Raw genomic sequence first — 60,948 nt, 5'->3', positions numbered from 1 at the left:
TCGGGATGATAACTAGCTATCACTTTTAGTTATTGAGATTCAAATAGTTCCTCTCAAAATCCTATAGATGGATCAAAATCTACCACGCGTGTAGACTCGTCTACTCAACGGACATTTCTGAACCCCAGTTCATCTACAGCGTTGACGAACAACAGACGTTCAAGTGTTTGTAGTTATCTCTCAATTAAATATCTCCACGAAAACCTCAATTTTCAATCGCGTACTCTATAACTGTTCTAGTACATCACCAGCAGTGCGTGAATTGAAATTAATAATCTATTGTGACAAAGTTCTCTCGAAAGACGCGAGGTTACGCCTCAAATTCTTTTACAATAAATTAAATAGTACATCTCCCATCAGCTAACGTGTTTCGTGTCTTTTTATTTTTCCCACCGATCCCGAATTGGCACCGCATACTCGTCGCTATTTCAAACATTTGGTCCTTCGAGCCGGACCAACAGCTGCCAGCCAGCTAAACATTGTTTAGTTGAGGAACGTTGATTTTTGGGTGGTCGGGCGTCGGAAAATTGGAATAGGTGAAGTGAGGGTGAGGTGAAGACACAAAGCACTAGGATGTAAAACCTTCGCGATTCATTCCTCACCAGTTGTAAAAACTATACAAAAATGTATAGACGTGTTGATTTTCACCCGTGTGAAATCGTTGATCGTTGAATTGCAAAAAATACGTTGAGCGTCGTTAAGGGAAGCAAATATCAAAAATTCGTTGACTGACACGTTGGATATACGGTGAGTAACTAACTTGGGGGGTCCCAAGTTCGTTACAGAGGCGGATGACCAGTGACCCGATGAACTCCGGAAGTGTCCGAAATTCATCGATCACTTGTCGTTAAGGTGGGGGGCGTTTTTTCATGTCTACTTTAAACATCCCGCCCGCATTCATCAAGCATGATGAATTCTCTGTTGATGGTAGTCTCTAGTTGTCATCTTGTTGGTCTGCTGGTGTTGGGTCCGTTGGTAGCAAGCAAAGTTTTGCTATTGGTCGGGTGTATTGATGTCGTTGCACCCGAATGATCTGCGTTGATGGTGATCCATCTGGATTCGTTGGGATCTCTGCGGTTTCTGTGAGCAGTTCTGCGACTCTCACTAGTCCATCAGCCCCTGGCCTTACCGCAATGACTCGTGCCAGTGGCCAACGTGCTGGAGGGAGATCATCATTGGTCATCAGGACCATGTCTCCCACCCTGATGTTGCGTTGCTGTTGATTCCACTTGTAGATGGAGTGGTAACGTTGAAGACACTCCCTGGACCATCTCGACCAGAATTGTTGTATTTTCTGGGTCACCAGATTCCATCGTGTGATTTTGTTGATGTTTGTGTTGAGTTGAGATGGCTCTGGGAGTAGTTGAATAGGTTCTCCGATGAGGAAATGCCCTGGTGTGAGAGCCTGAAGGTCATCTGGGTCATCCCTCATCGAAACAATAGGCCGTGAATTGAGACAGGCCTCGATTTGTATCAGGATCGTGTTGAGCTCTTCGTATGTTAACGTTGTTGTTCCTAATACTCGTCGTAGATGATACTTCGTTGACTTTACAGCGGCCTCCCACTTGCATCCGAAGTGAGGAGCATTTGGTGGGATGAATTGCCACTGGGTTCCGTTGAAGGCAAGAGCAGCTCTAATTTGTCGATTTTCTGAAGATTGTTGGTTGTAGAGTATGTTGAGTTCGTTGGCTGCTCCTTCAAATGTCGTTGCATTGTCACTGTACATGACAGCTGGAATGCCTCGCCTTCCAGTAAATCGTTTGTATGCTGCGATAAATGCATCCGTTGTTTGTCTGTTGACTAGTTCAAGGTGAACCGCTGAGGTTGTGAAACACACAAAAACAGCTATATGTACCGATGATGGTTGCGCGTTCGTTGGTCTCCACTTCAAGATTGGAAATGGCCCTGCATAATCTACTCCAGTATGCAGGAATGGTCTTGAAGGCGATGCTCTAGATGTTGGAAGTTGACCCATTAACTGTTGGGCTCGTGTTGCCCTGAATCTGGTGCAGACAGCACAGCGCAAAATTAATGCGTGCACTGATTTTCTGCCACCAACAATCCAGTATCGTTGTCTGATATGAGCCATGGTGAGTTGAACTCCCCCGTGCAGTGTTTTCTGGTGAGCTTCGTTGATGATGAGCGTTGTCAGGCGAGATTGTCGTGGTAAGATAATCGGGTGTCTCGTCTGGATCAAGCAATTAGTTCTTTAGTCGTCCACCAAGCCTGAGAATTCCTTGATCATCAATTCTCGGTGTGAGCTTGGCCAATGGGTGTTGGCGAGGTAGTTGGATGGCTCTGTTCAGGTTCTGAAACACAGATTCAAAGTATTGGGTTTGTGTTACCTTAACCCAGAATGTCCTCGCTTCGTTGGGTTCTATCGTTGTTAATACTGGTGATTCAGGCGTTGGTTGTCTTCGAAGTCGTTGTATGGCTCTATTCATCGTTGCGGTGACTTGTAATACTTTGGATAAAGTAGAATATCTGTTGAGGAACTCTGTCAGTGGATACTGTCTAACTTCAGCAGCCACTGGGTGAGCTGTTGCTGGTCTCTCTTCGAGAGAGACCTCCATTGGAGAACTCGTTGTACTTTGTGGCCAGGCTGACGGCGGTTTTGCTAGCCAGTCAGGCCCTTTCCACCAAAGGTGATGTCCGTTGAGTTGACTCGGTGAGATGCCACGTGAAGCGCAGTCAGCAGGGCTGTAAATCCCACCAACATGTCTCCATACGGCTGTTGGTAACGCTTCTAGGATTTTTGTTACTCTATTGTAAACGAATTCCTTCCATCTCGATGGATGGCTGTTGATCCACGCCAAAGCTACAGAAGAATCAGACCAGAGGTATGTTTCTGCGTTGAGTTCCAATGTTTGTTGTGCCCAGCTCACAATTTTTGTTAGCAGAAGCGCCGCGGTTAGCTCTAGGCGTGGAATCGTTAGCTTTTTCAGTGGTGCAACTTTTGTTTTTGCACACACCAAGCTGATTGTTGGTGTTTCGTTGTCTCATTGAACTCGTAGATAAACGACTGCTCCTATGGCAGCTGTGAGTCCCTTGCCCTTTCAGTTGATAAATCAACTTTGAGCAATCCCGACGCCATGTGGTGGCCTTTTTATACCCCTCATAGGCCAGGTACTCTTGAGTGGGAAGCAGGTTGACCGCGAATTGCGACAAATTCATAGCCCTGTCACCAACTAAGAGGAACGACTTCGTCTCAACCACCAGACTGTGCTTTAACTGTCTAGGGCCACACGTCTTCTCAAAGTGTAAGACTCAAAAGACGTGCTGCACCTGCAAACGCAGGCACCACACGCTAATCCATGGAGGCAGCCCACACACCTCGGGAGAGGTTCAACAGAACGAGCCAGTAGCCTCCACCTAAAAGGCAGAAATTGCACCTCCGAAGAAGGAGTCGACAGATTCGAGTGAGTGTGTATAAAAATCATTCACTTTAATCAGAACCCTTATTGATCGCACTCAACTCAACAGACTCTAGACGTACATCACCGAAGACTACGCTCAACACGGCAACGATCAGTAAGGCAGAAGAGACACGCAATCAGAAGATACTCAATAATCAGCGGAGTCACCAATCGAAAGACACTCACCAATGTGTGTTGCTAGCCACAGCCCAAGCAAGAATCCAATCTCCAAGAGGCTTCACACTGAATATAAGAATGCTCCTCGATCAAGGATCAGAGCTATCCTTCATCTCCGAGCAACTGGTAGAATCTCTCTACCTCTCAATAAGGTCATCATCAATTGCGCTCATCGGAATCGCAGAGACGAACGCAGGACGCACCAGAGGAGTAGCTTCAATTACACTCTACGCACTCGACGGGTCAGAACACGTTGACCTTGAAGCTCACGTCCTCAAGAAACTCACCGTGAAGCTACCATCCTTCTCCTGCAAATCACCAAGGATCGACCCACTCCAAGGTCTTCAACTAGCCGATGCAGACTATCTCAAACCTGGGCCAATAGCCGTCATATTAGGAGCTGACACCTATGGGCGGATCCTCAAGAAGAGAGTAGTCGGCTCCAGTCACACTCAATTAGTTGGCCAACAAACTGTATTCGGATGGATCCTATCCGGACCAATCGAATGCCAAGGTTGTTCACCAACGATTTCGTTATCGGCCGTAAAGGAATCCACCAATGAACAACTACTAGAGCTTCTTCAAAGATTTTGGACCCAGGAAGAATTACCCACAACGCAGAACTCAGAGCTATCACCAGATGAACTCCAGTGTGAGACAATATTTAAGTCCACGCACTCAAGAGACAAGACTGGGCGCTATACAGTCAGACTTCCTCTAAGGACATCAGCAGAAGCACTCGGCAACTCAAAGCTCAAAGCCTCAAGGCAACTACAGTCAGTTGCACGTCGTCTCAAGGCAGACGATAATTATGCCAAGCTCTATAGAGACTTCATCGATGAGTATGAGGCATTAGGACACATGAGGCGAGCGCCAATAGAAGAAGAACCCTCCACAGCATACTATCTACCGCATCACGGGGTTTTACGAGAAGACGCACTCACTACGAAATTGAGAGTAGTCTTCAACGGCTCAAGCAAAACCTCATCAGGAATATCCCTCAACGACATCCTCCATCCTGGTGGGAAGCTCCAAGCAGACACGATGAACGTCGTGACATGGCTGAGAAAGCACAAACTAGTCTTTGGAACAGACATAGTCAAGATGTTTCGACAGATAAACGTTCACAAGGACCAGTGGAATCTCCAGAGAATACTGTGGCACAATTCGCAACAACAGCTCATCACCTACGAGCTCACCACAGTTACGTACGGACTCAACTGTTCTCCATGGCTATCTCTAAGAGTGCTCCAGCAATTAGTAGAGGACGAAGACCATCGATATCCTGCCGCAGTTGAGACACTCACCAAAGGCAGATATGTCGATGACATTTATGGTGGAGCAGAAACCGCAGAAGAACTCAGAGAAATCGCCTGGCAGCTGAATGGTCTTTACCAAGCAGGCGGGTTTCCACTCCAGAAGTGGAGCAGCAACTGTCCACAAGCCTTGGAGACATTAGGAATATCATCAACTCAATCGATAATCCAATTCCAAGAGCCTATCCCCAAAGTCCTTGGATTGTATTGGCATCAAACCAGTGATACATTCCAATACAAATCAAAGGAGTTTGATTCAGCAGTGTTCACGAAGAGGACAACACTATCAGAAATAGCTCAACTCTTCGATCCATTGGGACTCATCGCACCAGTAGTCACTCGAGGGAAAATAATCATCCAGGATCTATGGAAGTTACAACTCAACCGGGATGAACCTCTACCAGAAGACTATCAACGCCAATGGAAAGACTTCAGGCTCAATCTCAATACGCTGAATCAAATCTCAGTACCGAGATGGATGAGAATTTCATCCAAGACGAGGAGAATCCAAATCCATGGATTCGCAGACGCCTCCACCGCAGCAATGGGTGCAGTAGTGTACCTCAGGACAGAGAACTTTAATGAGCCTACTTCAACAGTACTGGTGTGCGCAAAAACAAGAGTGGCTCCTATCAAGCGCATGACCATTCCTCGTCTTGAACTCAACGCAGCTGTACTGCTTACGAAGTTAGTGGTCATCACAAAAGAGATGCTCGACCTCAAGGAAGAAGAAACTCACCTATGGACAGATTCTATGGTAACCCTGGCATGGATCAAAGGACACCCCTCAAGATGGAAAGACTACGTCCAAAACCGAGTCATCAAAATCTAGAACACACTCCCAGATGCAAGCTGGAGACATATCAGCGGCAAGGAGAATCCAGCCGACTGTGCCTCAAGAGGAATAGCCCCTCAAGAACTAGCAGTACATCCCCTATGGTGGACCGGACCTGAATGGATTAATCAGGATCCCCAGGAATGGCCTTCCTCAATAGACGAAGTTCCAGCAGTAGCAGCAACCGAAGCAAGACCATCACTATCCTATCCAGTGGCCATGAAGATCAATGCCTTAGCCGAACTACTCAACAGGTACTCCAGAATGGAAAAGGTACTCCAAGTAACAGCGACACTGAACAGAGCAATCGAGCGATTTAGAAGACAGCCAGTTCCCCAGACGCCCGTCCTCGCCATCAGAGAACTCACCGAGGCCAGGACATTCTGGGTAAAAATAACTCAAGCTCAATATTTTGCTTCTGTTCATAGGTTGCTCGTGAGAAACGCTCAAGTACCACGGACCCATCCTCTGGCAAAGTTAACGCCAACTGTAGATGAGCTCGGAATTATCCGACTAGGAGGCCGTCTCAAAAACTCACAGCTGGATCCCGAAGAGATTCACCCAGCAATCCTGCCTCGACAGTCTCGACTAACGACGTTAGTCCTCGAAGAAGCTCACCGAAAAACTCTACACTGTGGGACACAACTCACCCTAACTTTCACGTGACAGAAGTACTGGATCATCGGTGGCAGAGGCACTGTCAGAGCCCATATCCAGAAATGTGCCATCTGCATCAGACACCGAGGACGCCAGGCTCAACAGCAAATGGCACCACTGCCGGCTGTTAGAACTTCACCAACACGAGCATTCCTCCACACGGGAGTGGACTATGCAGGTCCACTTCCCATTCTCAAATGGCGGCCTACAAACGCCCAACCATCTATGGTGCATATTGCAGTTTTTGTCTGTTTCAGCACATCAGCTGTTCATCTCGAGCTCGTGTCCATGCAGACGACAGATGCCTTCATAGGGGCATATAAGAGATTCACCGGAAGAAGAAGAATCCCCGAAGTGATGTACAGCGACAATGCCACTGCATTTGTTGGCGCAGCATCAATACTCAAGACGCTGTACAATCAACCCTCTAGAGAGAACCTCGAGATTTAAGCTGCCCTCGCCACACAGGGGACTGAATGGAGCTTCTCACCACCGAGAGCACCCCACTTTGGTGGCAAATGGGAGGCAGCTGTGAAATCCACCAAGTTCCACCTCAAGAGAGTCCTCGGATCATCAACATTCACCTACGAGGAACTCAACAGCATCCTCATCCAAATCGAGGCCTGCCTGAATTCGAGGCCAATCACTCCAATGATGGATGACGCAGAAGACCTCCAAGCACTCACCCCAGGACATTTCCTGATCGGTGAGCCACTCCAGATCATACCAGAACCAACCATCCTCAACAGAGAGCCCAGAAAACTACAAAGATGGAATCTGGTTACTCAAAAAATCCAGCAGTTCTGGTCCAGATGGGCTAGAGAGTGTCTCCAATGATATCAAGCCATCTATAAGTGGAACCAGAGAGAGAGGAACATCGAGGTTGGAGACATGGTCCTGATGATCGACGAAGATTATCCTCCAGCAAAATGGCCCCTCGCCAGAGTAATAGAAATTCACCCAGGAGCAGATGGCCTAACCACAGTGGCAACCATCAGGACTTCAAAAGCATCAGTTCCAACCCAACAAAATGGAACTCCCATCTTAGAGAGGATCACCAGCACCAGCTCCATCTCCAGCAGAACAACCTCCAGAGGAGGAGCCAGAGCAAGAAGAGGATTAGACACCCACCAAAGCCATCCACCGTAAAAGAGAATCTCAAGACAGATAATTCATCATCCCTGATGATGAATGGCCCCCGGGATGTTTAAAAGAGAGAGAAAATTCAGCCAATTCTCCAGCGAAGAATGCGAGAACATTCAAACTGAGGAATTCGTCTCGAACCTTCCAAATCCTTGGGTTGCTAATCCCATCAAAACAACCCTTGGGTATATAAAGAGATCCAAAAACAGATATACTCTCAGTCTCTATCAGGCTCAGTCTCAAACAGTCTAGAATAGCTCAACGATCAACAGTGAATACGCAATAAGTAATTCTCGATAGAATATTCGCAAATTGAAATTGGATTCAACTTATCAGAATATAGTGTTCTCCATAATTACCAAATTGTACATCACCAATTGGAGCCTATCGCGATGATAACTAGCTATCACTTTTAGTTATTGAGATTCAAATAGTTCCTCTCAAAATCCTTTAGATGGATCAAAACCTACCACGTGTGTAGACTCGTCTACTCACCGGACGTTTCTGAACCCCAGTTCATCTACAGCGTTGACGAACAACAGACGTTCAAGTGTTTGTAGTTATCTCTCAATTAAATATCTCCAAGAAAACCTCAATTTTCAATCGCGTACTCTATAACTGTTCTAGTATATCACCAGCAGGGCGTGAATTGAAATTAATAATCTATTGTGACAAAGTTCTCTCGAAAGACGCGAGGTTACGCCTCAAATTGTTTTACAATAAATTAAACAGTACATCTCCCATCAGCTAACGTGTTTCGTGTCTTTTTATTTTTCCCACCGATCCCAAATCGGCACCGCATACTCGTCGCTATCTCAAACATTATCTATGATAAAAATCGCGGAATCGTCTTCGTTTATCAATTAATCGCGGATTTTTGTTTAAATTTCAAATCGAATTATTAAATAAACAAATGGATTTACGGGACCCGCCATAAGACATTTGTTGTAGACAATTTGATTCTCTGCAACAAATCTCTTATGACAACAGGCCGTAAATCCATTTGTTTAGTTGATAATCAAGAAAACGCGTTTATTGCGCCGGATTCCGCGAAAATCGCGAGCCATCCCCTGGGAATGTAGAGATGCATTGTTTATTATTAATTATCCTGATAAGAGGCTCTTTTACAAGATGTTGTCAAGAGACCTTTCTTGTTGTAAATTTAATTTGCAATAAAAAGATCTTTTGACAAAATACTGTAGGCCTCCTGCATCATGAGATAATTAACATTTAAACAATTAGCTGCGGAATGCCAAGGGGGATGCCCGTGGTTTTCGGGATTTTTCCATCAAAAAAGACGTTTTGACAATTTTCTTGTAAACAAATGGGTTTACAACATTTTGTCAAGACGGTTTTTTTGCCAGAAATTCAATTATAAATATTGATTATGTTTGAAATGTAAAGATTTAGCGCCAATTAGTCGTTAAGCCCCCCAGTCGAAACCAAAAGGTCAGCAGCGACACTTCGGGTCACTAGACCGCCGAGCTGACCCCGGAAGTCCGAAAACTTACCCCAGTGTATCGTAAATATCCATCGAGGGCGGTAACGTTTATTAACATCTAGAAAATCTCCCCTGTACAATCAGAAATTCACCGAGTGTATCTCCTTCAGAGATAGAAGGCCTCATTAGCCAAATTTATAGTTATTCAACAGTAATCATCAATTAGTGTAATAGACATTTATCGAAATATAGTTTTGTACATGACCGGTTTTAAGTGTAAAACAGTGTAAAAACCTCTACTTTGGTGGCACGTGGCCCCAATAACCTTTTATAAGACTTTCAACAGTGAAGTGCATTTTTTCCACCCGGGTTAATCCTCAACCATTGGATCCTTCACCAGGATTTCTTCCCACATCCACCCTAAATTCAGAAACTCCTTAAACATTGGTCCTTCGAGCCGGATTGTGAGTGTGAAATAAAAGTGAAGTTGCCGTATGTGGGAAAATTGCACGCCTCGTGGTTCTGGAAATTTCGAGGTTCACACAAGTGCCAGCAAGGACTCCAACGCAGGACAATCAACGAAGGATTAGCAGTTGAATACTTTGTTTACATCTTACACAAAGGACAAGGTCAGTCATATCAACATATAAATTCCTCAAGTGTTCGAGAATATTCGGGAGCATTCGGATACCTTCGCGGAGACTCAACAAGTGGGCCGAGCTGGTCCAGAAACAGGTGGCGATCGCAGCGGCGCAGTCGATAACCAACCGACACCAAATTTACAATAATCGGTAACCACCGAGACTTACCAACGGATCGGCAAAGAAGAGTTATCAACATGAGTGATAGCAACGAACCCACTGACACCTCAACCCTCACACCTAAGGATAATCAACAGGAATCTAGTTCCTGGGCGGACGCAGCTGAAGAAATCAAATTAACAGGAATTAATGAGTCCCTCAAGTAGAAACAGCTCCGACAAAGTCCATTAAAGTGAGACCTTCGGAAATAGGGGCCTCCGATCAGGAAATCACCGCACCTCAACGCAGCAAACTCAGGATGCTGAAGTTGAAGGTTCAGGTGATCAGAGAGGTATACCAGGAGCTATACTGAATACAAGAGGCGCAGGCTCCGTACACCCTCGAGGAGTTGGAAAGCCAACGTGATATTGTTGTGTCTGAGTGGGCAGAACTCAACAAAATCAATGAGCAATTAATCGATTGGTTCCCCGAAGATCATGAACATCATGAGGGCAATGAATATGAGGAGGCATCTCGTAACAAGAGAGGCTGCTTAACCCTGATGGGCCAAATCAGAGGTCAGATTATCAACGTCAGGGATGCAGCTCGAGCGCAAGAGTCCACATACGCTCATCAATTAGGGACTTTGAAAATCAAGCCCTTTGACGGACAGAGAGAGGAGTGGAGGGAGTTCAGTGAGTCATTCCTGATGATGGTAGGGAATGACGACAGCATGCCCCCAGTTAAATAACTCATGTGGCTGAAAACATTTCTGAAAGGACTACCAGCAGAGCTCCTCGCTACATTTAACACGCAGCCAGCAAGCTACGAGAAGGCGTAGCAGAAACTAGTCAGGAGATATGAGGATCCCAAGTTAGTGGCTCAGACATTGTTCAACAAGGTATTAGATTTATAGCAGATCAACAAGGCCACTGCCGAAAGCCTCGGATCCAGAGCCTCAACAGTGGTCGAGACCCTCGACCAACTAAAGGATGTGCCAGGATTAGAAGCAGAGAACATCACCGAGCAATTCTTCGCCCACATCCTAAGACGATCACTCGATGTGGATACGTTCAAACCGTGGGAAGTTAAACTGGGAACTTCCAAGGATTTTCCTAGTCTACAAGAGTTTGTAGACTTCCTCGAGGCTTATGGGAGAGCCCTCAACGCCGGGGCTAGCCTCAAGGACAATCAGGAGAGCGGTCCAGCAAATAAGAAACTCATCACCAAAATCAAGAGTGGATACACGATTACCCAACAACCAGAGAGCCACTCAACGGAGAAATTACTCCCTAAGACGAACTGTGCATACCGCAAGGGCAAGCACTTTATCGCATTGTGTCCACTGTTCAAGACGCTCATCCCAGTGTAGAGGAATGAGTTCGTAGTCAACAAAGAATTGTGCTTCAGGTGTCTGGGTCCTCATCGTAAGCCGAAGTGCAAATCAACGAAGACGTGTCATGAGTGTAACAGAGACCATCACACACTCATCCACAATGGTAGCTCATGGACAACGGTGCCATCGGTTGGAGCTGGATTCAGAGCAACGGAGACAGCAGATGAGAGACCAAAGCCAAGCACATCAACCAGTGAGTGAATGATTTAATATAATAAACAGAATCATTCGCTCTCTCATTGGTCCTCTACATTCACAGAACGCAGTACATCATCAGCATCATCAGAGATCAACAATCAGAGGATCAATGAGACGTCAACAGAAATCTACACAGTACATCATCCAGAAGAAGATCAGCAAGCGGTATTACTAGCCACCGCTAGACTCAGAGCACACTCAACTAGAGGCTTTATGGTGAAAGCAAGAGCGCTAATTGATCAAGGATCAGAGCTATCCTACATCACTGATCAATTAGCACATCAACTGCAACTCAAGAGAAGGCCATCATTAACAGAATTAATAGGAATTGGCGGAAACAATTCAGGCATCACCCAGGGCATAGTAAATGTCAGTCTTCAATCAATTCAGGGGCAGAAGCAAATCACCATCAGCGCCCACGTCCTGAAGAAGCTGACTACTACATTGCCATCATTCTCATGCACACTAGCAGACATCGGTTCACTAGAGAATCTTCAACTAGCCGATCCTCAATATCTCAGACCTGGACCGATCGACATCATCATAGGAGCAGATTATTATGGTCGGATCATCGAGAATCAGATCATCAAGTCTAGACGAACAGCAGTAGTTGGCCAACGCACAGCATTTGGTTGGATATTATCAGGACCAGTCAAATGCACAAGTTGTTCAACGAAAATTTCTTTATCTGCAGTACGGGAATCCTCGAACGAACAACTACAAGAGCTTCTCCAGAACTTTTGGGTCCAGGAAGAATTGCCAATTCAACATCAACATTCAGAGCTGCCAACAGAGGAACTCGAGTGCGAGAAGCGCTTTCAAGAAACCCACCGCAGAGATACGGACGCTACATAGTGAGACTTCCAATGAGGACGTCATCAGCAGCGATCGGCAATTCAAAAAACAAGGCCTCACGTCAGTTAAGATCAGTCATCAGCAGGCTTAACAAGGATCAAGCATATTTCCAACTCTACAAGGAAGTCATCAAGGAATATGAAGAATTAGGACATATGAAAAGGGCGTTTGAAATTCCAGAACCATCAACAGCCTACTAGCTGCCGCATCACGGAGTTTTAAGAGAAGACGCCATCACAACAAAGCTGTTTCGTCTCCATCAATTGGTCATCGTTTTTGTCTCAGAACTATACAATCGTGCGAAGACCCAGAAACTTCGAACTCTGTGTTATGGTGGGGAACTCCCCGGTCTTATGGTGAGGAACTCCCCCATTTTAATAGTATCCAGATGCTGGACACCCTTCGAGAAGAGTTTGGCCAGAGATTCATAAAATGGCATATTTCTGCCGTTCGTTACCTGACACCCTCTCCACTCCCACCATCAATAAATTCCACCAATTAGAGCCAACCAAAAGTAATTGTGTGAGGCCCTTTGCCCTACGCTGGCAAAATCTCAGGCACGAAAAAAAACGGAGGAGTTCAGTTCGTTTCTAAGACTTAAAGCGGTGTGAAGTGATAAGTCTCGTTATTCACATTGTACACAAAATTGAAAATATAAAAAAACAGCAAATAGTGTTTCATATACCTAGTGTCCGCGTGTAATAATTATTAATCTCCCTTAACAATTAAATTTCATCTTCCCAATTCTAATACCTGGAGAGATTTTTAAAATAAACTGAATATCTCGAGTGATTCTAATTTGGTAGCTCGAGTGTATCAACCCTGGATTGATACATTTTATGGTCCTTCGAGCCGGATTTAATCCGAAATAAGTAGAAAATAAAAATAAATAAGAGGAACCCCGGTCTGGACTATCCATTTTTTCAGTAGCGCCACCAACGGTAACTAGCGTCGCCAATTGCCAATTCGATTTTCAGAAAAAAGTCCACCTGGCGCGCCCGGCATTTTATGTATACTTCAGAAAATAAAAATTGTAGGTAAGTGAGTAGTTAATAGATAGATGGGTGTCGGACTTCATTTCTAGAAAGCAATAAACAAATTTGGGAGAAAATATTGTACAATCTCCGAAATTAAGTCAATCGTTGGTGATATAGTTACTCGAAAAACATTCGATTGTAGATTATCCCGATTCAACGGTCGATCGAGGAATCAAGTGGAAATGATCTTAATCGTGAATACCATATTCAGTTGAATCCATTGAGAAGGTTAAATACTCCGGTTGAGTAATGTTGCAATCCACTGATGAAGTACTGAGGCGTTCTATCCTAATGAATTGACCGGTAACAATCGGTACTTTCCATCAAGGGACATAGAGTGACACAGTGTTAACTAACATATGTCTTGTTGTGTTGTTTTGATCAATCGTAGTTCTTCTTTTTAATACTGTGTTAGGCAGTACCCTACGATGGAAAGCGCCCAGTGTTATTGACTTACAAATAACGCGGCGCGCCAAGTGGACTTTTTTCTGAAAATCGAATTGGCAATTGGCGACGCTAGTTATCGTTGGTGGCGCTAGGTTTTCAAGATGGCCAGTTCAGCAATCACTGATATATTAAAGTCTGCTCACACATGGACATATGAGCGTATGTATCATTTATGTGTTTCAGACTCATTGATCAGACTTGAGCCGACAATTTGCAGAGGGCGTTTTGTTATTTAGCGTTTAGAATGGCGATTTGCTATTCATAAATGTTCCTGGATTCATTCACTTGAGATATCAGGTTCCTCTAATCAATATGAATTGTGAACGATGTGCTTGGCGTATTTTTTATTTCAAGTTTTTTTTTGTAAACAAAAGTAACCAAATTTTTTTTGGAAAATAGGATCAGAAAATAGGAAATTTTTTCACAAAAGTTTTTTTGTGATTTTTTTATAGGATTTCACTCATTTTTGCAAAGCATAACAATCACTTGAAAAATAATAAATCACTACAACATGAAAGGGAAAATCATCATTCAGAAATAATTTTATCTAATCATTTAAATAATTAAAAATGATTGGACAAAATCATTAAAATGTGATGTTTTTCCCTATCATTTATTTTCACTGATTTTATCGAATCATTCAAATAATAAAAATGATTAGACAAAGTCGCTGAAATTTAATGTTCTTCCCTTTCATTCCTTTTCACTGATTTGTTTACCAATTGTTCCGGCGAGAGCGCACAAAAAAACCGTTAGAAAGGGGGATGCGGGTTAACGGGGGAGAATAAACGTGACACGAGAAACACTGGGTTTGTCACTATAAAACGATTGTATTTTAACGTCACTCGTGGTTGACAATTATAAAAAGTACAATTATGTGCGTTGCACTTGAGCCGCGAACAAACACTTAAATATTGAACACGGTAGAGACGTATGTGGTGACAGAGAGATAACGGAACTACTGGTCACCATGAGAGCACGTTGAGAAGTGACTCCCGGAACGTCCGAGAGAAAAACCTCCGGAAACATCGAATGTTCCAGATTCGATTCGAACGTTCCCGAAGAGTCACCGGAAACGGTGATAAGGACAGCGCCTCAGGTGCGTAGCTACGCACCTGAATGTCAGCGCGGCCGGTCAAGCAGACCTCGCCCAGGAGGTGCTGCCACCCTTAGCCACATGAGGCCGTCGCCTCAACATCCCCCCCCCCCCGTCAGGAACCTCGTTGCTGACACAGAAGGTGTAGAGATCGTTTGCAGAGACCTGGAACACTTAAGCAAATATTAATTAAGCCGGTAGAGACAGCTCTCAACTGGTAGAGATTGGTAACAGAACCAGCTTGGAGATCGACCTGGTCAACGTCGTCGAGGCGGTTCTGATGGTCACAACTCTGGAGAGACCGTCCCTTCCAGGATGTAGAGCTGTGACCCGAGCAAGAGGCCACTTCGCTGGCGGGAACCGCTCGTCGTAGACAAGAACCAGGCTGTCGACTTTGATCCCGTTGGACGGGTGATGCCACTTGGAGATGGACTGAAGCTGCTGCAGATACCCTGCAGACCATTGCTTCCAGAAGAACTGCACCCTCTGCTGTATCAGTTGCCATCTAGGGAGTCGCCCAACGTTGAAGTGTTCCAGTGAGGGCTCCGGAAGAGCTATTGGAGCTTCTCCAATGAGGAAGTGCCCCGGGTGAGGCAGGACACATCGTCAGGATCTTTCGCGAGCGATTGTAGAGGCCTGGAGTTGAGGACGGCTTCAATCTGGGACAGCAGCGTAGAGAGCTCCTCGAACGTGAGAGCCGTAACTCGAACCGTTCGAGCGAGATGGTGTGTCACCGATTTGCCCGCTGCTTCCCATTTTCCCCCGAAATGAGGGGCTCCAGGGGGATTGAAGGTCCAACACGTTCCATCCTTGAGACATACTGCAGGGAGATGCTGGAACTCCTTAGCTCCAGCGGAGAACAACTTCTTCAGCTCCTTATCCGCCCCGATTAAGTTGGTCCCACAGTCACTGTACAAGTGTCTGCAGTATCCCCGACGACTCACGAACCTTCGGTAGGCGGCGATGAACCCATCAGCGGTGTAGTCCGTGCCAGCTCCCAGATGGAGAGCGGACGTGGCCATGCACACGAAAATCACCAACCAACCCTTCTGGGTCTTGTGACCACGTCCCCTCCAAGTCTTGATAGACACTGGTCCGGCATAATCCACACCAGTGTTGGAGAAAGCACGATCCGACACCAGACGTGCCACCGGAAGCTGACCCATCAGCTGCTGAGCGCGGATCCCCCGATGACGTGCGCACTCCACGCACTTGAGGATGAAGGATCTTACTGGTAGACGACCCCCAATAATCCAGTAAGACCTCCGGAGAGGTGCCAAGGTGAGCTGAGTCCCACCGTGCAGCGTCCGCTGATGAGAGTCCCTGATGATGAGCTCTGGGAGCACTAAGCCTTGAGGGATGATGGCCTGATGCCTACTCTCTGGTCCTAGAGTAGAGAACTTTAACCGCCCGCCGACTCTGAGAACCCCCTGTTGGTCAATGAAGGCGGTGAGCTTGGTCAACGGATGAGACTTCTTCAACTGCAATCCGTGAGAGATGATGTCACACTCGGCTTGGAGATGATAGGCTTGAGTCGCCTTGACCCAATAAAGCCGAGCTGCCTCAATGCTTCCAGGGCTGAACCCTGCTGGAACGATGATGCCCCTCTTCCTTTCCAGCTTCCGCAGCATATTCCCCACAACCGTTTGGCAAATTGCTGTGATCCTCAGCAACTTGTAGAGAGAGGAATACCGCGAACAGAGATCCCAGAGACTTGCTCTTCCGAGGGAAGCGGCTAGAGTCACCCTCGGCTTCTCCTCTAAATCTCTAGCCGGGTCCAACGTTGCTCTCCCACTTGGCCACTGAGACGCCTCCTTCCGTAGCCATTTTGGGCCCGTCCACCACAGATGATGGCCATTAAGTTGCGCCACCGAGATGCCCCGAGATGCACAATCAGACGGATTCTCCTTCCCACTGACGTATCTCCAATTGGCTTCTTGCATCAGCTCCTGAACGACGGTTACTCTGTTGTGGACATATTCCTTCCACCTGGAAGGATGAGCGCAAATCCACGCCAGAGCAACAGCGGAGTCCGTCCATAAATGGACCGGAGCACCATCAAGGTTGAGCTGCTCAATCACATACCTTGTGAGCTTAGCTAGGATGACCGCGGCGTTGAGCTCCAGACGCGGGATGGTGAGCTTCTTGAGAGGAGCCACCTTAGTCTTAGCGACAGCTAAGGAGATGCTGACACCATCCGCACTCGTCACCTTCAAATAGACCACCGCCGACATCGCTAGTAGGGACGCATCAGAGAATCCATGGATCTCCACCCGAGAATCCTTCCTACATCCCATCCACCGCGGGATCGAGAGTTGATCCACCTGGGACAGTTCTTCCCGGAACCGAACCCACTTCTGGACCAGATGCCCCGGCAACTCCTCGTCCCAGTCCCATTTCTCCAGCCACAGTTGCTGCAGAAGAGCCTTGGCACGAATCACCACCAGTGAGAGCAGCCCTAGAGAGTCGAAGAGCTGCGCAATCTCCGACAGCACAATCCTCTTCGATGGCTTCACGCCGACTGAGAGCTCGATGGAGAACCCCAATCGATCGTCGGTTGTATCCCATTTCAACCCGAGAATCTTGGTGGTCGAGTCCTCTAGCGGCTTCGGACTCTGAGAGAACCCTCCCGGCGTCAGAGCACGAAGTAGAGACGGACTGTTCGAGTGCCACTTCGCTAGAGGGAATCCCCCAGCCCAGCAGAGCTCTGCCACTTGCTGAGCTACGAAATGGAGATCGTCCTCCTCGTCAGCTCCACCACAGAGGTCGTCCACATGTCTTCCGCTGCTCAAGGGGGAAACGGCTAGAGGGAACCGATGCCCTTCGTCCTTGACCAGCTGATCGAGAACCCTACAGGCGAGGAATGGAGCAGACTTGGTGCCGTAGGTGACGGTGGTGAGCTGATAGGTGCAGATGTGGCCCCGAGAATCACGCCACAAAATCTGTTGGAGAGGCCAGTCCTCCCGATGCACCTTGATCTGACGGAACATCTTCGTGATGTCCGTCATAAAGATGTACCTGCTCTGTCGAGACCAGAGCAGTACATCAGAGATGTTGCGTTGCAGCTTGGCCCCAGTATGCTGGATGTCGTTGAGAGACACTCCGGAGCTACTCTTACTGGAACCATTAAACACTACCCTCAGCTTCGTAGTTTCACTAATTTCCCGGAGAACACAATGATGAGGGAAGTAGAACGTAGGAGCAGAAGAGCGAGATTGCCTCCGAGACGAACTCTGACCGGAATCCTGGTATGACCGCCCGCCCTCGGAGACCCTCAACCCTCCTGAGGCCGAAGCCCCATGTGCCAAGGTCATCTCGCCAGGTTGACGGTCCAAGATCCGAGAGTCGCATGAGACAGGTACAGCCGGAACACACACCATGCCCCAACTCTTCGTACTCCTTGAGAAATTCACAATAAAGCTGCAGAAATCCTTGATTTTTCTCCAACTTCCTAAGCAGGCTCGCGAGGCACGCCCTCGTGCAGCCTAGAGAATCCCCGAGCTCTGCGGGAGAGCGAACGAGAGGCAGACGAACAATATAGCGCCCCGAGCGATCTCGAGTATGGGTGCGCTGGAAGAACTCCTCACACTCTGCCTCTTTCTTCGTGAGAGCGACGTCCTTGCCCTCCGCCGCAGATACCTCCTCCTGCTGCCAGAACGAGGTGAAAAGCTCGCTAAGTTCCTCGTTGCTGACAGAGACGTGATGGAAGCTCGCCGCCGACGTCACTGCAGAGGTAGGCCCGAGCACCACCCACCCGAAGAGAGTCAGCATCGCAATAGGAGAATCGGATGGCCCCTTGATGATCTGCGGCTCCACTATCGATCCCAAGAAATCTGCGCCAACGAGAAGATCGACGGGTCTTGACGTCAGATAGTGTGGATCCGCTAGCTGCAAACCTCGGAGATGCTCCCAATGGTGAGGTTGAGAGGCGGAGAACGACGGCAACGACGAAGTGAGGCTATGGAAAACGTAGGCCTTAACAAGAAGCTGATTGCTGAAGTGCAGAGACTTGAGAGAAAATTGAGAGAACCCATTCGAGGCAGAGGTTGAACCACTGATACCAACCACCGGTAGCACAGCTGGAGAAATCGGTAAGCTTAGCTTCTTGACTAGCTCCCTTGTAGCGAACGACAGCTCAGAACCAGTATCCAGCAGCATCCTAACCTCGTGAGAAGCGCCTCAAAACTAGCGAGGCTAGAGCTGTGGCGAGAATCACACCTGGTCTGGGCTGTGGATAGACTTCGCGATTGATCGCGGCTACAAACGGAGCATCACTCTCCAGAGCCGGCCGTAGAGAGAGGTCATGGCGCGGTGACGACTCTGGCGCAGGCGTTGGTATCGCATGTCACTGTAGAGACATGTCAGGCCTAGAGGCAGTAGACTGTATAGACGGGCCGGGCTGAGGATCCTGCATTGCCTTAACCACCTGCTGCCTATCACGAGGCTGGGCAGGTCCTTGAGTTGTCGGCTGAGGACGACTGATGTGAATCATCGAGTGGTGATTCTGCCCACACACAACGCAGGTCTTGCTGAGGCTCCGGCAACTCTCCCTATTATGCTTCCCCAGGCAGTTGAAGCATCGACGTTTGAGAACGACGAATGATCTCCTCTCGGTAGGAAACAGAGCTTTGAACTTGGAGCACCTGTCCAACGAATGTTCCTCCTCGCACATCGGACAGGCCCGGAAACACATGTCCGCCCAAGTTTGAGATGGAGACTGATGTTAAGGTTTCACAGTTCGAGACGAGTGGCTCCCCGAATCCTTCCCGAACATTGGCTGTGACGTAAGACCAGCCGAGGCACTGTAGACCCGAGCAGGCTGTCCTGGAGGGTGGACCGTCAGGGTCTGACTTGGGGTGTAGCTCTTCACTGGCCGATGCTTCGAAGCCTGGTGAGGGGTCGATGAAGCGGTCGATTGCGGTTCCGAAGCGTGCCTGTTCTTCGTCTCCCTGGCCCTGGCCCTACCGAGCACGAACTCCCTGAGAGCTGCGTACGTGGCAAACTCCGATGATGAGCCGAGTTTCGATCTCCCAGGCCTCCAGCGTCTTGGCGTCCAGCCGCTTCGACACGAGGTGGACGAGCATGTCGTCCCAATGGTCCACCGGACGACCGAGAGACTCCAGCAAAAGCTCCTGGAACCTCATTATCCAGTGTTAGTCGAGCCTCTTCACGAATAAGTCTTTCTTGCAGGTTCTCAATTGTTTGTCGGACTGGATCAACACTGTCCCACGCTGTTTGGAACGTTGCACATTTCGCTGACAAACTTGCAAGTACTTTTGCCATCATTGTCGTGTCTGTCACAGCTTCACCCACATCTCGCAAACCTGTAGCCATGTTCTGTACTTTTGCAATGTGTTGTACTATCGAGTTTACAGGGGACAGTCAGTTTTCGTGAAACTTCTGGGTTAACATCAGCTAATTCAATGCTGACTTTTGTTAATGGATTCGAGATAATTTGTCCCACATCTCCTTTGCTGTTGCACACACTAATAACGGTTCTAACTGTTCGTACTCGATGGACGAGGAAATCAGAAACATTGCGCGTGCATTGTCTTTAATCCACTGTTTCTTTATTTCACTATTCTCATTTCCAACCGGCATTGCTCTTTCACCACTTAAGATGTCCTGTATACTATGAGCGACCATCAAAGTATGTATCGTTTGAGAGATACTTCCGAATGCCGTGGTAAACTTTATTCGGATATTAATTGGGTGGATAGAATACTCGAAATTATAACACTTTTTGATAATATGAATGAATATATTTGGTTTTGGATTGTACAATGTCACAGTGGACTGTATTGAATGTTGGGATGAATTTAACGTACTGACTCAAGATGAGCAAGTCGCAGCCTTTATACGGAGCTAGAAACATTGTAAATTGCTCGGTATTGTAAAATTGGGGAATTCCCGGATCAACTAAATATTGGGAATCTAACACAAATATTGGGACTCATAAAGTTAGAGTAGGGTCTAGATCCCCTGGGACGCTGACGATGGTCATAGGGACTAGGGATAGAGTGACCTGGGATTAGGAATTTTTAATGTAGTGGAAGTGCTTTTATAACACTACATTAAAATATGAAAATTATGACCGTAAATGAGTGGGGAAAATTAAGATATAGATGTTCTAGTAATGAAATTCGTAATCCTAATGAGCCACCATATGAAGAACAAATTGCTATCACGACTCAACATTCTCCCCCGTTGAGAGGCTGGACCGATCAATGGTAGCTGCAGTGTTTGTGGGTTGAAGACTTGTTGGTAGATCATCTGAGGGAGAGGGTTCTACAGGAAGAACTGCCAATTTCTTGACGTTGCGCTTGTAGACACCTGAGGCTGTCTTCAACTGAACAGACCTGATGATTCCATCCTCACCTGGATGGACACTGATGACTCTCCCCAATTTCCATTTGAGAGGGGGTAGGTTGTCGTCCCTGATAACCACAATGGAACCTGTCTTGATTTGGTGGTCCCCTTGGGCCCACTTCTTCCTAACGTTCAGCTTGTTGAGATACTCCTTGTGCCATCGATTCCAGAAGTCTTGTTTCAGCTTCTGGATGTGTTGCCAAGAAGACAAGCGGTTGCTCGGAGTCTCGATGAAATTAGGCTCCGGCAAATTGATGAAGGTATCACCGATCAGGAAATGAGCAGGAGTGAGAGCTGAGAGGTCGTTGGGATCCGATGACATAGGCGTCAAAGGACGCGAATTCAGGATGGCTTCGATCTCGGGAGACAGTGTCGTGAGGTCGTCGAATCCTTCTCTCCCCTGGTGAGCCATGCTGGTCCCCTAACCCACAGATGATTTCGGAGAAATTCTGCTGGTGATTGTCCTCTGGAGATAGCGTCCGCTGGGTTCTCGTGGGTCCGCACATGTCTCCAGTCTCTGGCATTGGTCTTCTGTTGAATTGACATCACTCTATTCTTCACGAATGTTTTCAGCAATTCTGGTTTTGTGTTAATCCAGTGTAACACAGTTGATGAATCAGTCCAGAATACAGCACGGTTTATGTTCGTGTTTATGGTTTTGCAGACGGTCGAGTATAATTGAGAAAGCAAAAGAGCAGCACATAGTTCCAATCGCGGAATTGATTGGGGGTTTCTCAACGGAGTCATACGTGATTTGGCGCAGAATAATTGCGAACTCGTCTGGTCGTTGTTAGAGATTGTCCTAACATAGATGCAAGCACCATAAGCCTTCTGGCTTGCATCGCAAAACCCATGTAGTTGTAGCTCCTTGAGACTGTTTTGGAGCACCTTGCGTTGAAAAGCGAAATTGTTGAGAAGAGGGAGATCACGAGCAAATTCCTACCAGGTTGTCTCAATGTTCTTAGGCACGGATTCGTCCCAATTAAGATTGAGGCGCCACAGATCCTGTTTTATAAGTTTTGTCTGAACCACAACTGGATTTAATAATCCGAGAGGATCGAATATCCTTGCGATATCCGATGAAATTGTCCTCATTGTTGTTTTTATCCTCGTGGCAATAGGACACACTGAATAGATGATTTCATCTCGACTGAAATCCCATCGAACACCTAGTGTCTTCAAGGTTGAATCACCGCCGTGGAGTAATTGCAAGTTTACACTGGACTCCGGGAGTCCTTGAAGAAGTTCGGGATGATTCGAAGCACATTGACGAAGGTTAAAACAACCACATTTCAGAAGCGACATCAAATCATCGCGAAGATGCATAGCTTCTTGAAGAGTCTCTGCACCAGTGAATACATCATCGACGTAGAGATCTCGTTTCAAGATTCTTGATGCAGTTGGATATCTCTGCTGTTCATCTTCGGCCAGCTGCTGAAGACATCTTACAGCGAGATAGGGTGCGGAGGCAATCCCGAAGGTAACTGTCTGGAGTTCATAGGCTGTCAGCTGATTGTCGTTATCTCTCCAGAGAATTCTTTGGTATTTGCGATCTTCAGGACGCACTAGTACCTGCCGGTACATCTTCTCGATGTCTCCCGTTAAAACATAATTGTGAAGTCGGAATCGCAAGATGAGAGAAAAGATATCATCTTGGATGGTTGGCCCGACCATGAGCACGTTATTAAGAGACAGCTTGGAACTAGACGGGGCAGAAGCATCGAACACAACCCGTACCTTCGTGGTCAGGCTGGTCTCCTTGATCACTGAATGATGTGGAAGATAGAAGCCCTCTTCAATCTCGTTCTCCACCTTCTTCATGTGACCTAGTTGTAGATATTTTTCCAGTACTGCTGAATACTGCTTCTTGAATTCTGGATTCTGTTTGAAACGTCGTTCCAGTCCGTAGAGCCTCTGTTTCGCCTGCTTGCGAGAGCAACCGAGTTGATGCACCGTGTTGTTGAAGGGAAGAGCATTCCTGGTCACATGGTTGAGGAAATGTTCCTCAGACAAATTGTCCTGTTTGTCGGATTCATGAGATTAAAGCTAATCTTCAATCTCCCAGAATCTTTTGACTTCATCTAAGAGTGATAGATGATTGCATCTTGCAATTTGACAACCCTTGCTCGGTACGTTACCACCGATCACCCAACCGAACACAGTTTTTTGGAGGATAAGATCAGTCTCTGAAGTTGACGACAATTTGATTTGTCCGCCACTCAGAGCTGCCAATGAAATACCTGACCCAAGGATGAGATGCACTGCCGCTGGTTTATGGAAGTCTGGATCTGCCAATTTGAGATTCTTAGGAATATCCAGAAGATGTCGAGGTATTTGCTGATCAGGGGTGAGCTTGGAGATGATGGGCACAATGTGGAACTGAAGCTCCCGCTTGAAGTCATTGATGCACGATTGAATCACAGCAGAGATGAAATGGTGGGATATCGTGGTATTTTCATTGATGCTTCCCACTGGAATAGCACTCTTAATGTTCTTCAGCCTCAATTTTGATGCGAGGTCACTTGTAATGAAGTTGGCGGATGATCCTGTGTCAAGGAGTGCACGACAAAGCTCTGGTTGATGTCCGTCATCAAACACCTTGATGATCGCAGTGGTGATCAAGTTCACTGACATCTCCAGTTTGAATGTCCTCGCCACTGTTTTCGCTGTGAGCCCTTCATCTGATTGTAGTCATGCTGTTAGGGTTGATGTATTTGATGATGCTGCTGCTGTGGAGGCTTGGGTACTAGTCATTGATGAGCTGTATGAACCCGGCTTGTCATGGTGGAGAAGTGTGTGGTGAGATTTGTTGCATCTCTTGCATTTGAAGGTGCTGAGACACTCCTTTGTCCCATGTCCACGACTCAGACAGTTGAAGCACAAGCTTAGATTGGTAGCAGTTTTTTCGCGTTTGGGGACTGGCATTTTGAGGAACTCTTCACAATTCATCACCCGGTGTTCGCCTGAACAAATTCCACAATTCCGTTTGGAAGTGGTCACGAATACTTGAGCCTTGGGTTTAACCTGATTCTTTAAGTTTCTGGGTCGTTCACTTCTGGTTATTGGTGCCATTGGAGGTGGAATTGCACTTGAGCAGGTGCCACGGACTTCGAGAAATTCCAATAATAACTTGTGTGAGCACATCTCCTTATTTTTTAATTCGGTTTCCTACTGATGGAAGGTCTGGGCACTGATCTTGCATGATATCAAATGAATGATCCAGGAATCCCAAGTATCGACGGGTTCTCCAAGGTTTTTCAAAGCACTGAGATGTTGGCGTATGGTGTCAACTAGATCCTCCAGGGCTTCAGGGGTATCACGATGCAGGCTAGGGGTGGAATTTAACAGTACGATGTGTCTCAAGATATTTTTTCTCGGGTTGTCGTATTTATTCTTTAATAGACTCCACGCTTCCTCATAATTGCGTTCTGATCCTCCCATAGATGCTACGGCTCTCTTCGCTTTACCGGTGACATTGGCGAGTAAATATTGCAGTTTGTGTACGGTAGCGACTGGCTCATTGTAATGGATCATCGTCTCGAATTTATCCTTAAATTCGGCCCAATCCTCGATGCTGCCGTCGAATGTTGGTAAGTTTACTTTGGCAGTCTCAGCTGTTGTTGTTGAGGACCATTGTTTTGTCCAAAGGTGCTCATCATACTGTGGTCTAGCTTTTGGAAAGGCGTGCTACCACTTGTTGATGCTCGTTCTGCTTCTGCAGCTTTCCGCAATAACTTTCGGGCTAATGCTAAGCCTCTCTCAAAGCCAGACTCGATGTTGTTGACCTCTTCTAGGTGTGCTGGACTTTCTTCATCAGAGATCCTTTCCATTATTTTATCATGGATGTCGGGTAGGGCCTCTATGTGTTTTTTGAGGCTGTCGGTTTTTACCTCAACTTCATCTAGATCTGGAGTTTCGCGCACTGATTCGAGCCACTGGAGAAAGCTTGTCACACGTTGCTTCAGCTCATTTCGTCTACGTACGAGTGTTGTCAACGCAATGGGAGCCATGATGTCTGCGGTATCTTCAGATGGCGAACTGATGTTTTCACGTTGATCTGCCACGGTAACCCCGGATGATGATTGCCTGATAAGCTGTTTGCTTCGGTTACTCTTTGGAGGGTGTTGAATCGGCATTAGAATCGTCGGCATTAGAATCGTCGAGACCAACGAACGCGCAACCATCATCGGTTCATATAGCTGTTTTTGTGTGTTTCACAACCTCAGCGGTTCACCTTGAACTGGTCAACAGACAAACAACGGATGCATTCATCGCATCATATAAACGATTCACTGGAAGGCGAGGCATTCCAGCTGTCATGTACAGTGACAATGCAACGACATTTGAAGGAGCAGCCAACGAACTCAACAGACGCTACAACCAAGAATCTCCAGAAAATCAACAAATTAGAGCTGCTCTTGCCTTCAACGGAACCCAGTGGCAATTCATCCCACCAAATGCTCCTCACTTCGGAGGCGAGTGGAAGGTCGCTGTAAAGTCAACCAAGTATCATCTACGACGAGTGTTGGGAACAACAACGTTAACATACGAAGAGCTCAACACGATCCTGGTACAAATCGAGGCCTGTCTCACTTCACAGCCTATTGTTCCGATGAGGGATGACCCAGATGACCTTCAGGCTCTCACACCAGGGCATTTCCTCATCGGAGAACCTCTTCAACTACTCCCAAAGCCATCTCAACGCAACACAAACATCAACAAAATCACACGATGGACTCTGGTGACCCAGAAAATACAACAATTCTGGTCGAGATGGTCCAGGGAGTGTCTTCAACGTTACCACTCCATCTACAAGTGGAATCAACAGCAACGCAACATCAGGGTGGGAGACATGGTCCTGATGACCAATGATGATCTCCCTCCAGCACGTTGGCCACTGGCACGAGTCATTGCGGTAAGGCCAGGGGCTGATGGACTAGTGAGAGTCGCAGAACTGCTCACAGCAACACCAGAGATCTCAACGAATCCAGATGGATCGCCATCAACGCAGAACATTCCGGTTCAACGACATCAATACACCAGACCAATAGCAAAACTTTGCTTCCCACCAACGGACCCAACACCAGCAGACCAACAGGATGACAACTAGAGACTACCATCAACAGAGAATTCATCATGCATGATGAATGCGGGCGGGATGTTTAAACTAGACATAAAAAACGCCCCCCAACTCAACGACAAGTGGTCTATTAATTTCGGATACTTCCGGGGTTCATCGAGTCACTGGTCATCCGTCTCGGTAATGAACTTGAGACCCCCCCATATCAGTCTTGCACCGTACAGTCAACGTGTCAGTCAACGTAATATTATCTTTTCGCTTTCTTCAACGACTCTCAACGTAATTTTTGTAATTTAACTATCAATGATTTCACACGGGTGAACTTCAACGAACTTTGTAGAATTTTGTATAGTTTTTACCACTGGTGACGATTAAATACGAAGTTTTTATAAATTAGTATTTTTGTGCCTTCACCTCACCCTCATGACACCTATTCCAATTTTCCGACGCCCGACCACCCAAAAATCACGTTCCTCAACAAACAGACCTTTCTTGTTGTAAATTAAATTTACAATAAAAAAGATCTCTTGACAAAATACGGTAGGCGTACTGCATCATGAGATAATTATCATTTAAACAATCATCTCCGAAATGCCATGGGGGATGTCCGCGGTTTTCAGAATTTTGCCCCCAAAAAACACGTTTTGACAATTATCGTTTTTAATCACCCCAGCGCCACCCCCCTCGAAAGGATTGTCTTGAAATATCTTTCCCCACCCCCCTCTCTCTCACTCTCACTCGCTAGCGGAATGGAACGTCCGGCCGAGGAGAAGGGCAAGCACGCACACTGCTTACCCGCGGCACACGGACGGAGAGCGGCGTAATGCTCGCGCCCCATTGGCCGTTCTTTTCACCCCCATATCTCTGCAGGGGTGCGTCCGAGCGAAAAGTGGGAAAGGACTTTTCTGCTCAAAATCACCCCAGAAACATGCCTGTTTACCATTCGCCTCGTTTCTCAGAGCACCCTGTATATCCTACTAGTACGCCCCTCATTCCTACTGCCCTGAACTTTGGTCCCGTCTTTCTTTGTACTTTCATGTACGCTAAGCTGCCGAATCTTTTAATTTGATCAATCTCGAAACTATGCCTGGGTGCAAACTCTTCCAGTGGGGTTTTCATTTCATTTGATTTGTGTGGGGTTCGATTGTACGCATACACCGCGGCAGACAGGGCCAGGTCCCACATGTTTTCGGGTAATTTCGCGTTAAACATATAGGCTCTAATCTTTTTCTGGATTGTCTGATTAAACCGTTCCGCGACCCCATTATGTTCAGGAGTATCAGGACTCGCCAATTGTAACTCCGCACCCAAACTCTTCGACACTTCGATTGTATGACCTCCGGTAAATTCAGTACCTTGATCTGACCTAAAATAACACACCTTCGCATCATGACCCAGTAGATTTCTACCACTCCTAACGAACATTTCCATACACTGACCCGTTTGATTCTTTGTTCTCATTGGATAAGCCATAGCAAATCTGGATTTGTCATCTATGAATACTGAGATAAACCTGTATCCTTTCGGATGAGAGGTTGGGGATATTGGTCCCATCACATCCGAGTGTATTACTTGTAAGGACTCCGTAGCTCGAGTTCTTACTTTGGGAAATGATAGTTTATTGAAACCCGATGACATACAAACTTCACAATCTAGTAGGGACTCATCAAAGATCGCGTCTTTCAGTTCTGTGTTCTTGGAAAATCTTAATTGAATTGCTTTGAGATAGGCTATTGACGCATGCCCAAATCTCGCATGCCATAGCGCGGCTATATTCGTTTTCTGAATTTTATTCTCGTCGTCTGTGAAAGTATCAAGATTTCCTCTATTTTCTTCACATCGAATTTCAGCCGCCTGATTTATTTTCCTGTCCCAGATTGGACAATCAAAATTTGATTGCACCAGTTGCTCAACCGTTAATTTCGTTACCCTTTGATCTTTAGCGTTTTCGCCCGTTTCTTCTCCATCTAATTCTTTATTGTTACTTCCTGTGGATTGGTCCTGATTCCTGTCTTTTTCCCCTTTTAGTCCAGCTGTAACACTTCGCGTAATATGGTTTCCCGTCTCCGCGTCATTTCCTACCATATTTACTATTACTTTTCGGTTTACCCATTTTTTCCGACTTGCTGCGCTTTTATTTTGTTTGTTAATTTCCACGTCAATTATCCAGTACGGTTTTCGATACACCCCCGAGATGAATGACTCATTAGATTTTGGATCGAACACGTCTATTTGTTTGTCATCTAAATAGATTGCTAGTCCCATCTCAGCGAACCGTCTTAGCGACAGCAAGTTAGCTTGAAGGGCTTCCGCGAACAAGACTTCTGTTCAAAATGTTATTTGGGACCTGGATCGGAGGGGATCGGGGTGGGTGAGAGCGAGCAGCCCAAACAAAAAAAAACCCACACTCGGCGCGTTTCACCACAAGTCACTTTCTTATTCAATAAACTTCATCACTTAACAATACTAATTATAATGTAATATTGATGAGCAGTCCGTTATCACAATTAGAGATAATTATCTGAGCGGTCAGAAAAAGGCGGTTGAGATCAGAGCGATACCGGGAAAACGCGTGTTGCAGACTAAGCAATCCGGGAAAAAGTGAACGAGCGATTCGCCCGATCGATGGGACGGCTCGATTTTCGGATCCTCGTAGTTGGTGGTGGGGGCAGCTTTCCTATGCAGGATAGCGAGGAGCGGTCCCGGAAGTGGCGCCCCATCACCGAAAAAATGTGAGGTAGGCTCATGGCAACGACCGATTTGTTTTGGTCTAGCCTAACGGTGAGCTGACATGCTTGTGTTGGTGAGGACCTGCCGACTACCAGGAATTCCAACAACTTCGTTTATCACATACTTTTGTCCGTTTAACAATTCTATTTCAATCTCGCCCACTCCCTCCGTTCTTAAGTCTGCCGTCTCATTTTTGTTAGTACATTTAATAATTCCTTTATTTTTCTCATCGAGCGATCTGAATATTAATTTCGAATAGGTCAAATGTTCCGTTGCTCCTGAGTCAGCTAAGAACTTTGTGATAAATTTACCTTCCTGATTTTGTACGTCAATGTTCAGCGCGTTCCCCTTGTTTAATTCAATATTGTTTAAATGATTTGACTCACCCTTGTCCTTGTTCAGCTCCATATTCGCTTTCGCCTTTCCTTGGCTACTTGTAGCTCCATAGCTTCCTCGTCCCCTCGTTCTGTCGAATCTCCCCCTTTTTGCTTTCCCTGGCCCATTCTCATCCTTATTTTCTAACCTCCTTTTGAGCGCACCGAATACCCTCCCAGATCCACGGAAACCACCTCTGCCACGTGTATTATTGAACTTATACAAAGGCTTGTAACTATTCTCACCTGAGTCGGGACACTCGATTCTGGTGTGCCCATACTTGTGGCATTTGTAGCACAATTTGCCCTTCCCTCTTCCTGGGCAGTCCTTCCCGATGTGCCCTTTATCGCCGCAACTGTAGCACCGTATCTCACCCTGTGCCAGATTTGCGGTCTTAACCTCGGCCAAGTTCGTTCCAGTCTGTTTCCTGGTAGCCTCTTCCTGCATTATTACAAGTTTCAACTGTTCGTACGTTGGTGGATTTTCACCTTTAATTTTCGCGGTAGATTGCAAATATTGTACCATTGGTACTGCTTTGATAACGGCATTATTGAACGCGTCTCTAATCTCTTCGGTGGACAAAGGGTTCGCGTCTTCTGCCAATTCGTATTTACGAATGGCTTCCTCAAACTTCTCACAAAATTCCGTCGCTGTGATTTGACCTATTACATATTTCATTGTGGAAATTTCTTGTCGTATCGTTTCCGATGACACGTTGCTCTCGAAACTTTTTATTTCCCTGATCTTGGCTAGAATTTCAAGTGGATCTTGAATATTTATGACTTTTGAGTGATAATTTTAATGGATGTGGTTTATCAAAATGTCTCTAACTTTGAACTTCTGCTCTTCGAATATCCTCTCATCTTTTACAAATTCAAATTTCTCGTCCAGAATATGTGATAATCTTTGAGCCCTAACTTCCGACTTGAAGAAATCATAGAAATTTTTGAATCTAGTATTCGTGTCTAGCTTATAGTCCCTCCTTACTGCTGACCCTTTGTCCTGATTCCCACTACTATTTTGGCTTACTATCTGAGAGTTAATCTCGTTAACTTGCCTTTTGATCAGATCCCTTGTTACCTCGTCCAGTTCATTATTTTTATTATTCTGATCCGTTACCTGTTCTGACTGGTCCTCTGACTCAGTCCACCTCATCAAATTTTCCAAATTCTCTTCGATTCGTGTCGTTCTCTCATCGATCTTGGTGATTTTCTCGTCCCTGCGAGTCTTCAACTCCCTAACCTCCAATTGCAACTCGCCCATCCTTGACCACATAAGACTGGTCGTATTGGACTGTAGTTTTGCAATGTCTTTCAGCGTTTCCAGTACGCTGTTCAATTTTCCAATTGTGGTTTTTAATTTATCTTCCACTGCAATATTTGGTTTTGTTTGGTTAGAGTTTCTTTCTTTGGGATCTTTTTGGGTTTCCGGTATTATGGGTTTTATTACTACCTTTGGCTCAAGGTGTTCGATTTTTGTTACTAGGGGTTTAGCTTTACCTGACTTGAGAGTATTTAATAACACTGGGTTTCCTGCCCTTCCAGTTCCCTCGTATCCGTCCAAATTCTCACCGACCCGTCGAATTTCCTCACCCTCGTCTTTACTCACCACGTCCTTTAACCCTTCGTGTTCCCCAGTCTTGGTCTGCGGATGTTCATGCTTTGTGGGTACCATTGATGGTATGTTCATTAGAACACATTGCTCGTGTCATTCCTCCACGGCTCCCCACTGAGCATCTGCTAGCATCTTAGCCCCTGTTAGTTTATTTAAAACAATTTATTATTATTGTTTGTGTTGCTCTTCTGCAGAAAATGTTGAACACAAACGTAATCCGCATTAGAGCTTCGAACAGAAATAAGACACGGACACAATGACTCATTCATGCTCGAAGGATAATTAGTTTCATCCACCGAACATCAAGTGGTTTACTCTTAATCATCCTTGTAGAACATCCCGGTTAATGAACTCTGAAATTTGGTTCTTTTTAACCGTTTGTTTAACAGACCTTTTCTTTTTTTATTATTATTTATTAATATTTTTATTCTATTGTGTCTTTTATTATGTGAGCGTGTTTGCCGGCCAACATTTTCACTGACACTTTCTTTTATTTTATTTAACACCGGTCGTTACTCATCCACCGTTTTAATTCCACTCACCGATCTTGTATTTTATATTTTCCAGCTTGATTGTTAGCGTATTGTTGTCAACGCAAATTATCGCGTCCTGCCCTTTATGAAGGCTGTTTAAGCCAAATATTTCTGTTAGCTCATCCCAGAGCTTCCTCAACGTCTCACCTGTGATAATTTTTGGGTTAGTTTATTTAGACTTTTGTTCTTTCCTTCGAACTGTCTAATTTTCCATTAAAATCGAATTATCTGTCTTTCTGACCCAACTTGTCTATTTTATTTATTTATAATCAATCCTTTTGATTTTCTACGTGACCTGGCAAGATTATTTATTTCAGTTAATTTCTTTAATTTTCTCTTGTTACGGCCCTTTTTTGTTCCATCGAAATATTTTTCGCCCCTTGCCTCATTCCGGCACTGGTTTTCTAACCACATATCCCTCCGCGCTTCCATATTGCCCGCCTGTTGCTGAGGGAACTACTTTCCCATTCCCTCTCCCCTATGACGCGTTGGTTTTCCCCCTTGCCCAACGCCCACCGCCATTTTTCCTTTCTGGCGTCCCCACCGTTCCCGCCGATTTTATTTAGCGTTTTTCCCCACTTTTCCTTCACTATTTTCCCCACTTTTCTTATTCTAATCACTTTTTATTCTTATTACTTACTCATCTTTTCTCCTCGTTTTTTCTCTCGTCGTATTCCTTTTCACTAGGTTTCGCCACCGATAACCTTTATTTTTCGCGCACTAAAGCGTGCCTGGGCCCATAACCTGAAGGGTTATAGGTAGTGAAATGAGTATAGAGTTATTTATTGTAACGTGTATTTATTCCTGCTCGTCTTCCAATCTTACACTCGCCACGTGTGGCGTATATTGCGCAACTGTGGACGCGCCCGTTGCTCGTCGAGTTGGGACGTAATCGGCGCATGCGCACGGTCACGTCCATCCACGCACTGCGCATGACAACGGTCATGCTTGTCTGTGTGTGTATGGGTGAGAATCACGCCGGGCGTCATTCCAACAAATAATATGATGGAATGAGAAATGAATCGGGAATATATTTTTTAAATAATGAAATTGTAACTCCCTTTTTACCGAATTTTTTTCCACGTCCAACGGTGGGAAAAAATTCGGGGGGGGGGTGGAAATGGCCGATATACAGCGCCTGCCCCACGTTGGGCGCCAATTTGTGACCTTTGTCTTAATTCTTATTAATAATTAGAGGTCGGGTCAGAAACAAGAACAAATGAGGGTAAAAACTGTTAATATTAAATAGGTTTATTCAAAATGATAATTAATACTAATTTACACCGGTTTTTCTAAATTATGATTACAAGGAATAATGCCTGTATTCTAGGATTCTCAGGGGTGAGGGGCAGGCAAGTCACTTGTCGGACCACATTTTATATAATACGAAAGGGGGTGGCTCTAACATTTACTAGAAAAAAGGGGAGAATTTAGGGAACCGATAATCGTCAATAGACTAATATAAATAATAATTGTTAAAGTCGAACATGAGTTTAATTCGAATTCAATTTGTACGCCATTTTTGCCAAACGTCTACGTCACTTGTTACAACACAGCTGACCCCTGACATCTTTTTTGAGCACAGTTAATATGTATGTGCCCTGAGAGAACCACGGAGAAAACCACGCGTTGTTCTGTATACTACGATCAAATAGTAGATCCATTTATTATAACGTGGTAATTAAAGAATCGTAATTAAGAGATATGGATTCAAGTATAATTTCATCTAAAATACCCTCTACAGCCTACCAATCCTAACAGGTTATGAGCCCAGGAGCTAAATAAATAGTGTATTTTAGTGAGGTTAAAAGGTATGCCACGTGCCTCCCTTACTATTTGACTCTATATACATATATATATTTTTGTTTGTTGCGTATGGAATACGCAGAATATACAAAAAAGATGTTATCGCCAGTTATTCTCATTTTTCCGGATTAAAGGAATTCATTTGATTTTTATTGACACCCAAATTCTGCTTTATTGTAATTTTAATGCTCAACGCGTCTGCTTTCTAAATTGTTTTATTGTTTATTAACCTCAATTCTCCAAATCTCCAGGGGAATCCCCAGTTGTCTGTCCCCAACCTGGAGAAACACCTCTACCTGCTCCTGCTTTCCTGCAGATACCTCTACCTGCTTCCCTAGCCTCACTCAAGGAGGTCCTACCCTAGTTGTCCTCTTCCCACTCAACTCGGCCAACCTGCTATCCTCTCTCCTCTAATGATGGTTACTTCCCAACTACCTGCGCCCAATAGCATATAAGCCGGACATTTTTCAAAATTATTCAGTATCACCGCATCCGTCACGGCTCTGTCTAAATACCTCTAGTGAATAAACGGAAAGTAAAAAGGACAAAAGTGTTCCACCCGATTTTTTCCAAGTCTCCCGGAATTCGCCCGTCACATCCTTTCCACACATTCATCAAGATCCATTAAACATTCAATTCAATAACTACGAAAAAACTGAATCAACTGCACAAAGAACCGATTCGGCGTGCAGTAGTTAGAGTTGAGATTGTTTCTACAGAGTAAAATTCTAGAATTTACAACTCTAGAAAATTCAAAGTTAATTGCAATCCTCAACCCCTAAAATTGTTGCTGAGTTTTATCGGTCATCAAAAGATAATGTCTGGTATCACAATTAGTGGTGCTCGTATCGAGCCGCTCTCAAAAGAGAATTATGATACCTGGAAAATGCAGGTTGAAGCCCTGCTCATAAAGTGTGATCTATGGGAGTATGTGGCTGGGAGTACAAATTGTCCTGATCCACCAGCTAATGGTGCTGAGGCGTCGGTTATTGCTCGAGTCGAGGCTCAACGGCACTCATGGGTCACCAAAGATCGCAAGGCACGCTCAGAATTGATTTTGTCCATACATCCATCTCAACTGTCACACGTACGTAATCTGGAAACTTCACATCAGGAATGGGTGAAATTAGAGTCTATATATGCCTCTAAGGGCCCAGCTAGAAAGGCTACTCTTCTCAAGCAGCTAATTCTCCAGCGCATGACAGATGGGAGCGATGTGAGGGATCATATGTTTAAATTCTTCGATTGTGTTGACAAGCTTAATGCTATGGAAATCGAGATTAACAATGATTTACTATCAATTATGTTGTTGTACAGTCTTCCGACTTCATACTAGAACTTTCGTGTCGCAATTGAATCAAGAGACGAGCTTCCCAAGGTTGATGCTTTGAAGGTGAAGATATTAGAGGAGTATGATGTTCGTAATCAAGTCTCCTCAAGCAATGTGGACTGTAATATGGCGGTCAAATTCAACCCCAAAATAAGGAGGAATAAACCTACAGGTAAAGATAAGCCCTCTGTAGATAAGTCGAGTGATATCCACTGTTTTGTATGCGGAACACCGGGATTCAAGAGTCCAGACTGTCCAGTGTGCCATCCTGATCGATTTAATAAATCAAAACAAGCTGCGTCTCGTTCGAAGATTGCGGGCGCTGCAAATGCTGTTGACGATTCCTATCTGGCCTGCCATGTTACTCTAGAGGAGAGTTATCAAGCTGTCAATTCGTCAATGGACAGTCACCGTTGGATTTTGGATAGTGGGTGTACAGCCCATCTTTGTGGAAACAAGGAGATGTTCATTGTCCTGGATTCATCCACAAAGGGTAAACTAAATCTGGCCAGTAATGGTTCGACATCGGTGGAAGGAAAGGGAGTAGTAAAATTACCTATTTCCCATATTCAAGGACGCAAAGACATTGAACTTCAGAATACCCTGTTTGTACCAGATTTGAGAACTAATTTAATGTCTGTTGCCAAGGTAGCATATAAGGTCAGAGCTGTTGTTTTTACCAAGGATCATGCTGTGGCTGTAGATTCGGAAGGCAACATAAAATTGAAGGCTGATCTTCAAGGCGACTTATACATCATCCAGGAGGAATCCAAGTTTGCTGGTGTAACCACAACACATAATATACAATGTGCTTCGTCTGCACTGTTAATGCAGTACAAGCGCCTTGGTCACCTGAATGTAAATGATTTAATCAACCTACTCTCTGATCTTGGCTTTCCAGCACCATCCAAGGCTGAGACTGAAGCAGTAAGACGGTGTGAAACATGCTTAAAGGGAAAAATGACAAATTTGCCTTTTTCTTCGAGTGGGCCACCAGCCAGACAGCTTCTCCAGATTGTGCATAGTGATGTTGTAGGTCCTATGCGAGTTCCTGGGACAAATGGGGCAAAATGGTTTGTCACCTTCATTGATGACAGTTCACGTTTCTGCGAAGTATATTTCCTAAAGCATAAGAGTGGTGTCACTGAAGCATTTAGGCTGTTTAAAAATCTCGTAGAAAATCAGACAAACTTAAAGATAAAGTCTGTGCAGTCTGATAGAGGAAAAGAGTACGATAACCATGAATTTGACTCATTGTTAACCAGTTGTGGAATTGAAGGCAGGTACTCAGAGGCTCGAACCCCTCAGCAAAATGGGTTAGCTGAGAGGATGAACCGCACCCTTTTGGACGTGGCGAGATGTCTCCTCATCGAGTCGGGGCTACCACCTAAATTCTGGTCTGATGCTGTCGCAAGTGCTGCCTACATACGAAAGCGTTCCTCAACAAGTGCCTTAAATGGTTTAATTCCATATGAAAAATGGACTGGATCGTCACCAACGTTGTCACATATGAGGACCTTTGGCGCTGAAACATTTGTCCTTGACAAGGATCCAACAAAAGATAAATTTGCTGCAAAGGCCATCAAGGGTATTTTTGTTGGTTATCCTCGTGAAGATCAAGGCTACAGGATCTGGATTCCTGAAACTACCAAGGTGGTAGTTGCCAGGGATGTACGCTTTGTAAGAGAGCCAGAGCTAACACACAATTTCCATGACGCTAACGTCGAGACATTGATTTTGCCACGTGACGATGAGGAACAATACCCGAGGGCGAGAAACTCAAGTGTCAAATCAAATGATAGTTTGAGTAAAGTCTCAAACTCCGCATCATCAACTAGAGGTAGTTCATCTGCTTCACCTGCGTCGAGTTCATCGTCGAATGTACTGGCAACTCCAAGACGTCATGATGCTCAACAGGTTCTAGAAGATATCAGACGTGCCCCAGGTCGCCCAAGTTTGGTTCGTACAGGCCGTCCAGGTCGACCACACAAGGTCTATAGGACAGTGAGCAGTGCTCCAGATGGACGGGCCGGTGGCTTGCCTGACATTGTTGATGTTGATGACGATGTCTTCGAAAATGTAGTCGAGGAGTTTGTCGATGCTGAGTCATCGTTCCTGGATAATTTTGCTGGCGCAGCTGAGGTAGACATCAATGAAGCACTATAACATGAGGACAGAGCTGAATGGACCAGAGCTATTATAGATTAAATTGAGAGTCTTGTGTCCAACAACACCTTTCAAATTATTAAAAAGGATGATTCTCAGAAGACAGTTGGATGTCGGACAGTTTTGAATAAATAAGTATAACCCCGATGGATCAATTGCGCGCAGGAAGGCCCGAATTGTTGCCAAGGGTTATAGCCAAAAGTATGGAGTCGACTATCAACAAACTTTCGCTCCAGTGGCTAGGATGGACTCTATAAGACTGCTATTCGCATTATCAGCGCAATTGAACTTGAAAGTTTGGCAGATTGATGTAGTTACGGCCTTCCTGAATGGCCACCTAGAGGAGAAAATTGTCATGGATTTACCTGACATGCTAAAATTCTCGCTGAAATGCATTATTGCAAAGAAATCTACTCCGCTAGAAGTGAGGCAGCGAGCTGAGGTTTTTCTAACTGATCTACAAGCAGGCGGAAATGCATGCAAATTAAACAAGGCCCTGTATGGACTAAAACAGGCTGGAAGGCAATGGAACAAGTGCTTGGACGAGACCTTGAAAAATATCGGCCTCCAGCCAACCAAGGGAGAACCCTGCCTGTATCAAATTCGTGAGGATAACAAGATCGCCTTGTTACTGATCTATGTCGACGATTTGTTAATCGCCTCAAATGACGATGGCCTTGTTGGTCAAATCAAACGTCAACTCATGGAGAAATATGACTTGAAGGATCTGGGCCTCGCCAAAAATTGCCTGGGCTTGGAGATTTGCCAAGGCGACGAGGAGATTAAGCAATCACAAAAGGGATATGTGATAGGTTTACTTAAGAAATATGTCATGGAGAATTGCAACCCAGTGAGTACTCCCTCTGAGCTCAAGAGGAAGGAAGAAAGACCTGAGAAGACACACGAGGCACATGATGCCTATCCCTATCGTGAAATAATTGGCGCCCTGATGTATTTGGCTACCTGTACTAGACCTCATATCACCAATACTGTCTCAAGGCTGGCGCAACACAATAATAACCCAACCAAGATGCACTGGGTTGCTACCAAAAGGGTTTTGAGATACCTAGCCGGGACAAGCGAGCTTGGATTGAGTTACAGGACTCCAGGAGGAAGTCTGATTGGATACTCTGACTCTGACTGGGGAAATTGCAGTGTAGATCGCAAATCTTATTCAGGCTATATGTTTCTGCGCGCTGACGGAGCTATTTCATGGAAATCCCAAAAACAACATACTGTGTCCCTATCATCCACTGAGGCGGAGTACATCAGCCTCTCTGAGGCGAGTAAAGAAGCAGTTTACCTTCACAATCCCGTAATTGAGCTAAATATCGAGGGTCTGAAGGATATAACCCTATATGTTAGCAATCGTGGAGCAGAGTTGCTAGCCAGTAACCACATGTATCATCCTCGAACGAAACACATCGACATCCGTTTTCACTTCATAAGAGAAGTGATCAATCGTGGATATCTGAAGCTGGAGCACGTGCCAACGGCAGAGATGACAGCAGATTACCTAACAAAACCTCTATCAAAGGTCTCGCACTGGAAGTGTGTGAAAATGAGTGGACTAAATTAGATAAATCAAGCATAGGCTATCTAAGACTCTATTGATGGGGGGAGTGATTATCGAATTCTTTTTGATTTTTTTATTATCATCTATATATTTTTTTTGATGTGAAACATCTATAGGCGGACTCCTAAACCGAATCGTTGGCGTGGCGATACTTGCCGTGGCGAGCAATCGCCACGCTATACTAAGGTATGCCTATCTATATTCTGTGTAGTAGAGTGTACGGTGTGGCTTCTCACTCAGTTCGACGTTGTTGTTTACTACGGTACACATAACCTGCGTTTTATTTAATTTTTCATTTTAATTTTTGACAATAAAATATGTGTGACAGTGATAACTCAGAAGATCAAAGTGATCAACCTTGTGCAAAGAAAGTAAAACTACACTATGGTATACTACCAAGTCATCAGTAAGTAGATCGTATTTTTCAAGTCCCCATGAATGTAATTATTATATTTTTATATTTAATTAATTATATTCATATTAATCATATTAATAATTTATATAAATTATATTAATATTATCTTCAATTAAGTATTCTTTTATTATTCATGAAGGAATTAATATAGAAAAATTTATTAATACAATTTATATTTGCAAATCTTTAGTCATATATTGCAATAATTAACTAAGATTTGAGTTCATGAGTATATTGAAGCCACACTTAAAATTTTTTTTTTTTGTGTGTTTTAATATCATATTTTTTTAAATATTTCAGTTCCCAACAACCATCGCAGGGATCACAACATATTCTTATTGAAACTGGACGCCACCCTGCTCATTCAAACACAAGGCATACTATCAATCTTGTGTAAGACTTTATTAATCGAATAGTATCAGACTATTTTTATTTTTATCTTAGATTTTATTAACATATTTATATTTTTTTAAATATAAATGTGTGTTTATATTTTTTAATATGGAACAACAATAGATGCTGTATTTGTGAGCTATCTTGATGATGTTCCGTCCAATATTTTTGTAACGTACTTTAGTTATCATCGACCAATCGTCACAGTAATACCGGCAGAGGAAACATCAAATATAACTATTACTGAAATCACGAATGAAAATATTTAAATTGTGGCCACTTGATATTAATATCGAACTTTTATATCACATGTAAATAAATATTTATTAAATAAAGTTACCATGTTCTGTAAGAAATTCGTAATACTTCATTTTTCCATTAGGCCATATTTAATTCCTGTAATAATATCATCTTATATGCATATTATTTGTACACACATGATGTTTCACATCTGCCAGGCGTCCCATTTTTGTTTGTTAAATTGGCTCTAAATTGAGGGAACGTGTTACAGTCTAACATGAGTTTAATTCGAATTCAATTTGTACGCCATTTTTGCCAAACGTCTACGTCACTTGTTACAACACACCTGACCCCTGGCATCTTTTTTGAGCACAGTTAATATGTATGTGCCGTGAGAGAACCACGGAGAAAACCACGCGTTGTTCTGTATACTACGATCAAATATTAGATCCATTTATTATAACGTGGTAATTAAAGAATCGTAATTAAGAGATGTCGATTCAAGTATAATTTTATCTAAAATACCCTCTACAGCCTACCAATCCTAACAATAATAATAATGAGAATCGAAATAGAAAGAATAATGTCAATAGTCAGCGTTGGAGGGGTTCTGGGAAATACCACTGGGGGAAATGATGCCGCTGGGTGAAGGGGGAAAAAAAGGTACTCACTCGACTGGTGACACTTTTCCAAGGTTCCGGGGTTTTCTTCTCCTCTCTGGGTGTTTTAGGGGTGTCCACCCTTTTCCTGGGGTCCAACAGGGTTGACTCGGGTCCAGAAGAGCCTTTCTTCAAACTCTGAATATCATGGGTCACTTTGTTACACACTATCTTCCGATCGATTGGAATATTAATTCTTAGATAACGCACTGATTCTAGTGACAGCTTAGCGACGAGTGTCGATCGATGGGACACTTGAGGATCTCCTGGATCTATTCTGGAGTCCTCGGTCCCCATTCGTCCCTTTCCGGTGACGTAACGTCCGCATCCCACTGGTCCACCGATCGATGCTTGTGGGTATCTTCGGCGGCCGAGGGGCAGCGGGGATACGCAATACGCAACATGCGTGTGCGTCCATTGTCCGCATCCGAGCGGCGAGTAGTGGACTGCGGCGGGGGGGACGACCTACGTCATCCACTCCGTCGATGAAGACGAAGCGCGGTGAGTAGGGGATTGCGGGAAGGAGGGGGTTGACTACGTCATCTTATCCCCCAGTGGTGGTTCTTCCGGTAGTTGTCGCGCTGTCCGAGCGCGACGAGTAGGGGAATGGGGGAGGACTTTTGTAGAAATAAGTTCTCCAACGGTAAGCGGCGTAATGGGGAATATTCGGAATATAGGGGTCGCGGGGGGAGAGCAACATAGACGGATATGTAGCCTCGTCACAAATTTCATCCGGGAAAGGACAATATTGTCAGAGTTGCCTTTATCAAAACCGGTAATGGAATTTTGCAAAAGAATTTAATGGAAATTGCTCCACTCCCGGTTTCGTTAAACAATGTCGGTGAGAAATGAAACATGTATGCAACGGGGGCATGATTATTTAGATGACATTATTTTTGAAGTGAAAACTTCTTATGGCGCGTTGGGCACTTTTGTGGGTGAGCATTTTCTCGTTTTTTATATTGTATTTCAATCATTTTTTCTTTCGATGGCAACGCTCTCAACGGGGGGAGCATGTTACACACGAGAATATTTTGTATTCGTTATGGTTTTATTCTAATTTGTTTATCAAATATTAAGTGATTAATAATTTCAGTTCATTATTGTCTTTACTTTTATTTTAATCTGAAAGGAGAAATAACGTCTTAACAACAGTTGATTTTTAACCCAACCTTTCATAAATCTAACTAAACATTTTTATATTTTACTCATTACTTTAGCCACCCAGAATGTAAAGGTTGGGTAAGATGTGAAGGACCCATAAATCACCCACAATCGCCTCTTTGTTCCAAATTTTATCTGCATTCATTGTTCCCTTAATTCCTTTATTTTAAAAATCTAGAAAATAAATATCCAGAGTCGCCTTCACTCAAATGAAAACCACATGGCCCTTTTTTTGTATGTGTTGCTTCGAACTCGGACACGTTTCATTTTTCACTCCCACTTCAATTTTGATGCACCAATGGGGTGCACTATTCATAAGACCAACCCATTTTTACTTAGTGACACAATTAAGGAAAAAGGGGCACTCAAGTCAGTCCTCGCGCAATCCTCAAGGAAATAAGTCTTCCACTTCTTACCCAACCGAATTACATAAATGTACAAGAATCTGAATAAATTTTTGAGCCCTCTTTAATTCATAAATCGTGAGTGTATTTATTGTGAGCAACGTTTAATATAAAAAATAAAAAATAATAAATTTCAATCATTACATTGAGTCACTCAGGTGAATAAGTAGCCTGGGAAGCCACTTGGTGGCAACAATAGAGTTAATTTTCCTAATTCCCCAAAATTTTGAGATTCTCGGTAATTTTGTAAAAATTTATTAACTTCACACTTTAAATGCAGCGCCCTTTTAAACGCTAGCGCCAAACTTGTATTCTTGTAATGTAACTTTTGGTAAAACAGGAAGTTGTCTCCCTAGCTGAAGGAAGAGACAGCTGATATATACCTATGCGTCTACTAATAGTATTGTACACTATTGTAAACATATATATACCCCACGTGTTTCTCATTTTTTAGATAATTTTATTTAATAACGTGTTGCATTTGTTTAAGGATGTTAGGAAAGGGTAAATAAATGTTTGGGCACTTCTTTACTGTATAATTAATATAATCACTATTTAACGTACACCAACAAATACAATCTGGAGCGACAGTTCTACATTGACACCCTCTGGAAGCTATTACGGGTCTATACACATTATCATCAAGGTTCTTGACCCCACCACCTGCGGCGACACCTGAGGAATTGTTTTTTATTTGGGTCATGTGACCTCAAATTCGGGACAATTCCCTACCTCGCATATAAGAATCGTTCTTCTTCTTCTTCCGGATTCCTTCGTGACAACATCGCGAATATCTCAAGACACGTGCTCTAGGTTCTCTCTCATTGTTTTGATCAAAAATAATATTTGACCGTCGCTAGTAAATAAAGTGTACCACGTAAAATTAGCTTCTTATTAACCCGCGTTCAGTGGCATTGCACATTTGTTTAATAATAAAATAAAAAGTGATTCTAATTAGCAGTCGACACGTGTAGTGTTTCGTTGACCCTACCTATCATCCTCCCGGATCGAACTTCATCTCGCCCATCGTTAAAAAATATTCCCTACACCAGATCCCGCAATAAACATATAGTAACACTGTAGTATGCAAAAGCACTACAACAATGTTTTTATTAAATCTATTAACACTTTAGATTTGTTTTTTTTTAACACAATACCATAGCAGCAACACAAATCAAATGAAATATTTAAATAAAATGGCAGACAGGGTCAAAAATCCCACGCGTGGGAGTTTCATGGGCAACTCCCTCGCGCAACTACTGCTACGGCTAGAGCGCAGTGGTACGCGGAGTGGGGCAGTGGGAGACGTGTGGGTCTCGCATCTGGCATCATTATAAAATCTCATCTGTCGCGAGCCCACCAAAAAATGCTCACCCAAAAAAGTGCCCAACGCGCCATAAGAAGTTTTCGCTTCAAAAAAAGGGCAGGGGACACGAGAGGGAAAATTGGGTCTTGCCTAGCAATAAAAAAAGTTAAGACTCACCGTTAATGCAACAAAATTTATGGCATTTATTTCAGCTGACCAAGAAAAATACAAAAATATTTAATGAATTTTTAAGCCGAACGGTTACTGGGTGATAACGGGGTAAAATCAAGACTCTGAAGGGCCAATCCTTCATCATCATCATTGCCGCTTAGATCCAATTCCATCGCAATTTGATCAAGCTCTTTTTGGCGCTACGTTGGAGTGCATCGCACTTCGTAATCATCCTCGCGATTCCTTTGTTCTAGATTCGCGCCCAACACGACTACAACGGCCTCAATTTCCTCGATAGTTTTTCGCGGTTCTGGAACGAAAAAGAATACAAGATTAGGTTAAATCAATCTGATATAAAAATTCGTAGGATTGTTTGATTGAATATTTCCTTGTAGGGGTTGAAGCCGCGGAATTGAATCGTCCATGCTGACCATCTTCACCGCCGCGCTCCAAGATTAAATTAATTACTGATGGAATGCTTGGAATGATCTCGATTGATGAATCCAATTCCATCATGGTCTCAGAGATGCTATCCTTCGATGCGTGGACCTTCGATCGATTTTTTCTTTCGGATTCGCGAGCTCTAAATTGTCCGTTTGTTTCCTTTTAGCAAATTCGCGGCGTTTTTCGCGGGCGATGAAGTCGGCCTTCTTTTTTTCCGCGAGTTTTAAACGCTTTTCGCGAGCCTGTAATTTTTTCAGATCCTTTTTCTTATCAATATAATTCTCTTGATTGAATACATCAAGATCTTGTTCTAACATATTAATCCACAACTTTTTTCCTCTGTGCTCACTTGCATGATTTCACTTGTTTTTTATTATTGACTTTCAGGATTTTAGAGTCACTTTGAGTGCTACCGGGTGATTTATAGCCCAATCGTCTGGTTGAGTTTTTCTTCTTCTTTTCAACCGTTTCGAGGCCAGGGTCAATATTTATGACAGGGCCTGTCGTGGAAATCTCATGTCGTTGGAGATTCACTTTCTTCACTATTTTTTCAATTGATTTTTTCTCATCACTGTTATGTGTCACTACACGATCACTAATTATCTTAATTCCATTTTTATTCGCGTTGTTTCCACAATATTTAGTTTTTTTGGGCTTAGAACTTCCAGGCTGATATCCTGATTGATAACTGGATTTTGGAGATGAGTTCACTTGACTTGATATCATTTTGACGTAAAAAACGTAAATGTAGTGACATGATCTCACTGCGTTCCTTGATGCATCCCTAGTCTAGAGGAGGCGCCAAGTTTTCCAAACTTTTTTGAAAATTTGACTTTGGTGGGGGGTGCTTTGAATACCTGATGAGGAAAGATGCTCGAGTTTTTCATTTTGTTCGCCCCCACCTGGTTTGCATTTGTTGGCTATTGAAAGTAAAGGTCAATTATTGGTCCATTTCCCTTGTTGTAGACCAATGTCTCCTCCCCCGCAGGGAGATAATATTCTTCCTCACACATCCTAAAGAAGTGACACCAACAGAGTTTTTCCCCCACGTTTGCTTTACATAATCTTGTGTGTTCTATGCAATCAAAAAAACCCATTGACTTCGATATTTTATACAATAAAACATCACTATTGTGCACAATTGCTTTGGTAACCACGGCCAAAGTTTTTGCATTTTTCGCATATTTCCTTTCATTTGATAAATTTGCGATTGCAATGCTCCGCAGTGATGGAGGATTATATCTCATTTGAAAATTTGATTCGCTTTCTTTATTAGATTCTGTAGGTTCTTCATTGTAGCATGCTTTAAAAGTTGTACACATGTCTGTGCCCCCATCTTGAGAGTTTAATTTATCCCTGTGATATCTGATATGGATTTTATTCCATGTTTCACCAAGAAATTTATATTTACATGTGCAAGAAGTATTAACAAGGAAATCTTCCACTTCACATTCCAATCCTGCCCCTCTCGCGATTTTCCGCGCTTTTGGTGGAATGCACAGGTCATCACTATCTTCACTGTCTAAGTCATCGTTATCTGTATATTTATCGACACATACTCGTACTCTTTTCTTTTTCAATGCCGTTTAACGAATAACAACAAACGCGTCACTCGAATTAACAAAAAAAAATTGGTATAGGAAGGCTGCATGGTAAGAGTAGGGGTAACGGGCAACATATAAAAAGCGCGAGAGTGGGGCGCATGTGTGACGCCGACGCCGCAGAACTCTCTGCGGGACAGATTGTTAGTTAAAAAGCTGGATATACATCCCGATCGATATGATGACACAGTGCACACTTTCACAGAGGTTTTCTAACTGACGGTTAGTTTTTCATAAAAAAAAAGCTTTCCGTCGCAAGCGTCTTTTTTGGGTCCCGCATCGCAATCGGCGACATCGACATGTCTACCGGTGCGACGACGGGTCCACAGTAAGTGCTGCCACCGTACATGGCAGCAGTTGAGATGCCCTTATGTGTCGGTAAAGACGAGGCTATTACCGTACATACTCCCGGCGGAAGCTGCGAAACGAATGTTCACTGGACAGTTGCGAAGCAGTGAAAAAACGTTGGACAAGGAATGTATAAGTTCGGTCGCGGGTCAGTCTTCATCTAACTGCCTCGCGACTCATACAAATAATCGATACAACTTAAAAACTAAGTCATTGGCAACATGCACAATCTGGTGATGTTGTGCTTGAATGTTCCATTTGTGGTTCTGATGGTTGCCACCGGAGCGATTCCGTCACTGCCAGGAAACACCTCAGTGATGACTCCCAGTGGCCATCGAGCACAAGTGAGGAGATCGTCCATCAAAAGCACCACTGACCACACCTTGAGTTCAGCTGTGCAATCTTGCCACTTGTGGCGAGTTTGCAGTTCGTGCAGATACTCCCTGTGCCATTTGTTGCAAAAGTCCTGTTTGGCCTTGGTGATGAAGTTATAAATGGACAAGCGATTAACTGCAACTGAGGAAAAAGATCTTTCGGGTAATTGATTGAATGGACGACCAATAAGTAAATGTGCTGGGATTATAGCTATGGCTCATTGGGATCAGCCGAAAGAGCACACAACGGCCGGGAATTCAATATTGATTCAATTTCTATTAACAGAGTAGTTAATTGCTCATAGGTTGTGACGGAATTTCAAGCCATCCCGTCACATCCGACTCCGAATAACAAAAGGGTATTTATTAGACTAAGAGAGAGAGAGAAAGAGAAACTACTAGAGACCACCGAGCTACCTTCAAAATCCGGGAAACATCGTAATCCAAGCTACTAGTATTTCGCGATTAGAATAAATAAAAGCTACATTTTCGCAATAGAAATGGATTAGAGCTAACTGCTACCTAAATCCGGCGGAATAAACCTCGCGGAAAACCGGAATTAGATCTAACGGTTGCTACCTAATGAGTATTATGTTTTAGAGACTTTGGGCAGCAAGAAAAGCCGCTTCACGGCAAATAAAATGGTGAAAAATAAGAGGATAAAATGAAAATCACGGATTAGCTTACCGTTTGAGAAAATAAGTATAAAGTTTTGAATTAGAGACAATATTATTGAGCTGATATCTGGAGGTCTCTTCGCGAGAAATCTGGTTGAGGGCCAGGATAACACCGTGGAATACCCATGGGCGAGATAATGTGCCCCCCGGTGTTACCTGCAACCCTGCTTTGGGTTTATCGGTCATGTGAGTATAGAGGTCGGGTTGAAATGCTCGCGCTTCCTTGTGTGAGAGTGTTACGGCTTTCAGTTGGAAGGCCGCAGAAACAATCACCCAATTGTTGAAGCGGATCGCCATTTGGGTACAATTTTACGGTTTAGTTACGGTTTGCGTTGCGAAAGTCCTAACTCCTCTCCGAAGAGTACCTTTGAAGGAAAACTCCCTGATTCGAGTCGCGAACAGAGTCAAAAACCACTCGAAAAGACCAGGTAATCAGCTAATTATTATAAAATATGGATTAGAGATAATAAGCTAAGAAAAATAATAAAGAAAGAAACCTGTAGTATTTAAGAGTTTTGAATATGTCGCGCCCTTGTCCCGCGAAGGATAGTACGCGTTGCCACCACCGCGCCAGCGCCGCATGGGCGAATCCGCAAAATTCCCCAGAGCGACGCAACAGGTATGAGCGGGGACACGAGGTTCCGCCATTAGAGTCCTTGTTACACCGTGACACGTTGAACATCGTCTCCGGAGAAATTCCAGGTGAGCATCGTCCGGAAAAATGAAACATCATCCCAATCAATGGAGAAATCGGCTCAACGCGACTCTCCAGAGATGGTAAGTACCAGTGTATACAGGGTGTACATCGGGTAGAAACGAAACGTGAATAGGCATGTTTTGGGGGTGATTCTGAGCAGAAAAGTCCTTTTCTACTTTTCGATCGGACGCACCCCTACAGAGATACGGAGGTGAAAAGAACGGCCAATGGGGCGCGAGCATTGCGCGGCTCTCCGTCCGTGTGCCGCGGGTAAGCAGTGTGCGTGCTTCCCCTTCTCCTCGGGCGGACGTTCCATTCCGCTAGTGAGTAAGAGAGAGAGAGGGGGAAAGATATTTCCTGACAATCCTTTCGGGGGGGGGGGCGCTAGGATGATTAAAGACCGATTATTATATACATTAGTATTATTTATTAAAAGACAAGATTCTGAAAACCACGGGCATCCCGCTTGGCGGTCCAAAGCTAATTATTTAAATGTTAATTATCTCATTATGCAATAGCCGTACAGTGTTTTGTCAAGAGATCTTTTTTATTGTAAATTTAATTTACAACAAGAAAGGTCTGTTTGAGATAGAGACGAGTATGCGGTGCCGATTTGGGATCAGTGGGAAAAATTAAAAGACACAAGACACGTTAGCTGATGTGAGATGTACTATTTAATTTATTGTAAAACAATTTGAGGCGTAACCTCGCGTCTTTCGAGAGAACTTTGTCACAATAGAGTTTATTAATTTCAATTCACGCACTGCTGGTGATGTACTAGAACAGTTATAGAGTACGCGATTGAAAATTGAGGTTTTCTTGGAGATATTTAATAAAGAGATAACTAAAAACACTTGAACGTCTGTTGTTCGTCAACGCTGTAGATGAACTGGGGTTCAGAAACGTCCGTTGAGTGGACGAATCTAAACGTGTGGTAGGTTTTGATCCATCTATAGGATTTTGAGAGAAACTGTTTAAATCTCAATAACTAAACATGATAGCTAGTTATCATCGCGATAGTCTCCAATTGGTGATGTACGATAATTATGGAGAATACTAAATTTTGATAAGTTGAGTCCGATTTCAATTTGCGAATATTCTATCGAGAATTACTTATTGCGTATTCACTGTTGATCGTTGAGTTATTCTAGACTGTTCGAGACTGATAGAGACTGAGCGAGACTGATTGAGAATGAACTTGAGAACGAATTGAGAAAGAGTTATATCTGTTTTTGGATCTCTTTATATACCCAAGGGTTGTTTTGATGGGATTAGCAACCCAAGGATTTGGAAGGTTCGAGACGAATTCCTCAGTTTTAATGTTCTCGAATTCTTCGCTGGAGAATTGGCTGAATTTTCTCTCTCTTTTAAACATCCCGGGGGCCATTCATCATCAGGGATGATGAATTATCTGTCTTGAGCTTCTCTTCTACGGTGGATGGCTTTGGTGGGTGTCTAATCCTCTTCTTGCTCTGGCTCCTCCTCTGGAGGTTGTTCTGCTGGAGGTGGATCTGTCGGTAGGAGGCAGAGCTTGGCGATGGGTCTTTTGAAGATTGAGCTGGTGCTGGTGATCCTCTCTAAGATGGGGGTTCCATTTTGTTGTGTTGGAACGGATGCTTTTGAGGTCCTGATGGTTGCAACTCTGGTTAGGCCATCTGCTCCTGGGTGAATTTCTATTACTCTTGCGAGGGGCCATTTTGCTGGAGGATAATCTTCGTCGATCATCAGGACCATGTCTCCAACCTCGATGTTCCTCTCTCTCTGGTTCCACTTATAGATGGCTTGATATCGTTGGAGACACTCTCTAGCCCATCTGGACCAGAACTGCTGGATTTTTTGAGTAACCAGATTCCATCTTTGTAGTTTTCTGGGCTCTCTGTTGAGGATGGTTGGTTCTGGTATGATCTGGAGTGGCTCACCGATCAGGAAATGTCCTGGGGTGAGTGCTTGGAGGTCTTCTGCGTCATCCGTCATTGGAGTGATTGGCCTTGAATTCAGGCAGGCCTCGATTTGGATGAGGATGCTGTTGAGTTCCTCGTAGGTGAATGTTGATGATCCGAGGACTCTCTTGAGGTGGAACTTGGTGGATTTCACAGCTGCCTCCCATTTGCCACCGAAGTGGGGTGCTCTCGGTGGTGAGAAGCTCCATTGAGTCCCCTGTGTGGCGAGGGCAGCTTGAATCTCGAGGTTCTCTCTCGAGGGTTGATTGTACAGCGTCTTGAGTATTGAGGCTGCGCCAACAAATGTAGTGGCGTTGTCGCTGTACATCACTTCGGGGATTCCTCTTCTTCCGGTGAATCTCTTATATGCCCCTATGAAGGCATCTGTCGTCTGCCTGGACACGAGATCGAGATGAAGAGCTGATGTGCTGAAACAGACAAAAACTGCAATATGCACCATAGATGGTTGGGCGTTTGTAGGCCGCCATTTGAGAATGGGAAGTGGACCTGCATAGTCCACTCCCGTGTGGAGGAATGCTCGTGTTGGTGAAATTCTAACAGCCGGCAGTGGTGCCATTCGCTGTTGAGCCGGGCGTCCTCGGTGTCTGATGCAGATGGCACATTTCTGGATATGGGCTCTGACAGTGCCTCTGCCACCGATGATCCAGTACTTCTGTCGCGTGAAAGCTAGGGTGAGTTGTGTCCCACCGTGCAGAGTTTTTCGGTGAGCTTCTTCGAGGACTAACGTCGTTAGTCGTGACTGTTGAGGCAGGATTGCTGGGTGAATCTCTTCGGGATCCAGCTGTGAGTTTTTGAGACGGCCTCCTAGTCGGATAATTCCGAGTTCGTCTAGAGTGGGCGTTAACTTTGCCGGAGGATGACTCCGTGGTACTTGAGCGTTTCTCACGAGCAACCTATGAACAGAAGCAAAATATTGAGCTTGAGTTATTTTTACCCAGAATATCCTGGCCTCGGTGAGTTCTCTAATGGTGAGGACGGGCGTCTGGGGAACTGACTGTCTTCTAAATCGCTCGATTGCTCTGTTCAGTGTCGCTGTTACTTGGAGTACCTTTTCCATTCTGGAGTACCTGTTGAGTAGTTCGGCTAAGGCATTGATCTTCATGGCCACTGGATAGGACGGTGACGGTCTTGCTTCGGTTGCTGCTACTGCTGGGACGTCTTCTATTGAGGAAGGCCATTCCTGGGGATCCTGATTAATCCATTCAGGTCCGGTCCACCATAGGGGATGTACTGCTAGTTCTTGAGGAGCTATTCCTCTTGAGGCACAGTCGGCTGGATTCTCCTTGCCGCTGATATGTCTCCAGCTTGCATCTGGGAGTGAGTCCTGGATTTTGATGACTCGGTTTTGGACGTAGTCTTTCCATCTTGAGGGGTGTCCTGTTATCCATGCCAGGGTTACCATAGAATCTGTCCATAGGTGAGTTTCTACTTCCCTGAGGTCGAGCATCTCTTTGGTGATGACCACTAACTTCGTAAGCAGGACAGCTCCTTTGAGTTCAAGACGAGGAATGGTCATACGCTTGATAGGAGCCACTCTTGTTTTTGCGCAGACCAGTACTGTTGAAGTAGGCTCATTGAAGTTCTCTGTCCTGAGGTGCACTACTGCACCCATTGCTGCGGTGGAGGCGTCTGCGAATCCATGGATTTGGATTCTCTTCGACTTGGATGAAATTCTCAACCATCTCGGTACTGAGATTTGATTCAGCGTATTGAGATTGAGCCTGAAGTCTTTCCATTGGCGTTGATAGTCTTCTGGTAGAGGTTCATCCCAGTTGAGTTTTAACTTCCATAGATCCTGGATGATTATTTTCCCTCGAGTGACTACTGGTGCGATGAGTCCCAATGGATCGAAGAGTTGAGCTATTTCTGATAGTGTTGTCCTCTTCGTGAACACTGCTGAATCAAACTCCTTTGATTTGTATTGGAATGTATCAGTGGTTTGATGCCAATACAATCCAAGGACTTTGGTGATAGGCTCTTGGAATTGGATTATCGATTGAGTTGATGATATTCCTAATGTCTCCAAGGCTTGTGGACAGTTGCTGCTCCACTTCTGGAGTGGAGACCCGCCTGCTTGGCAAAGACCACTCAGCTGCCAGGCGATTTCTCTGAGTTCTTCTGCGGTTTCTGCTCCACCATAAATGTCATCGACATATCTGCCTTTGGTGAGTGTCTCAACTGCGGCAGGATATCGATGGCCTTCGTCCTTTGCTAATTGCTGGAGCACTCTTAGAGATAGCCATGGAGAACAGTTGAGTCCGTACGTAACTGTGGTGAGCTCGTAGGTGATGAGCTGTTGTTGCGAATTGTGCCACAGTATTCTCTGGAGATTCCACTGGTCCTTGTGAACGTTTATCTGTCGAAACATCTTGACTATGTCTGTTCCAAAGACTAGTTTGTGCTTTCTCAGCCATGTCAAGGCGTTCATCGTGTCTGCTTGGAGCTTCCCACCAGGATAGAGGATATCGTTGAGGGATATTCCTGATGAGGTTTTGCTTGAGCCGTTGAAGACTACTCTCAATTTCGTAGTGAGTGCGTCTTCTCGTAGAACCCCGTGATGCGGTAGATAGTATGCTGTGGAGGGTTCTTCTTCTATTGGTGCTCTCCTCATGTGTCCTAATGCCTCATACTCATCGATGAAGTCTCTATAGAGCTTGGCATAATTATCGTCTGCCTTGAGACGACGTGCAACTGACTGTAGTTGCCTTGAGGCTTTGAGCTTTGAGTTGCCGAGTGCTTCTGCTGATGTCCTTAGAGGGAGTCTGACTGTATAGCGCCCGGTCTTGTCTCTTGAGTGCGTGGACTTAAATATTGTCTCACACTGGAGTTCATCTGGTGATAGCTCTGAGTTCTGCGTTGTGGGTAATTCTTCCTGGGTCCAAAGTTTTTGAAGAAGCGCTAGTAGTTGTTCATTGGTGGATTCCTTTACGGCCGATAATGAAATCCTTGGTGAACAACCTTTGCATTCGACTGGTCCGGATAGGATACATCCGAATACGGTTTGTTGGCCAACTAATTGAGTATTACTGGACCTGACTACTCTCTGCTTGAGGATCCGCCCATAGGTATCAGCTCCTAATATGATGTCTATAGGCCCAGGTTTGAGATAGTCTGGATCGGCTAGTTGAAGACCTTGGAGTGGGTCGATCCTTGGTGATTTGCAGGAGAAGGATGGTAGCTTCACGGTGAGTTTCTTGAAGACGTGGGCATCAAGGTCAACTTGTTCTGACCCGTCGAGTGCGTAGAGTGTAATTGAAGCCACTCCTCTCGTGCGTCCTGCGTTCGTCTCTGCGATTCCGATGAGCTCAATTGATGATGACCTTATTGAGAGGTAGAGAGATTTTACTAGTTGCTCGCAGATGAAGGATAGCTCTGATCCTTGATCGAGGAGCATTCTTATACTCAGTGTGAAGCCTCTTGGAGATTGGATTCTTGCTTGGGCTGTGGCTAGCAACACACATTGGTGAGTGTCTTTTGATTGGTGACTCCGCTGATTATTGAGTATCTTCTGATTGCGTGTCTCTTCTGCCTTGCTGATCGTTGCCGTGTTGAGCGTAGTCTTCGGTGATGTACGTCTAGAGTCTGTTGAGTTGAGTGCGATCAGTAAGGGTTCTGATTAAAGTGAATGATTTTTATGTACACTCACTCTAATCTGTCGACTCCTTCTTTGGAGGTGCAATCTCTGCCTTTGAGGTGGATGCTACTGGCTCGTTCTGTTGAACCTCTCCCGAGGTGTGTGGGCTGCCTCCATGGATCACCGTGTGGTGCCTGCGTTTGCAGGTGAAGCACGTCTTTTGAGTCTTGCACTTTGAGAAGACGTGTGGCCCTAGACAGTTAAAGCACAGTCTGGTGGTTGAGACGAAGTCGTTCCTCTTAATTGGTGACAGGGCTATGAATTTGTCGCAATTCGCGATGAAATGCGACCCCTTGCAGTAAGCGCAGTTGTTACTGGGCTTTGTTGCTTCCCGATGATCAACTGATTGAGTTGAAGCGGTGAAAACCCTTCTTGTTCCTTGAGGAGATGCTGGTCGTGGTCGTTGGGTCTGCGACTTGGAATGGAGTCGTTCTCCTGCGTTTATACCTCGTGCGCACGACTCCACGAAGTTGGTGAACTCCTTGAGTGATGGGAAATCCTTGGAATCCCCTACTTTGAGTTCCCATGCTCTTAGGGTCTCTGTGTCCAGAGATCTTCTTAATAGATGAACCAGCATCTGTTCCAAAATCTGGTCTTTTGGAAGCTTGGTTGTGGTGATCAGCTGATCGAACGTCTCCAGCGTAGCTGCTGCCTTCGAATTGAGGTTCTCTGCGTTCGCCTTAGTGATTTTGGGAAGACTGAGGACCCTGTTGAATAGAGCTTGTGCTGCTAATCTAGGATCCTCATATTTCCTCACTAATTTGTCCCATGCCTTCTCATAATTCTCCTCGGTGATTGTGAAGGTGGACAATAATTGAGAGGCTGGTCCCTTGAGTGCTTCCTTGAGACGAACCAGCTTCTGTACTGGTGGGATTGAGTCGTCCTTGCCCACCAGTGATTGGAATAGATCTCTAAATTGGCTCCATTTAGAGTGACTCCCATCGAACGTGATGAGGGAGATTCGTTTCAGTTGGTTGGCCTGCTTCGTTGAGGTGGAGGCGTTCGCCTCCTCTTTTTTAAGTTGCCCCTTCAGTTGATAAATCAACTTTGAGCAATCCCGACGCCATGTGGTGGCCTTTTTATACCCCTCATAGGCCAGGTACTCTTGAGTGGGAAGCAGGTTGACCGCGAATTCCTTTTGGATGGTCACTACCTCGTTCCAGTCAGCTTCCAGCATTTTCTCGTGGCCCTCGAGTTCGTCTAACGTGAGCCTAGTCATTTGAGTGGCCATTTCCAGCAGCTCCTTGTGCAGTTCACTAAATCCACGCAGCTTTGTTCGGATTTGCTGGAGCTGGAAGTTTTGAATCGCAGACAGATTCAGTGGGTCTATTGGTGGTACACCAATGCTTGAATCCCGCGTCTTGATGCGAATTTGAGTGCGCTCTAGATGGATTTGCTCTGAAATGCCGTCATTAGTCTCTAATGCTGATGGTCCTGGAGTGGGCGTGTCCTCTGTAGCTTCGGACACTGTAATACTCGGACGAGCAAAATTAGCATTTGCGTCCTTGAATTGTTCATCGAGAACCTCTTCAAGGTCGTCTGGGTGTTTTTGGTGTAAGTCAGACATGGTTACTTACTTGGTGAGTAGCTATTTGATTTCTACTTTACCTACTGCTGTCTTATTCACCGTTGCGGTCGGTAATGTAGAGTGCTTACTTGGTGATGCCCCTTTCTGAGGTCGGTTGAGTCCCACTGAGGTTCGGCTGAGTTCGGCTTCACGATGTGTTCCGATGATTCGAAGAAGCACGTTGAGTCCGGGGTGTCGGTGTTTATGGTTGAGTACGCCTGAATGTAAACACTAGACCCAGGGTTTGGTGATGTTCTTTGACCTTGTCCTTTTGTTAGGCCCGTGAGGAATGTTGACCGCACGTACCTGAGTGTCAATTATCGCTGCACGAACTTTTCACTGAACAAAATTCACAATGTAATTTTTCCACCGATTTCCCAAATCCGGCTCGAAGGACCAAATGTTTGAGATAGAGACGAGTATGCGGTGCCGATTTGGGATCAGTGGGAAAAATTAAAAGACACAAGACACGTTAGCTGATGGGAGATGTACTATTTAATTTATTGTAAAACAATTTGAGGCGTAACCTCGCGTCTTTCGCGAGAACTTTGTCACAATAGAGTTTATTAATTTCAATTCACGCACTGCTGGTGATGTACTAGAACAGTTATAGAGTACGCGATTGAAAATTGAGGTTTTCTTGGAGATATTTAATTGACAGATAACTAAAAACACTTGAACGTCTGTTGTTCGTCAACGCTGTAGATGAACTGGGGTTCAGAAACGTCCGTTGAGTGGACGAATCTAAACGTGTGGTAGGTTTTGATCCATCTATAGGATTTTGAGAGAAACTGTTTAAATCTCAATAACTAAACATGATAGCTAGTTATCATCGCGATAGTCTCCAATTGGTGATGTACGATAATTATGGAGAATACTAAATTTTGATAAGTTGAGTCCGATTTCAATTTGCGAATATTCTATCGAGAATTACTTATTGCGTATTCACTGTTGATCGTTGAGTTATTCTAGACTGTTCGAGACTGATAGAGACTGAGCGAGACTGCTTGAGAATGAACTTGAGAACGAATTGAGAAAGAGTTATATCTGTTTTTGGATCTCTTTATATACCCAAGGGTTGTTTTGATAGGATTAGCAACCCAAGGATTTGGAAGGTTCGAGACGAATTCCTCAGTTTGAATGTTCTCGAATTCTTCGCTGGAGAATTGGCTGAATTTTCTCTCTCTTTTAAACAAGGTCTCTTGACAAAATCATGTAAAAGAGCCTCTTATCGAGATAATTAATAATAAACAATCCAGGTCAAAAGTCCGAGGGGATAGCTCGCGATTTTCGCGGAATCCGGAGCAATAACCCCGTTATCTTGATTATCACGTGAACAAATGGATTTACCGCCTTTTGTCACAAGACATTTTTTGCAGATAATCAAATTTTCTACAATAAATGTCTGTTTGTTGAGGGATCAGTTGAGTAGGGTGGATCCGGAGATTTCAGAGAAACTGGTTGATCGTGTAAAGAATTTAACTCGCGGAAATTATCACACACAACGATTTGTTAATTTATTAAAACGCGTGGTCAATTTCAATGCGGGTTATTACAGTCTTTACAAGTTGATTAGTTGATGTACGGTTAAATTATGTTGATGTACAATTTAGTTGATTTCACGGTGAGTTTCGATAGCGAACTTTTCGCGGCGAAGGTCGATGATAGACTCTAAGTGAGTGGGGTGATTTTTCAAAGATGAGTGATAGACTTCGGCTGGTGACCGTTGACCGACAGGTCACGATCATTGCCGGAGTTTTCCGATAATTATTTTTCGTTGAAACCGCCCGAGTTTATCTTAATTCTAAACATCCTGGGGGCAATTCACCATCGGAGGTGGTGAATTTATTCTGTTGATTGACTGTTGAGCTTCTGAGTTGATTTCTGGTGGGTTGATTTCTTGTTTGATGATATCTCTCAGTCCTGTGATTCCTGGTTGTATAATCGATGTAGGACTCCAGCAGCTCCTTCAAAGTTGCTTCCGTTGTCACTATACATCACTTGGGGGATTCCTCTTCTCCCGGTGAATCTCTTGAATGCTACGATGAATGCGTCTGTGCTTTGACGCGTGACCAGCTCCAGGTGCACTGCTGATGTGCTCAGGCAGACGAAGACTGCGATGTGCACCGCGGCTGGTTGAGCATTTGTTGGTCTCCACTTAAGTATGGGCATTGGACCAGCATAATCCACCCCTGTGTGGAGGAATGCTCTCGATGGTGATACTCTTGCTGTGGGAAGTTGTCCCATCAGCTGTTGGGCTCGTTGAGCCCGATATCTGGTACAGATGACACAGTGTAGGATGTGGGATCGAACAGTGCCTCTGCCGCCAATTATCCAGTATTTTTGGCGGGTGATTGCCAACGTGAGTTGAGTTCCTCCGTGGAGTGCTCGTTGGTGAGCTTCGTTGATGACCAGTGTGGTGAGTCGCGACTGGCGAGGCAGTATGATGGGGTGCATCTCGTCAGCGTCTAGTTGAGCGTTTCTGAGTCGTCCTCCGACTCTCATGATTCCTAGCTCGTCTAGGAATGGAGTCATCTTGGCTAGTTGATGTCCCGTTGGCAGTTGATGGTCTCTCCTGAGGGTCCTTATTGCTGAAGCAAAGAATTGTTTTTGTGTTAGTCTTACCCAGAATAGCCGAGCCTTGTTGAGTTCGTCAGGTGTGAGGACTGGTGTCTGGGGTGTTGGTTGCCTTCTGAACCTATTGATTGCCCTGTTGATGGTCGCTGACACTTGCAGCACCTTTGATAGTGTTGAGTATCTGTCTAGCAACTCTGCTAGTGCGTTGACGTTGACCTCAGCTGGGACTGGATGAGCTGGTGATGGTTTCGCTTCCATTGAGACCTCTGCAGGGACGTCTATTGTTGATTGTGGCCACTGGTCTGGCTCTAGATTATGCCAGTCAGGTCCTGACCACAAGAGTGGATGTTCGATGAGTTGATTTGTTGAGATCCCCCTTGAGGCACAATCTGCTGGATTTTCCTTTTCACTGATGTGCCTCCATGTTGCTTCTGGCAATGTCTCTTGGATTTCTGCTACTCTGTTGTGGACAAATTCCTTCCAGCGTGAGGGATGACTGGTTATCCACGCCAGAGCAACAGATGAGTCTGACCAGAGGTGAGTTTCCACGTTGTTGAGTTCTAGCATTTGGTGAGTTGTCTTTGCAAGGCGGGTGAGCAGTAGTGCAGCGGTGAGTTCGAGGTGAGGGATGGTCATTTCCTTGAGTGGTGCCACCCTCGTTTTTGCACATACGATGATTGTTGAGGTCGGTTCCTTGAGTTTCTTTGATCTGATGTAGACTACTGCGCTCATTGCCGATTTGGATGCATCAGCGAACCCGTGGAGTTGTATGTTGATCGATTCTGTTGACAGTCTGAGCCATCTCGGGATTGAGATCTTATCTAGCTCGTGGATTTCCGCTCGAAATTTCCTCCATTGTCGTACGTAGTCCGTCGGCAAGGGATCATCCCATTTAAGTGTCAATCTCCATAGACTTTGGATGAAGATTTTGCCAAGGATGACAACTGGAGCGATGAATCCCAGTGGATCAAAGATTTGGGCGATCTCTGATAGCACTGATCTCTTGGTGAACGTCTTTGAGGTGAAGTTCTTGGCCTTGTATTTGAATGTGTCGGTTGATTGCTGCCAGCAAAGGCCTAAGACCTTGGTGATTGCTTCTTCGAAATGCACTGTTGAGTTCTGTGGTGAGAGGCCTAATTGTTGAAGAGCTTCTGGTGAGTTGCTGCTCCATTTTTGGAGTGGGAAGCCACCGGCTTCGCAAAGTCCTTGTTGTTGAGTAGCGATTTCTTTTAGTTGATCGATGGAGTCGGCACCGCCGTAGATATCGTCTACGTAGCGACCTTTTCTGAGTGTCTCTACTGCTGCTGGGAAGCGGTGACCTTCATCCTCCACCAGTTGTTGAAGGACTCTTAGTGATATCCATGGTGAACAGTTGAGCCCATAGGTGACTGTGGTCAGTTGATAGGTGATCTCTTCATTGTCTTCGTTGAGCCACAAAATTCGTTGCAGATCCCAATCGTCTTGATGAACCCGAATTTGGCGAAACATCTTCACGATGTCTGTCCCAAAAACGAACTGATGTTCGTAGTAAGTGGGCACGATTGGCGAATTTTATTCCAGGAAACGGCCCCCTTCCCCCTTTTTCCAGACGTGTCCGAACACGTTTTCCCCATTGTCCTTTGAGGAGGACGTCGCCGCTCCAGGGCCCCCTGGGGTGAGGGTCCCCAAAAAATGTCATTGTTCGACAGGAAGTGGGTGGTGGGTGGGTGACGAAGGAATGCGAGCAGGTCCCAAAGCACTTAAAACCATCCCATTGTTATGCAATGGAATGTCGTTGACGTGTTAAGGGAAACTGTCCATTATTTTTTTTAGATGGAGGATTGCGCAATGCCCCTGTATGAATGGCGCAGTAAATGGATGCTTTTTTTTACAGGTTTTTAGGGTAATAAATTTTCCCTTTCTATGGAAGACCGTTGGAAAAATTCTCAACGATGTCTCCTTTTTTTTGACTATGTTTTTCTCTTTCTTTTATTGCATGTTGTTTCCTTTCAAAAGGTTTTTTATTTAAAGATCAAAAATGTTTTTTGCCTTCCGTCTTTTTTTATACCTGAAAAGATGTGGAGGGTTTTTTCATAAATAATTCAACATAGGGTTTAAATTTTATCTTTTTTATATTTCATAAAAATCGTAGGATACATTTTACAAATCATATGTGTATGGTTTTTTTCAATATGAGGGCATTCTGTAAGTCCCTCCCGCGAATTTATCTAAATAATTAAAACAATTATGGAATAATTCTCCAAATAATTGGTACAAATATCCGAGATTTTCGTGGGGTATTGTACGTCGGAGATCATCGCGAGCCATGAGATAAATTTCCTCGAAATTTACGGGTATGCGATGATGAAGATCCTCCGTGGCAGGCATTCTATTGTATTCCATATAATTCATAGCAATGCCTCTAATTGATTGTTCAAGCGATTCCTTATATTCCTTGAGAGGCAATGTCTCCAAGAAATCCAGCCACTGATTAATCCATGCAGCCTTGTTTTTCAATGTAATGATGCTCTGCCCCATCATCATTATAGGAGTCTGATTTGCATCATCATTGCGAACAAAGGTCACGCCGGGATTTTCAAAACTGCGGTGGAATTTCACGTTTATGGCCCCAAATTCCTTTGCAGGTACATTGTGGTTGATCTTTGGGTGAAACTTCTCAGGGTCAAAGTAATCGGTTACAGCATCCAAATCGTTGAAAAAAAGGGTCCATTCTTCTCCGGTCATTGACAATATGGCGCGTTTCGGGCGTACGCCCATAAATTGTACAACCGGGACGAATTGACCGAAACACGTAACTTTTAAGCCGACACGAATTTGTTTTGTCTCTGATCTATTCAAAGATATAACTTGAGACAATACCACATGCTGTTCAGCATCACTGAATCCCTTTTGTTGGGTACTTTCCATGTTGAAAAAATGAATGGATGAAATCGGGACGACTGAATAAAATCTACCGCGAGCACCCGCGTTTTATAGCGCTACGTATTAGAGTGGAGGGGACAGAATCCCCACTAAGCACATGATTGACCTATAACCGTCAAACATTATCCCCCACCGCAGGGAGTTCTGCGGCGGCGGCGTCACACATGCGCCCCACTTTCGCGGTTTTTGTATGTTGCGCGGTACCCCCACTCTTACCATGGAACCTTCCTATACCGATTTTTTTTGTTAAATCGAGTGACGCGTTTGTTGTCATTCGTTAAAAGGCATTGCATTAGTAAAAATGTCTAAAAACTTTGAAACTTACGCTTTAGAGTTCCTTAAAAAATATCTCGCGGATCGCAAATCATATGAGGGACGACAAAAGCCTCAATTTCGCCAGAAAAGAGTACGCGTATGTGTTGATAAATATACTGATGATGATTACCTAGACAGTGAAGATAGTGATGACATGTGCAGTCCAACAAAAGCGCGGAAAATCGCGATAGGGTCAGGATTGGAATGTGTAGTGGAAGATTTCCTGGTTGATCCTTCTTGCGTATGTAAATATAAATTTCTCGGTGAAATATGGAATAAAATCCATATCAGATATCGCAGGGATAAATTACACTCTCAAGATGAGGGCATAGACATGTGTACGACTTTTAAAGTATGTTACAATGAAGAACCTGCAGAATCTAATAAAGAAATCGAATCGAATTTTCAAATGAGATACAATCCTCCATCCTTGAGAAGCATTGCAATCGCGAATTTATTAAATGAAAGGAAATATGCGAAAAATGCAAAAACTTTGGCCGTGGTTACCAAAGCAATTGTGCATAATAGTGATGTTTTATTATATAAAATGTCGAAGTCAAATGGTTTTTTCGACTGCATAGAACACACAAGATTATGCAAAGCAGGAGTGGGGGAAAAACACTATTGGTACCACTTTTTTAGGGTGTGTGAGGAAGAATATTAGCTCCCTGCGGGGGAGGAGACATTGGTCTACAAGAAAGGAAATGGACCAATCATTGACCTTTCCTTTCAATAGCCAACAAATG

The 60,948-nt window shown here is 44.6% G+C and overlaps 11 protein-coding genes across 12 annotated transcripts; 2 read left to right on the top strand and 9 right to left on the bottom strand.

The window, feature by feature from the left end:
- Positions 1 to 934: 934 nt before the first annotated feature.
- LOC135169121 (uncharacterized) lies at positions 935 to 2,089 on the bottom strand. Its single transcript, XM_064133857.1, has one exon. The coding sequence runs from the start codon at positions 2,087 to 2,089 to the stop codon at positions 935 to 937; it is 1,155 nt and encodes a 384-aa protein (XP_063989927.1).
- A 1,225-nt stretch (positions 2,090 to 3,314) lies between these two features.
- On the top strand, positions 3,315 to 7,302 carry LOC135169119 (uncharacterized). Its single transcript, XM_064133856.1, has 8 exons — positions 3,315 to 3,357; positions 3,484 to 5,666; positions 5,742 to 6,131; positions 6,173 to 6,233; positions 6,285 to 6,340; positions 6,414 to 6,785; positions 6,870 to 7,107; positions 7,151 to 7,302. The coding sequence occupies exons 1-8, from the start codon at positions 3,315 to 3,317 to the stop codon at positions 7,300 to 7,302; spliced, it is 3,495 nt and encodes a 1,164-aa protein (XP_063989926.1).
- Positions 7,303 to 15,308: 8,006 nt separating this feature from the next.
- On the bottom strand, positions 15,309 to 18,912 carry LOC135169384 (uncharacterized). Its single transcript, XM_064134333.1, has 2 exons — positions 17,987 to 18,912; positions 15,309 to 17,910 (listed from the first exon to the last, which is right to left on the bottom strand). Exons 1-2 carry the CDS (start codon positions 18,910 to 18,912, stop codon positions 15,309 to 15,311), a joined length of 3,528 nt encoding a protein of 1,175 aa, XP_063990403.1.
- Positions 18,913 to 21,465: 2,553 nt separating this feature from the next.
- LOC135169383 (uncharacterized) lies at positions 21,466 to 23,757 on the bottom strand. Its single transcript, XM_064134332.1, has 3 exons — positions 23,200 to 23,757; positions 22,067 to 23,142; positions 21,466 to 21,997 (listed from the first exon to the last, which is right to left on the bottom strand). Exons 1-3 carry the CDS (start codon positions 23,755 to 23,757, stop codon positions 21,466 to 21,468), a joined length of 2,166 nt encoding a protein of 721 aa, XP_063990402.1.
- A 57-nt stretch (positions 23,758 to 23,814) lies between these two features.
- On the bottom strand, positions 23,815 to 24,267 carry LOC135169382 (uncharacterized). Its single transcript, XM_064134331.1, has one exon. The coding sequence runs from the start codon at positions 24,265 to 24,267 to the stop codon at positions 23,815 to 23,817; it is 453 nt and encodes a 150-aa protein (XP_063990401.1).
- Positions 24,268 to 24,291: 24 nt separating this feature from the next.
- Positions 24,292 to 25,133, bottom strand: LOC135169381 (uncharacterized). Its single transcript, XM_064134330.1, has 2 exons — positions 24,785 to 25,133; positions 24,292 to 24,737 (listed from the first exon to the last, which is right to left on the bottom strand). The coding sequence occupies exons 1-2, from the start codon at positions 25,131 to 25,133 to the stop codon at positions 24,292 to 24,294; spliced, it is 795 nt and encodes a 264-aa protein (XP_063990400.1).
- Position 25,134: 1 nt separating this feature from the next.
- On the top strand, positions 25,135 to 26,233 carry LOC135169380 (uncharacterized). Its single transcript, XM_064134328.1, has 2 exons — positions 25,135 to 25,143; positions 25,244 to 26,233. Exons 1-2 carry the CDS (start codon positions 25,135 to 25,137, stop codon positions 26,231 to 26,233), a joined length of 999 nt encoding a protein of 332 aa, XP_063990398.1.
- A 2,539-nt stretch (positions 26,234 to 28,772) lies between these two features.
- Positions 28,773 to 32,286, bottom strand: LOC135169173 (uncharacterized). 2 transcript variants are annotated; one of them, XM_064133909.1, is made up of 4 exons: positions 31,465 to 32,286; positions 30,808 to 31,062; positions 30,428 to 30,678; positions 28,773 to 29,749 (listed from the first exon to the last, which is right to left on the bottom strand). In XM_064133909.1, the coding sequence occupies exons 2-4, from the start codon at positions 30,995 to 30,997 to the stop codon at positions 28,979 to 28,981; spliced, it is 1,212 nt and encodes a 403-aa protein (XP_063989979.1). In that variant the 5' UTR covers positions 30,998 to 31,062; positions 31,465 to 32,286; the 3' UTR covers positions 28,773 to 28,978. The 2 variants fall into 2 exon arrangements, with proteins under 2 accessions (XP_063989979.1, XP_063989978.1); XM_064133908.1 differs by having other exon boundaries at positions 30,428 to 31,062; positions 32,096 to 32,286.
- A 4,519-nt stretch (positions 32,287 to 36,805) lies between these two features.
- LOC135169379 (uncharacterized) lies at positions 36,806 to 40,337 on the bottom strand. The gene is made up of 2 exons (XM_064134327.1): positions 40,053 to 40,337; positions 36,806 to 37,094 (listed from the first exon to the last, which is right to left on the bottom strand). Exons 1-2 carry the CDS (start codon positions 40,335 to 40,337, stop codon positions 37,032 to 37,034), a joined length of 348 nt encoding a protein of 115 aa, XP_063990397.1. The 3' UTR covers positions 36,806 to 37,031.
- An 8,344-nt stretch (positions 40,338 to 48,681) lies between these two features.
- On the bottom strand, positions 48,682 to 54,388 carry LOC135169378 (uncharacterized). Its single transcript, XM_064134326.1, has 2 exons — positions 52,848 to 54,388; positions 48,682 to 52,762 (listed from the first exon to the last, which is right to left on the bottom strand). The coding sequence occupies exons 1-2, from the start codon at positions 54,386 to 54,388 to the stop codon at positions 48,682 to 48,684; spliced, it is 5,622 nt and encodes a 1,873-aa protein (XP_063990396.1).
- A 1,917-nt stretch (positions 54,389 to 56,305) lies between these two features.
- On the bottom strand, positions 56,306 to 58,453 carry LOC135169377 (uncharacterized). Its single transcript, XM_064134325.1, has one exon. It carries the CDS (start codon positions 58,451 to 58,453, stop codon positions 56,306 to 56,308), a length of 2,148 nt encoding a protein of 715 aa, XP_063990395.1.
- Positions 58,454 to 60,948: the final 2,495 nt, after the last annotated feature.

This window comes from Diachasmimorpha longicaudata, chromosome 14 (assembly GCF_034640455.1).
Source record: "Diachasmimorpha longicaudata isolate KC_UGA_2023 chromosome 14, iyDiaLong2, whole genome shotgun sequence".
Taxonomy (NCBI): domain Eukaryota; kingdom Metazoa; phylum Arthropoda; class Insecta; order Hymenoptera; family Braconidae; genus Diachasmimorpha; species Diachasmimorpha longicaudata.
The sequence above is the reverse complement of the archived record's forward strand: the minus strand, read 5'-3'. Positions and strand labels throughout refer to the sequence as shown.

Excerpts from the sequence above, each read along its gene's own strand:
- LOC135169379 (XM_064134327.1), bottom strand. The coding sequence starts at position 40,337 with ATGGGGACCGAGGACTCCAGAATAGATCCAGGAGATCCTCAAGTGTCC. Across the intron at positions 37,095-40,052 it reads GGAAAAGTGTCACCAGTCGA|GTGGCCATTCAGGAAGGCCG; the intron begins GTGAGTACCTTT and ends TTTCTCCTCTAG.
- LOC135169381 (XM_064134330.1), bottom strand. The coding sequence starts at position 25,133 with ATGGCTCCCATTGCGTTGACAACACTCGTACGTAGACGAAATGAGCTG. Across the intron at positions 24,738-24,784 it reads TTTCCAAAAGCTAGACCACA|CTGAGACTGCCAAAGTAAAC; the intron begins GTATGATGAGCA and ends CAACAACAACAG.
- LOC135169173 (XM_064133908.1), bottom strand. The coding sequence starts at position 30,997 with ATGAACATACCATCAATGGTACCCACAAAGCATGAACATCCGCAGACC. Across the intron at positions 29,750-30,427 it reads CAGAGGACCAGTCAGAACAG|GAAGAGGCTACCAGGAAACA; the intron begins GTAACGGATCAG and ends GTAATAATGCAG.
- LOC135169384 (XM_064134333.1), bottom strand. The coding sequence starts at position 18,912 with ATGCTGCTGGATACTGGTTCTGAGCTGTCGTTCGCTACAAGGGAGCTA. Across the intron at positions 17,911-17,986 it reads ATACCAGGATTCCGGTCAGA|TGAAACTACGAAGCTGAGGG; the intron begins GTTCGTCTCGGA and ends CCGGGAAATTAG.
- LOC135169121 (XM_064133857.1), bottom strand. The coding sequence starts at position 2,089 with ATGGCTCATATCAGACAACGATACTGGATTGTTGGTGGCAGAAAATCA.
- LOC135169382 (XM_064134331.1), bottom strand. The coding sequence starts at position 24,267 with ATGTGCTCACACAAGTTATTATTGGAATTTCTCGAAGTCCGTGGCACC.
- LOC135169378 (XM_064134326.1), bottom strand. The coding sequence starts at position 54,388 with ATGTCTGACTTACACCAAAAACACCCAGACGACCTTGAAGAGGTTCTC. Across the intron at positions 52,763-52,847 it reads ATTGCACCTCCAAAGAAGGA|ACGTACATCACCGAAGACTA; the intron begins GTCGACAGATTA and ends AACAGACTCTAG.
- LOC135169383 (XM_064134332.1), bottom strand. The coding sequence starts at position 23,757 with ATGTCAGTGAACTTGATCACCACTGCGATCATCAAGGTGTTTGATGAC. Across the intron at positions 23,143-23,199 it reads ATCTATCACTCTTAGATGAA|GACAATTTGTCTGAGGAACA; the intron begins GTCAAAAGATTC and ends TCCGACAAACAG. Across the intron at positions 21,998-22,066 it reads AAGAACATTGAGACAACCTG|TCTCAAGGAGCTACAACTAC; the intron begins GTAGGAATTTGC and ends GCTCCAAAACAG.
- LOC135169377 (XM_064134325.1), bottom strand. The coding sequence starts at position 58,453 with ATGTTTCGCCAAATTCGGGTTCATCAAGACGATTGGGATCTGCAACGA.
- LOC135169119 (XM_064133856.1), top strand. The coding sequence starts at position 3,315 with ATGGAGGCAGCCCACACACCTCGGGAGAGGTTCAACAGAACGA. Across the intron at positions 6,132-6,172 it reads CCGAGGCCAGGACATTCTGG|GTTGCTCGTGAGAAACGCTC; the intron begins GTAAAAATAACT and ends TTCTGTTCATAG. Across the intron at positions 6,234-6,284 it reads TGGCAAAGTTAACGCCAACT|CTGGATCCCGAAGAGATTCA; the intron begins GTAGATGAGCTC and ends AAAAACTCACAG.